This window comes from Mixophyes fleayi, chromosome 4 (assembly GCF_038048845.1).
Source record: "Mixophyes fleayi isolate aMixFle1 chromosome 4, aMixFle1.hap1, whole genome shotgun sequence".
Taxonomy (NCBI): domain Eukaryota; kingdom Metazoa; phylum Chordata; class Amphibia; order Anura; family Limnodynastidae; genus Mixophyes; species Mixophyes fleayi.
In genome coordinates this window covers 300,643,540-300,715,628 of record NC_134405.1, presented here as the reverse complement: position 1 = coordinate 300,715,628, position 72,089 = coordinate 300,643,540, and the positions used below count along the sequence as shown (strand labels likewise).

Sequence of the window (72,089 nt, the reverse complement as noted above, 5' to 3'; positions counted from 1 at the left end):
TCCGGAAAAATTTAGGGTCAATTTCTGGTTTCTGCAACAGCATGTAGGAGAATGCAGCAGCTGCAAGAAGACTAGCATTTGACGGGAATGTACTTTAGTCCAGCGAAGTAGTCACCTGTGAAGAGAGTGCAGACACGGTTAGCTTGAGTCAAGTGATTGCCTTAATAATACATTTTGACGAGGAGCTACATAAATTTAACGTGTGAAATAAAACAAAGTAAATGTGCTAACTATATTTTAATTGTAGATTAAATACTTAATTTGGTTCGCAAGGATCCAAGAGCTATCAACATCTTGTTTGGACATCTTCTCCTTCAGTTTCTCTGGCAACTGCTTGTTGTAAAAAAAATTGCTTTCCCAAGACACCCAGTGGTGATGCAGATGAGTCCGCACAACATTTTGATATTTGCTCTGCTGTAAAAGAATTGGCCAAAAATCGTGACAGCTCTGCCCTAAAATGAACTACTAATTCCATTTGGAAGGCCATTATCGACAATTACATCATAGTACACAGACTTCTATGATGGTGGGATGAATTAGTATTGTTTGAGGAAGATTAGCACTAAACCCTGCCACCTCTCCTGTTTCTGAGTGAGCTATGGTACAATCAAATGTAACTGCAGATTTAGACCAAGACTGTCAGCCCTATTATTTCTATTTCAGCAATTACAATTAGCAATGGAGCAATGGAGCTCTTCTCTTTGGGTGTTACCTATATAACGCAGTAGAATTTGCCTTCCTCTTCAACAATGACTCTTAGCAATTGAGCACTCGTCTTTGGGTGTATATTACACCCAAACCTTATTAGTGCAAATTAGGAAAAATACAGTTTAATCCCTGCTAGGCCCTCCACCATCCTTTGCATGTTAATAGTAGGATTGGTTGGAGTTATGGGCAAGGTCACACATTTTTTTGTCAAATCCTTCAAACCAGCCCAGATGTCAAACTGTTGTGGTCTGCCACCTGCGTCATCCCTGCTTGTGTTTGGAAAGTGCAAATTGGTGCCAGAACCTCACGTGCCAGAACTGCTGCCACTGGTGCCACACTGCTGCCACTGGTGCAGGACTTACATAATCAACCGCATCCTCATCAGCGCCCTCGTCGGCTACCCAAATCTCCCCCTCATCCTCTTCTAATTCCAAAGTGTCATCCTCACTTGGTGTATCACTGGCTACACTCGGGCTTTTCAGGCACACATCAGCAGAACTGCTGAAAGGGCCCTTCTTTATGGGTACATTATCAGAATGCTCACGATTAGACATACCACTGGTGGATGGACTCTCCATAGGGATTGGTGTAATTTCTGATTCTGAGCATACATTATACTCTAATGCCTTACTGTTTTCTTGCAGCTCGTCTTTGATGCGTAACAGTAGTTGTGCACCACTTTAACACTCCTGCTTGGTCATGACTGACCGTATAAGAGGAAGGCTCAGTAACATTTTTTGATCTGCCACTAATAGAGAAAGGCGAAGGCCTCATTCTTTCTTTGCCTCTGCGTGTGTAGAATGGCATGTTGGCATTTTTTTTTTCCGGCAGTTAGCTTTTCCTCAGTTACACTTCTTTTTCGCTTCAACACGGTAAAAAAAAATTTGTGTGTGTTTTTTCCCTGATTTAAAAAAACTATGTACTTTTACATAGGCTTTACCAGGTGATGTACTGGGAACACTACCATCAGGACTGGTGCCAGAACCTGCTTGCTGATTCTGCTCATATGTGGACTGCTTTGAATCCATTTTAATGAGCCCAAACCACCTGTAGTGCAAAATATTGTATAAATACTGCTGGTAAATATGACTTTTGGCAGCCAGAAATATTAGTATATCACACTGGGGAATATGGGACACCCCAAAGCACTTGTAGTGCAAAATTTTGAAAAAAAAGTCTCCTCTATCGTCCTCTCTTCCTGCTCTAACAATTGCTAATAGAATTGTTATCAGAATTGCAATAGTAACTGAAAGAATAAGGTATACAATTATTGCTCTGTCCCTGCTCTAATACAGCCTGTGACCTAACCCTGCTCTCTCCCTCTGTCAAATGGCGATGGATTGCTGTGGAGGCGGGTATTTATGTATTTTAAACATCGTGAGAACCGAGCCCCGAGATCCGACGACGTCACAATGACATTTTGCCTCGATTTCGATTCCGAACGGGCGGGAGAGTACCGAGCCTGCTCGGTTTGATACTCGGATAGGCAAAGTTCAGGTTGGTTCGGATCTCGGGGAACCGAGCCCACCCATCTCTAGTATAAACCCACCTCAATTAGGTATTAACCCTGAATTCATGAAACAATTGACTTCCTTTCTAGAGAGAAAGTCAATTAGTCTTTTGCTATCACATTTTAAGTATACTTTCCCAGATTGTCTGTGTAAATCTATTTATTCACATTCCTATTGTGAGGACCTCAGGGTTGGAACCATAGTTCTCTAGGTACCCGGCCTCTAGGTTCATGGATCACACAGGTAAGTAAGCAAGAAAGAGATAATAACCTCTTTATTTTAACAAAGTATACACACAAAATAAATGAAACAGTGGTCCACAAGGAGAAACGTATTCCCCCACCAAATATAACCATGTGGCAGTATATTCACCCTTGTCAGTAAAACTCCCTAGCAGAGTCCTAGCAGGCACATTTTCCCAGCAACAAATCCATATGGACCAGGAGTTATGATCCGATAGATGGACCTGCGTGTCTTGCTGATCCTGGCCGGTCAGCCAACTCTCCACCAGCTTGGTGGGACTCTGGGTATCGGTCTCCCTACCGATGTACGCTCACCAATTCCCCAGAATTTGCAAGTGTCTCCTGATGGAGTGGTGACAAATTAGTCCTAGAGGTTTTGCACCGATCTGGCTGAACAGGTTCCCGGTTTACACAATCCCTGATAGAGTACGGCTACTCAAAATCAGTCCAAGTACTCTCTCTACAAAATTCCCCAACAATACCCACCACTCCCCTCCAGTTTTCCCTTTTTGTTCATCCCCAAAATCCCCTGATCCTTGCCCCCTCCCTGGGCCAGCCCCCCAGGCCATGATCCATTTTAATTGGTGGTGGATAGAATCTAGGTGGTAACAGCGGTGGAGGTAGAATATGTCCTCTGCATTAGCCCATTTGCTGTTTTCCTGTCATCAAGTCTTGTTTGGGACATGTTGGGACAATGATCAGTCAATAGTCAAAATCCCACCTCCTGATTGTACATAGAATGCAGACCCTCCCGTTCTTAATCCCTTCCGCTACTTTGTGATGTCACAGTGTCCCAAACTGTTCCATGCTTCCTATTGGCTGCCTCACCCTCCCTCTTTAGTCACCAAAACAGCTGGATGACGGATCCGTCCACCGGATGGCATTGAATAACTGGGTGGGCTGATGTCATCCAATTGGCCCACTTTTTTTTCCCCATTATTCAGTTGTTCGAGAGGTGAAGCCTTCTTCAGAGATGAAGACTGGAAAATGGAGGAACTGCTTTTTGTTAATCCGAAGTGAAAGTGACTATAAAAAGGATTAGCGTTACAGTGACATATCAAGGCCATATGTAGATTGTTGACTGCTCATTTCCAGGCTAAGATATTTTTTGGGATCTGGTCAGGGAAAGTCTTGTCAACATGTCAACTACATACTATAGTGTTGGTTCCTAAAAAAACACATGTAAACAACACATACATTTATGCAATCAGTCACAGCTTAGTAAAGGTTATAACATCACCTTCAGAAATTCATCTTCTTTCCACTTTAGTAAATTATGTCTTTGGTCTACAGTAGTTTTAAGAAGCAGTCCTTCACATCTTACCTATCCAGAAATAATTACATCAGTGTGAATTGTTAAGGGTGCTAATCCTGCAAATGGCTCCAATTTCTATACAGCTGTGCTTACCCCGGCTGGAGGAAACTGAAGAGCTGCTCGCCAACTGACTGAAATGAATGACAGCTTACAAGGATGACATTTCTCAATGTGATCCAACTTGTTCAGGTAGTAATTTAAGGTGGCAATGTGTGTACAAGGTTCATTACTATACCATGTACAAGGTACATGGTATAGTAAGTACCTCCTAAATAATTGCCTGAACAAGTCGGATTACATTGAGTCTCTTCAATGTGACATCAGCCACCGCTGCCGGCTTCTTCAGGGGCCGCAATTGAGAAAAGTCATCCTTGTAAGCTGTCATTCACTTCAGTCAGTCGGCGAGCAGCTCTTCGGTATCCTCCAGCCAGGATAAGCACTGTCGGGTTTTCCACAGCCGGAAAATGGTACCCAATCCGATCAGGGCACGCGTATCAGAGTGTTTGAGGTAGGACAGAAGGTTCTTGTTTTGATGCCCATGCACCAGTACAAGCCCCAGACTGCCTGGGCTGGACCGTACATGGTCTTAAAGCATGTGACATCACCTACATGGTATCATTTGATAGCGACGGTAGGCGGCAGTGGATATACCACGTAAATATGTTGAAGGTCTACCACCAGCATGGTAGGCTCAGGAACGGTCGAGGTTCAGGATTGGTTGACATAGATCAACCCATTTGGGAGATGTATGTTGGTGCAGCTTTGTTGATGGCCTTGTAGGTTAGTAAAAGTATTTTAGATTCTATTCTGTAGAAAACAGGCAACCAGTGTAGAGTCATACAGAGTGATTCAGCAGAGGAATAATGATTTGCAAGGAAAATCAATTTTGCCACTGCGTGCAAAATAGATTGCAGGGGTTTGAGTCTGTTTTGGGGAAGAACAGTAAGGAGGGAATTGCAATAGTCAATGCAGGAGATGATAAGTGCATGACTTAAGGTTTTTGCAGTGTCTTGTGTGAGATATGTGCAAATTTTGAAAATGTTTTTTAGATGTATATAACATGATGTTAGTCGAGGATTACACCTTGGCAGCAAGCTTGTGGGGTGGGATTTATGGTCACCCACAGACAAATACTGGCCTTCTTAGGGACCTCAGTGTACTACGGATGTTTTGTCTGAAACTTTAGCACTGTAGCAAAGCTCCTGACAGATCTCACTAAGAAGAAACTCCCCCAAACTAGTTGACTGGATACCCGCTTGTGAGTTAGCATTTCAGTCGTTAAAGGAAGCCCTGGTTCGTGCTCCAATACTGTTGGCTCCCAATTATGACAAGGACTTTATTGTGCAAACTGACGTGTCACAGTACGGACTGGGTGCAATACTTAGCCAGGTGGGGCCAGATGGGCAGGAGCATCCTGTGGCCTATTTGAGCAGGAACTGCTAAACTGGGAGGTGTGGTATGCCACAATTGAGAAGGAATGTTTGGCCATTGTGTGGGCAGTGAAAATACTTCAACCTTATTTTACTGTAGTGACTGATTATAATCCTTTAATGTGGCTACAACACACCTCAGGGGAAAATGGCTGACTGTTGCGCTGGATCCTTGCACTTCAAATTTATGACTTTGACATAATTCACAAGCAAGGAAAGGTTCACAGCAATGTGGATGGACTGTCTCGGCAGGAAGAGCTGGATCCTCTGTGTTACCTCTGGTAACCCTAGGTGACTGCGAACCAGGAGACAAATCATTGGGACATGGCACGCTGGTTGCCCGCATGGACCAGGGGGGGAGGAGTGTAACCGGATCACTTACAAGTAACTTATGGTATAAATTTATTTAAAGGAAATAGCGCAGGGCACTTATTTATATAATTGCCAATGCACTTATTTTTGATATTGTGTATATTTTGATATAGGAAATATTTATTTCAGAGAGCAGGGGAGACAATTTATTTTTTCTGGTTTAACCTTGCTAGAGGAAATGCATTATCTCTGATGTATATTTCTGGTACAATAAGCCTTTGTTTATCTTTATCTTGGTGTAAGAGGTGATTCTGCTTGAAAACTTCTGCTTGACAACTTTTTCAATATTGCTGTAATCCTGTGACCTACAGATTAGACCATAAATCTTATCTGTCCTCCGGCTGTTTCTGAGGTTTGGACCCAGCTCTCCAGTACCACTGCTCTGCCGCTACCCAGCAGCTTTGGCCAGTGTGATAGGAAAGGGGGCATTCATCCATCTATCTAAAATGCAAAACAGTAACTTCCTCTCTGGTAAGTAACTTAGGAATTTATAGAATGCTGTGCATGGGAGTAGGAGTGGCTAAACATGATAAGATCAGTAAGCCGTGGCAGTAGAGCGCCACACTTTAGGGGCGCCTTGCCAGTTCCAATGTGCCAAGAAAATATAATTTTCTGACGCGAACGGGCTGGCGTGTGCCATTCTACTTTCTGAGTCCTCCACTTTGCTCTTCTGCAGAGCGGGGGCCTCTAGATGGGGGAACAGCGAGGCAAATTATACTATTGTCTCTGTAAATGCTGGTACCAAATCATACGTGGCAGATGCACTTAGGAAAGCTTTGAAGAGTCTGTGGTGGCTGAATGCTTCAAAGTTTTGATGTTTTTTATATGGAACGCAATGCAAATAATCATTGTACATGAAAGTACCCGTTTGCTTCCTTCTAATCTTAATGTGTTAGGAGCAGCACCGGCTTAACCAGTAGACACAGAGTAGGACTAAGGCTGAGAGGCAGCTTCTTGCATGCACAGTACATATGTGAAATGTTCTTTCTTTGGCAAATAAAAATGCGACTTGAGCTATGATAAAGTCTTTACCTGAGCTTGGGAAATGTTCGGGAAGTTTTAACCAGGGAACATGTAGTGTACCACTATATTCTGTTCTGTAGCAGGACCAGCAAGGCTTAAAAACGCCCTATGTAAAACGGGTGTTGCTAGTGGTTAGGGTGGAGCATTACGTGTCAAAGGTTGCATGCCTACAGGCACCAGCGACATTAATCTGGATCTGGTTAAGTGATAAACACATGATTTTGCATTAGCAAATAAGTATCCCTCAAAGTTCCTTAGCACAAGGAAACAAATTATTGTAATTTCTTGTACGGCAATAAGACTTTGCTAAAGCGAAAACCCTGAATGTCAGTATTCTAAATATGTTGCTGAGCTTCAATTGTAATTGTATTGACAATTGTAGTTATCATGCCAGTATTTGCTTATTAATATGGTGATTCTACATGGGAGTGTTAAACTTAACACAACTTAACACAGCAGCAACACAAATAAACAATATGTTGGATACATGAATGGTCTGATTAAGAGTTCAGGCCACCATAGGCTAATATGCCTGTAGCGCTACCTCACCTTCTACGGTTAAAGGTAAAAACAAATTTGTCCCGAATTTAATATCAGGCTTCTTTTACGTTTGCCTATTTTCGAAATTCAGCTCTACGTGGCTTATTAAACGGATCACGGCAATCTTTGTCACTCATTTCGTTTTCCTTAAAATCAGAACTGTATAGCGGAATGGAGGCGTGAAATAACGCTACTGTGGGTGAAGGCGTTAAGGTTGAGGGTCGGGGGCTGTCACGCCTGCGCCTGTCATAGTCTACTCACTTATTATCATCCGCCTCCCTTAGGATGACTCATCTTCACCCTTTACCATGTGAATACAGCACAATTAAAATCTTTAATGCTTTGCTTTCAGTGTACACCTGGGAAGGAACTGCATTACGGCGCTGCGGAAACCATGTGGCGCCTTACAAATAAACGATAATAATAATAATAATAATAATTAGGACAGGCAAAGTGATTTTCACCTTCTTTGAAAATGTTATCACTGTTGTCCTCAGTGTCGAACTGGCATGGCCCTGTCCCGGGAAAATGCCCAGTAGGCCCCACTGTCCGATGGCCCAGCCCCCTTTTGCTAGGGGGCATTGCCAGATTGTGATCACCAGGGCCCCCATGGAGAGGTATGTGTAGTAGCAGCAGGCTGGCTTTACCAGCAGCACAGGTGCTGCTGGTAAAGCAGAGGAGCTTCCTGCTCAGGTAGGAACTCCTCACTGTCTCCCATCACCAGGGTTGCCAACTCGAAAATGGAAAACAAGCAACCGCTAAGTGAAAAACAAGCCTAAAACAATCTTAAAAAGCCCAACTTACAGGGGACAGGGGTGTTAATGTACTGAAAACCACAACGTTTATTGTTCATTATTAAATAAATACATCTAAAGACTTCTACAATCTGTCTTCAATGTTTCCTCAATAGAACATTGGATAAAATACAAATAAAATACTATACCATGTTTCATACAGCATCTTGTACAGTAAAATATTGACCAATTGTGTTCTCACTGCTATTAAAATGCACTGAATGAGAGTTAATAATTCCAATACTTTATTCATCTACTATGAATGGTGACCAGTCAGGGACAAATACAAGATTAAAAGTGAATGTAATTAGAATAATAGTCAGATTCCATGCAGTCAGAGGACATGCAGTTTAACCTTAGGCAATTAATATGTTAACCCTTAAACAAGGTCACGTCTAAATCCTGGAATGGTCCCGACTGTGCCCTACATCTGCCAGGCTCAGTGATACTAATATTCTACATACAGACAGAGCACATATAAATATAATATACAGTATACATAGAGAATATTCGGTACAAGATACATACTATAGACAGATATACTGACACAAGTGACTCCTTTCTCCATTTTACATCCCCCTGGTTACTGGGGCCCTCAGCTATACCCACCCTGTGCATTCCTGCACAGGTTCCCCACTAAACCACACATGGAGATCTGAATTTCACATGTTCTTAAATCCCCAGGCTTCTCTCACCTCTTCCTAGTTCTGCTGCTTCCTTCAGCTGAGAGCTCCTGCTAACACACCTGCCAACAGCTGAGTTCACGCCCACTTAAGAAGAGCCCTGCAGCGTCCAACACTGAACAAAGCAATAAAGCTTTTCATAAAGAAAACAAAAAAAGACAAAAAACAAAAAAAAAGTGCCGAGCTTATAAAGCCCAAAAACCTGCAACCCGCGGCAAGCAGAAAAAAAACGCAACTTAAAAATAAAACAATCCCAATCACCGCCTCTGCTATGCTCTGTTTGGCTGACACAGTTACTCAGCCAATCAGAGCAGACCACCCCTGCCCCACTGCCATGGAGGAAGTAAAGCAGGAAAGGTAAGCTTGTGTGGCTGTATCATACTTGCCAACTCTCTCGAAATGTCCGGGAGACTCCCGCATTTTGCGAAATTCGGGTAACTCCCGGGAGAGCAGGCAAATATCCCGCATATGGCAACACGCTCCTCAAAATGATGGGCATCGCAGTGAATCACGTCATTTTGGCCCCGCCCCCTGTGAAAAATGGCATTTTGTCGTGGGGGCGGAGCCAAAATGATGCAAACTGCCACGCCCCGCCCCTCCCGCCCCCTGCCTGGGATCTCCCGGAATTAGCTTGCCAAAGGTTGGCAAGTATGGTGTATGATAGAGAATTTGTGTCAGTGTGTATGATAAATGTATTTGTGTATGTGTGTGGCTGTGTGTATCAGAAATGTGTGAATGAGAGAGGGGGGGTAAGTCAGTGTGTATGATAAATGTATTAGTGTGTGTCTGTGTGTATGAGATATTAATTTGTGTGTGTGTTATGGTAATGTGTGTTTTATGTGTGTGGGCAATGGGGCTTGTGGCAATGTAATGGGGGTGAGGGCAGGGTGGCTTGTTATAAGTGAAATGGGGGTGAGGGCAGGGGGGCTTGTGGTAATATAATGTGGCTGTGAGGTAGATGGTGGTTAATGTGTGCAATTTTATTTGTGTGGTGATGGTGGGTCAATTGAATTTAATAGTGGGGCCTATTATTTAAGATGAGGTGGCGGGACCTTTAATGCTGGGGTGGTTTGGGGCTATTAATTGAATATGGGGTTAAGTTTGGGCAGGAGGGCTATTTATTAAATGTGAATGTGAAATATTTAATGCCAAGGCTGGTAGGAGTCTTCTAAATGTCATATACCCTTTTTTTTCCAGATAGGACTCCCAACATTGCAGGATCCAGACAGGCAGCATGTTTAAAATTTGCAAAGCGCAAGTCACCTGCACCTTCAAAAGTTGCACACGTCATGATGTTGCGATACTGGCAGGAGCTGCGAGGACCATGCCCAGCCGACAACAGAGAGGAGATGAAGCAGAGGTAAGTCACGTTTACTTTAGTTTATTGTAGTTTTTTTTTTTTCTTTTTTTTTTTCAAACTTGACAATGTTCTCTTTTTTCCTGGGGGGTAACCTGTTCTTGGCATAATATCAATTAGGGGCACTACTCTGTGGCATAATATTGTTTGGGCCTAATTTGTGGCATAATATGATTTGGAGACATTATTGTGGGGCACAATATGATTTATGGCATAAATTGAACTGGGGCACTACTGTATGGCATAATATGATTTGGGGGCATTACTGTGTGGCAAAATATGATTTGTGGCATAAATTGAACAATGTGACATAAATTGAGAAGGGACACTACTGTGTGACACAGTATGAACGTTTATTTGTTGGTTCCATTATTATTATTATTATTATTATTATTATTATTAATAAAACAAATAAAAAATAAATAAATATATATATATATATATATATATATATATATATATATATATATATATACATATATAATAAATAAATGCACAATTGGCACACCTGGGCTTGACTAGATTTTAGCCAACCCCTGATATGCAGCAAAGGTAATTCCCATGGAGCCAAGGTTGGTGGTGGCACTGTATATTCTCACCAAGGGTAGTAATAGTATGCGGATACACAGGTTAATTGTAACAATTCTGAGACAAGGTGCCCCTCTGCTTGTATATGTGTTTTGTGTGTTTTCAATTTTTGTCTTTCTTTGAAGTATCACTTTTTCATATTTGTCTGTTTCATTATAACATTACACACCTTCCACTACATATGTAGTGCTTTTAGGGCACTGTCCCTGAAACTAAGGACTTCTGTTCTGCCTTCTGGGTGATATGTCACACTTTTTTGAGCAGGCAGTGTACACTTCTGTCGAAGGTGTGCGCAACAATGCTGTAGGGGAGTGGCCTAGTGCTTTTCACAATCACACGTACCCTTTAAACGTAAGAGCTATTGATTTAACATTGTGACTGGTTTGGGAAGGGGGCTAGAGTGTGCTCTCATTGCTAGACTTTCCATATTTGATGTACATATCTCTTTTTCAAAACAGGAATCCAACATTCCAGGGTCCAGACAGCAACTGAGCTTAAGACATCAGCAGCAGCAGGTAATGAATGCTGCAAGAACAGGTAGAAGATAGCAGGGCAGTCTGCCAACTGTTCTAATTCTAGTGGGGCAAGACTTTGTCCCGATCTAAGGGGTGGGGCCTAGACTATGCACTCTTTATATATATGGCATTCTTTATATACTACAATGTCACTAGCCATTCTCTTCATGGGCTGACCACGCCCCCTCTAGTATCTGGTCTCGCCTCTATGGTGTCTGGCCACACCCCCTCTGGTGGGCCCCTACCTTTGCAGTCCCCCTGTGGGCCCTTCATGTCCCAATCCGACACTGGTTGTCCTTACTGTCACAGAGAAGTTTTCAGACAAGCCAGCCATGAAATGACTCATGTTATGAAGACTTTAGTATCAATATGATAGAGATATTTTAAAAACTCCTAAATATAGATGGTAGAGGATTCTGTATCAGTGTTGGTAATGTTAGGTCAACTTTTTTTGCTAAGAAATGCTTAAATTCATTGGAACAGTTAAGTACTGAATTTGGAATATCTAGTCTCTTTAGAAATTGGCAACTCCATCATGCATTGCAGGTACAGTTCAATGCTCCTATATTAGTCCATCTTTTGGCACTGTTTTCTAATAAATTAGCCTCTGCTGTTACGCCTTCTTAGTGAGCGAGTTATCTGACAAAGGCTAGTCGTAACGCGAACCCTTTAGGTAAATTTCAGCAAATACAACTTTATGTATTACATAGGGTTTATATAACTCCAAAAAGAATTGGTATATTTGTCCTTGGGACTGATACGTCTTGTCTGAAATACACTGAAAGCGATTCAAAATGTTGGCATCTATTATGGGAATGTCCGATCTTTCAAAGATATTGTGCAGTGGTGTTTAGTCCCCGAAAGTAGCAAACTTTGGTTTAACAGTATCTACAAGATAGATAAGTTATTTTGAGGCAGTATGTGATTAATCGTATTGCCCATGCCAAAGTTTTTATCCATAGAGTCTGTATGGCACCTTCACTCCCAGACTTCCAGCTATGGGTTTACGTGGTAAATTAATCGCTTTGGGTGAAGATAGTATCACTTTTTTGTGACCCAGATACTCAGCTTCCTTCATATCTGCTATTTTTGTTGTATTTGCTTTGTGCCTCTATGTGATTAATACCAAGCCTGTATATATTCTTTTATATAGATACCTTTTGTATGTTATATCCTGCCATCATGATGGATTATTACTGTTTTTATTTTTACAAAATCTAATAAAATAAACTTGATGAAATATAAAGAATCTGATATGCTGAATGACCACTTGTATATGCATTGGACTAAACACACCGTCCGTCCCCTTATATATCGGGAAACACTTGTGTATGCAATTATGGCATAGACGAGCATTGGCGACCAGGTGACATGCCCAGCTGTCACCGGCAATTAATAGGTTTTTGGGGTGAGGGAGGTAAGAGCATCCTAGGGTTTCAGTAGCTCTAGGCACCCCCATGGGGGGTATAGCTACAACATTTCCATGACATGACCTCGTCCTCTTTTCCAGAGCAGCTCTGAACAAATTCTGTGCAGTCATATATTATAATGAAAGGTTATCTTGTGCTTTTAATTCACAAGAGACAAATACATATCCCCATGTTTCTCTTGTGTCTATTTCATCTAAATAAATAAGCAAGTGTTGGAGAACTCTGTATTCTTAGTATTATAGTTTCAATATTTAATTTTACTACACCTTATTATAATAGTACATAGGTGTTTGTATCTTTAGAGCTGCACTACCACCTAGTCTCTCCTAGCTTAATCCCAGTATGTAGCAATATTTCTCATGACTTACCCGCTCCTCTTACAGCCCCAGCCAAAACATGGATAGGGGTGGTATGTGAGCGGGAGAACCAATCACAAGCTGCCATCAAGAAATTGCATTTTGTGATTGCTCATTTCACTCACTCATCCCTTCCGCTGCCATATTAGGTTAGTTAATAAACTCAATTTATATGGAAAAACAGCTGCATGTAGCTGTGTAGCCACTCCAGTTGTGGGGTGGGGCACTACCACCTTCTATTAGGTGTACTGAAGCTTTAATAATTTTTGTTGAAGTCGTATAATTGGATGAACGAAAGTATATTGGTTTAATATTGGTTTGCCGTGCGTGTTGTGAAGCGTACGCCACGTAACACGTGGCGTGATGCGACCGCACGGTAAAATACGCACGCACACACTCGCATTACAACATTTAGTTATTTATACAATTCATATTGGTTCCGTTACACTGTAATTTATGAGCAGATAGCATTTGGTTTATTATTAGTTTATATAATATGATTATATGTACATTTGAGTGTTATTAAAGGTTTAGGTTATAGGAAAGGTGTCATGCCTGATATCATATTGAAGCCCTAATCATCAGCAGCTGTCCGGTGCAGTCGGCGAAGAGATCGCATATTGCATACTTTAGTTATTGATATTAGGGAATAAACCTTTGTATGATGCTGGCTATGAAAGGAGCAGACCCCCTGGAGAGACGACCCCCTCCTTTGGATTCCTTAGATTGAATCAGCCTATGAACTGTTTACCCTGAAGCCACCCTGTGCCTGGACCTATGGAAGCAAGCTACGTCATCTCTATTGTTCACAATGAAACACTGACTGTATATATTAGCTGCATCCCCCATCAGGGTCAGTCAACTCTGACCACAGTTATCTAACAGATACACTGTTCCATTGGGACCCATGGAAGCGCAGCGATTGCAGCGGTATGTATGTATGTAACTTTTGGTATTGGCTGTGCTGTACTGTACTGTATTATAATATGTTAACGTATTGAATTGTTGACTATTTACATTTGCTAAAATAAACCACCATGTGCTTTGGACACACATACAATTGATTGAGCAATGCTTATTTTAAAACGATAGAATTACTTTAATAATTTGGGGGCTCGTGAGTTTAGGAGTTACGTTATCGGCAGGTATGCAACGCTCACGGTATTCGGTTCCTCAACAAAGGGTGAATTGACGGACGCGTCGCATGGCAGGAAAGAACGTAATGTGTTCAAGACCTGTGGTTCACTTTGTGTTGAGAGACCAAATGTTCGTTGTTGCATAGACTGAAGGAACGCTAATTGGAATCTAGGGACAAGAAAGAAAAATGTTTCTTTTTATTGTTGTTTTACGTTTTAAAGTGTATTGCATTGCTGAGCGTATGTGTATTTCCTGCTGTGCGTACGCGAACTTCCGGTAGATTTGCCATGTGGTTAAACAATCGGTTTGATAGTTATACATGCATAGTATAAATCACTTGTAAAAACCTCTGGGACATTATTACTATTGTTGGGAATTCTTTTACTTTCTGCGCAGAAAAGGTGTATGTCGTGTGATTTGTTGACTTTAAATACACTAAGGGTTTATCTATTGTAAAATAGAGTGTCAGTTGCTGTTTGACGAGGCAGGTGCCCAACTGGTGTACGGTATACAAGGCAGGTATACCGGGGGGCGGAAACTGAATAAGTTTTCGCAACGTGCACCCAAGGGTAATTGCATCGTTTACTGATAATTAGTATCTGTAAGCGTTGCGATTGCACCGCACGTCACGGATATTTCTGGGACCCTATATTGTGGCAGGATATTTTTATATTCCTGGGACCCTATATGGTGGCAGAATATTGAAAGCCGTAATTGCGACTTGGGAGCAACGGAGAGGAATTACGTGTTAAGGCTGGTAATTGACTTTACCGGATGCTGCCGGGCGTAATAAACTCAACAGATTTTGTTGGAGAGTCAGGGGTAATCGAGGAGCTGATAACCCCTTAGTCCGCATTGATATTTCTGTATTAGGGGTCCTTGTCTAAGACAAGAGGAAGCGAGTGGACGCGGCTTGTAGCAAATACGTCCACAGGCCAGTAAAATATCTCTAGCGATAGATTGCGGGTGACAAAGTGTTGGGAGTAGTGGCAGGATATTGTATTATATTTCTGGAACCCTATTTTGTGGCAGGATATTGTATTATATTTCTGGAACCCTATTGTTCAACATGGGTGCTAAGCACAGGCTAGAGATGGCCAATTTACTGCCTAAAGAAGGCCTTATTGATTCAGCGAGATTTCTCATGTGTAAGAAATATGGTGCATACGCAACTGTGTATTGTGACACGTGGGTCAAGATGACCAAAGATTCTGATAGGCCTTTCCCAACAATAGGGAGTTTTAATGCAGAGGTACTAAATAACGTAAAAGATAAAGTACGGTTGATTAAGTCAACAAAAGTGAGAAATGCACATAATGATTGTTTAAAGTCGTGGCAAATGGAAGGTAACACGTGGCAGAGCAGCGAACACACAGCGGAAGTGAGTGTAGCGAAAAACGCGTGTTCAGCGGAAGTAAGCGTACCGGAAACAAGCATTCCGTAAGTGTGCGTTGCTAAGCGTGGTGAACTGAGCGCAAACACGCCCCCGACAAATTCGGTCTGGGCGGGAAGTACAGCCAATACCAAAAATGTAAAAACTGTAACTAGTAACTTGTATGTTGTTTTAAGTAATGTTAAAAGTAATGTTTCAGGACAAAGAAAAGGAACGGTCCCACCAGCAGGGGCAGCGGCTGAAAGTGGTGAGAATAATGAAAAGGTTAACACAGGGGGAGACATCCATTGTACTGCAGCAGCAATTTCAGCAACTAGTTTTGGTGATTTGGTAGACTTGCATCCTGTCTGCACAACAGCAGTTCCCAATGGGAAAGCGGACAGAGATAGTGATGTTCCCTTGAAACATGTAGCAAAGCATGATCCATGCACTAGGTCTGAAACATTTTCAATTTTGTCTGATTTCCCTGATCCTAAGAAAGATTTGACCAAATGTCAGCAGTTTATTAGATATTATGGTAATGTGTACGAGCCAACTAATAACGATTGGCGAGTATTATTGAAGACCTGTCTTCCTCTCAATACTGATATACAAAAGTTCATTAAGGATTGTATGTTGGAGGAGGATGAATCCTTAACCGAGGATGATAATCAGGACAATATTAGACATATAATCACACAGTTGGCCATATATTTTCCAGTGATAGTGGACTGGAGTAACATTTTTACTATCCAGCAAAAAGATAGTGAAAATGCAACAGACTATTTTTGCAGAGCTCTGATAGCAATGGGCAAATATACTGGGGTACCAGACATAAAAGATAATGTACGCTACAGAGAGGTTGCTGTTAAAGTTCTAATGGATGGCCTCAGGGAAAACTTGAAAAGAAGGGTGCAAACTTCATTACCAAACTGGAGAGGAATCACTGTAAGTGCTCTCCGGGAGTCAGGTATAGGAAATGATAAAAGTATAAATGAACAGAAAGAGACACTAAGTGATAGGGTAATGATGGTAAGTATCACAGCACTAGAGGGACTGCACACACGACCACCAGCATACAACCCACATAACAGGAAACCCAGAATAGTGAGATGTTACAATTGCAGAGAAGAAGGACACATTAGGAGAGATTGTAAAAAGGAAGTGAAACAACATGAGTTGAGGAAGTATTTTCAATGCAATAAAATAGGACACCTAGCAAAACATTGTGCAGACATGACAGGGACGTGCTTCTACTGCCGTAAGAAGGGACACATGAGTAGGAACTGTGTAGAGAGAAGAATGGATACCTGGGTTGGAAATCACATAGACATCCACAAAGGAGGCGTACACTTCTCTCAGAGGTTCCCCTACAATTGATTGCACACTCTGTAACAACTAATATTTTGGGGGAGAAATATAGCCGACTCTAGAGTTAATCTGTGGTGAGCATTAAGGTGCAAAATGTAGAAAGAAACTTATTTAAACGGTAATCTTTGTTGATTTTTTTTGTTTGTTTTATGTTGTCACATGTTTGCTTTCCTAAATCGCTGGCCGATGGAAAAGAATGAGAATGTTTGGCTTGTTTGTTGTTTAAAGATAACTATCTTGTCTTTTCTTCACAGATAAAGGCAGACAAAAGAAGTATAGACTAGTGTTTAAAAGGGGTGAGATAGAGAAATAGAAGAATTACTCTTGAAAGACTAATTAACAATAGACAAATGTAACACTCTTTGTTAGGCTGCAGTGTCTCATGATAATTTGTTTGGCTGAGAATCATTATCCAACAATGAAGTATATACATACTTTGCTCCAAAATATCGTTTATGTATCTCAGATGAGTCATCAACAGTTAATTTTTACATTTCTCTATTATAAGTTAGGAAAGTCAGTTGAAAAGGTATGTAGTCAATGTGATACCGAGTTCTTAATGAAGAAATGATGGACGACGCTGGATTGCACTGTTAAGACCCCCTAGTCCAGTATGGGGAGGGGTCATAGTTAGCAAATAGCTAAGGGGAGCAGTGGAAAGAATACAGCCATTCCCCCATAGAGTCAGAGTCCAATCCAGCTGTCATTTTGTTGTAAAAAAAAATCTCCATTTCTGCATGTATGTTTGTATTCAAATCTTTATATTCCCATCATTCATTGCTTTCCTATTTCTCATTTTTTTTACACAAACGCTAGTCTCTCCCTCTCTCCCTCTCTCTCTCCCTCTCTCTCTCCCCTCTCTCTCTCTCTCTCTCTCTCTCTGCTCTGGTAGAGATAAAATCAGACACAGTCTCAACAATGGGGCTAAAACATATTTTTATTTTTTTACATAAGACAAATTCAGAGATACACACACTAGATTGACATGAGTTACAGAAACAGTCAGGGGTTTTGTTTTCATGTGTATAGAAACTGCTGATTTTTAAGCAGAAAGCTTCTGTTGTGGAAATACGATTCATGTTTTATAGATTGCATATCTGTTTTGTTTTTTTTGTTTTATGATTTGTGCCTCCTGTACAAAATTGTGCCTTTATATGGATGCACAAAGGGTGGATAGGAGATTGCTGGAGGTTAGGCATACAGATATGCATCTCTGTATAGAACATTGGAGTAGGATTTATACCACAAGATACGACATAATGTGAAACCCTAGAAAATGTAGAATTTTCATGTTTTATATTTTTTTCACTGTTAGGCAGGCATGTACTGGATACTGTTATATTTGAAGGAAGTGTTATAGAAATAGACCCCTTTGCCTTTCCCACTTAGTCAAGTAGCTGAATGTGAGGTACTGAGAATGACATGTGAGTTGGCAGAGGGAAAAACGATTGATATACATTGGTCTTCAGCATTTTTCTAGTCTAGGGGGCGATATTGAGGTGACTGAGAAATCGTTTTATAGCAATACCAGCACATGATTAGGACACTACATAGAGGACTTTATACAGTGACACAGTTACCAACTGAAGTAGCTGCTAGTAAGGTCCACACTTACACACATGATCATACATGGCTGTCACACCAGGGCGAACATAGCTGTCAAATAGACAGCAGGGTTTTATGTGACAGTTAACAAATCTATGTTTTGTTTTGTTTTTCGTTGTATTGTTTTAAGTTTTAAAATGTGAACACACACACATGCACGCATACACATATTGGTTAATATAGGAAGATTTGTGTTACCTGAGGGATAAACTGTCTGGAAGGTGAAGAGATGTGGTGAGGATTCTGGTGGACTCTGGAGAGATGGACAAGGTAGACCAATAGAGCCATCCCATATCCCTCCTGCTGATGGGTTTTCCTCCAGGTAAAACAAATACACGTCATCCAATTACCACCATGCAAGATCCTCAAGTATACACTGGTGTGCCAATGAAAATGTCTGGGTAGAGGTGTATTGAAATGTGTCTAATGTATTACTGTATCATACTCAAAGCTTTTGTTATTCAATGTGATAGTCCTAGAGTTATAATAGATGATAGGGGTAATAGAGGTATAATGTATGAGTAGTGGTAACAAATCACATACTTTCAATTAACCATAAACCAGTGTGAACATAAAGTAGTGGTACTCGGTAGAACTAATTGAATAGAATAAGAGTTGGAACTTGATTGAAGTGACTGATAGCTTCAGCCACTAGTCCTTTCCCGCTACCAAAAGATCACTCCTGGGCAGACTCCTAACCTGTCAGTTTTTGAAATGTTCTTGACCCCTCGTGAGATGAGATTGTAACTGGGAGGCTAGGTTAGATCTTGAGAGAAGGTAAATAGTGAGACAGCAACCAAGAACGTCCAAAACACTGTTTCCTGAAAGGTCACACTAACTGTCAGGATGTTGGATCGGGAGAGTAAGTTGTGGAGCAGAAATTTCTTAAGCTTAGGTTATTTGACAGACAGGTACCAGGTGTAGGCTACCAGCATCACGGCTTCAAGGGTAGCAGAGACACACTGGTGCCCATTCCACCCACTGCAGAGGGGCCAACACTCAGAGAAGGGTCCAAGGGCACTCATGAGTCTGTACTGGAAGGCCTCGAATGCAGTTAGTAGCACCTGAGCTAAAGGCTAAGAGTGTTGTCCAGCATGAAGTTGTAGCTTTTCCTGTTTTGTGTTCTCTCATTTCATTCTCTTCTCAGGGCGGTTAATTCTTTTGATTATTAGCAGGTGACAGAGACTGGTTCAGGTAATGATAAGGAGGTATTGGGGAGGAAGAAGTTAGTAGCATACTCAGTCCAGCCAATTACTCTATTCAATTCAGGGGTAAAGGAAAATTTAGAAACCTTGGAGTTTGGAGAAAGTGCGAGGGGCTATTGTCTGAGTAGCATTATGTCCGTAAGTACGGCGACCCCATGGTTAAAAAAAGAGATACACCCAGCGATGCCAGTCCAGTAATATTCGGACTTGAGCAGGCATCCTTGAGAATGATTATCATTCTTGGGAGGGTAAGGTTTTAGACCAAACAAAGTGCTGGGCGTGCTCACACGTGCCTCAGTGATTATATCAAGTAGGATTAGTTCTCTTTCCACTAAATATTCTTGAGGTACCCGAACTATAGGTGGGAGGTCACTAAGGGAAAAAGTAGGACACCTAGGTCCCTTAGTCTGAAGTCTCCCAATGCTTTGCAAGCCGATCACTGTTAAATCTGAGTATTGAGAGACTGGGAAGAACGAACAGACAATAGCCCGCCCACAAGTGTTGATGAAAAGAACTGATGACATTATTAGAAGTGTGTATATTAACGCAAGCTGAAGGAGATTGTATATGACATTATTGATAGACATAGGATGATGCTATTGATGAACATGAAGTGTTTAAATGTGTTCTGAGCTTAAAGACATGCGTTGGAGAGAAGAAACTGTTAAACTTGAATAACTGTAGTAGAGAATTCTGTATAGCTGATACATGTTCTACTGTACCTTGTACCTTTGCAAATAATGTATTAAGTGTTTTATTGCACCCTTGAAAGGCATACAAAAGGTTATCTCCAAGCTCCAGAAGTGTACGGTTTATAGTAAAAGAAGAAATCGTTTAGAGGATTAAGACTCTCTCTTATGATAACTTGTTTAGATCTACAAACAGTGTGGTCATACACCAAGGGGGATTTGTATTACATAACAATGAAACATGGTACTGAGATTATACTATCAAAGGGTGGACTGTTGAAGTAGTATAATTGGATGAACGAAAGTATATTGGTTTAATATTGGTTTGCCATGAGTGTTGCGAAGCGTACGCCACGTAACACGTGACGTGATGCGATCGCACGGTAAAATACGCACGCACACACTCGCATTACAACATTTAGTTATTTATACAATTCATATTGGTTCCGTTACACTTTAATTTATGAGCAGATAGCATTTGGTTTATTATTAGTTTATATAATATGATTATATGTACATTTTAGTGTTATTAAAGGTTTAGGTTATAGGAAAGGTGTCATGCCTGATATCATATTGAAGCCCTAATCATCAGCAGCTGTCCGGTGCAGTCGGTGAAGAGATCGCACAGTGCATACTTTAGTTATTGATATTAGTGAATAAACCTTTGTATGATGCTGGCTATGAAAGGAGCAGACCCCCTGGAGAGACGACCCCCTCCTTTGGATTCCTTAGTTTGAATCTGCCTATGAACTGTTTACCCTGAAGCCACCCTGTGCCTGGACCTATGGAAGCAAGCTACGTCATCTCTATTGTTCACAATGAAACACTGACTGTATATATTAGCTGCATCCCCCATCAGGGTCAGTCAACTCTGACCACAGTTATCTAACAGATACACTGTTCCATTGGGACCCATGGAAGCGCATAGCGATTGCAGCGGTATGTATGTATGTAACTTTTGGTATTGGCTGTGCTGTACTGTACTGTATTATAATATGTTAACGTATTGAATTGTTGACTATTTACATCTGCTAAAATAAACCACCATGTGCTTTAGACACACATACAATTGATTGAGCAATGCTTATTTTAAAATGATAGAATTACTTTAAAATTTGTTTTTCTCATATTGTCATGTGACCACTCACTGGCAGTTTATAATCCAATTGCATCATTTAAGTGATGACAGTTACACACTTCTGGTTGATCAGCGAGAGAGGACAGATGTCTCCTGACCGCTCTCCTGCATCTCTAGAGCTCAAAAACATTGTGTAGAAAGTGAAAGAATCTGATCATTCGGCCTGACTAGTGAGTCATAAGGAAACAGACTTCTGTTTCCTTAAACTTCACCTCACAGCGATGTGCCAGGTAAAAAGAAGAGAAAATTCTCCTCTACTGATGGAGTGAACCCAAAGAAATGTAGAAAAGCAGGCAGAATAATACGAAAAGATCAGTTTTCTAGGAAGCGCTGCCTGGCTTGGTTTCAGGAGTATGCAGGACCAGAGGAAATTATATAGGAGTGCTGCCTATATTAAACTATAGGGGGGCTTCCTATATTAAACTATAGGGGACGGCGTATATTAAACTATGGGGGAGGCTTTCTATTGTAAACTATTTAAACTATAGGGGTGCCGCCTATATTAAACTATAGGGAGGGAGGCCTGCTATAATGTGAGAGGAAAAAGGGGTGCATGTTGCTATATTGTGTGAGGGAATAGGGGGGTCTTAATATATTGTGTGATATGAGGGATGGGTGGGGTACTATATTAATAGTCTAAATAGGAGAGCTGCGTTTTCTAAACTATGGGGGATTGCCTAATTTAATCTATGGGGGGTGACTATTCTAAACTATGGAGGGGGCTGCCTATTTCAAACCTTTAGGGTGGCTGCCTATTCTAATCTATGAGGGCTTTCTATTCTAAACTATGGGGGGTGCCTATTCTGAACTATGTGGGTAGGTGTTGCCTATTCTAAACTATGAGCGTATGAGGTATGCTGCATATTCTGAACTATAGGGGAGCTGCGAATTCTAAACTATGTGGGATGCTGTCTATTCTAAACTATGGGGGGCTTTTTATTCTTAACTATGGGAAATGGCTTCCTATTCTATTTTATGGGGGGAGCTGCCTATACTAAACTATGTAGGGGCTGCCTATATTAAACTATAGGGGGGACGCCTGTAATAAACAATAGGGGGCTGCCTATATTAAACTGTAAGGGAGGCTTCCTGTATTAAATTATAGAGGGGGCCGCCAATATTAAACTATAGTAAGAGGGGCCTGCTATAATGGGTAATGGGGTGGGGGGGGGTCTTAATATATTGTGTGATATGAGGAAAGGGAGGGGGCCTTTCTTAATATTCTTAATGGGGGGGTGCCTTTACTAAACTATGGGGGGCTGCCTATTCTAAACTATGGGGGAAGCTGCCTATTCTAAACTATGGCGGAGCTGCCTAATCTGATTTATCCATGGAAGGGATGCTTATTCTAAACTATGGGGTGCTACCTATTTTAAACTATGGAGTGTTCTGCATTTTCTAAACTATTGAGGGGCTGCCTATTCTAAACTATAGTGGGGGCTGCCTATATTAAACTCTAGGGGAGGCTTTCTATATTAAACTATTTAAATTATAGGTAGCTGCTTATAATAAACTTTAGGGAGGAGGCCCTGCTATAATGTTTGAGGGAAAAGGGGTGTATGTTGCTATAATGTGTGAGGGAGTGGGGTATCTTAATATATTGTTTAATATGAGAGAAGGGATGGGGGCTGTCTTAATAGTCTTAATAGTGGGGCTGCCTATACTAAAATATGGACGGACTGTCTATTCAATACTATGGTAGGGGCTGCTTATTCTAAATACAATTTGAGGGGGCTACATTTTGTAAACTATGGGGGGCTGCCTATTCTAAACTATGGTTTGCTGCCTATTATAAACTATGGAGCATGCTGCCTATTGTAAAGTATGGGAGGAAGCTGCCTATTCTTAATTATTGCGGATGCTGGCTGTTCTAAATTATGGGGAACTGCCTATTCTAAATTATGGTGGGGCTACCTATTCTAAACCATAGGGGGACTGCCTATTCTAAACTATGAGGGATGGCTGTCTGTTCTAAACTATGGGGGGGGGGGGCTGACTATTCTGAACTATGAGGGGCTACCATTTCTAAACTATGGGGGGACTCCCTTTTCTAAACAATGGGGGGCTGCATATTCTAAACTATGGGGGGGGCTGCCTATTCTAAAGTATGGGGAGCTGCCTATTCTAACCTATAGGGTAAGACTGACTATTCTAAACTATAGTGGGGCTGCCTATACTATTCTATAGGGTGGCTGCCTATACTATACTATGGGGGGCTGCCTATTCTATTCTATGGGGGGCTGCCTATTCTATTCTATGGGGGGCTGCCTATTCTAAACTATGGGGGAGCTTCCTGTTTTAAACTATGTGGGATGGCTGCCTATTCTAAACTATGTGGGATGGCTGCCTATTCTAAACTATGGGGGGCTGCCTATTCTAACCTATAGTGTGAGACTACCTATTCTAAACTACGGGGGAGCTTCCTGTTTTAAAATATGGTGGGCTGCTTATTCTAACCTATAGTGTGAGACTGCCTATTCTAAACTATGGGCGGGCTGCTTATTCTTAACAATGGGGGATGCTGCCTATCCTAAGCTATGGTGGGACAGCCTATTCTAAATTATGAGGGATGGCTGTCTGTTCTAAACTATGGGGAGGGGGGCTGCCTACACTATACTTTGAGGGAGCTGCCTATATTAAACTACAGAGGGGCTGCCAATTTTAAACTAAAAGGGGGCTGCCTATATTAAACAATAGTTGGGGCTGACTATAGTAAACTATAGGGGTGCAGTCTATATTAAGCTATAGGGAGCAGGCTACCTATATTAAATTATAGGGGGTCTGCCTTTAATAAATGTTAGGGGGGCTGCTTATTCTAAACTATGGGGGCGCTGCCTTTTCTAGACTTTGGGGGGGTTGCATATTTTAACTTATGGGGGATGCTGCCTATTCTAAACTATAGATGATTCTGCCTATACTAAACTATGGGGGGGGGCTGCCTATTCTAGACTATGGGGGAGTAGAGCTGCCTGTACTAAACTATGGGGGGCAGCCTATATTAATTTATAGGGGGCTGCCTATATCATACTATAGAGAGGTTGCCTATATTGAACTATGGGGGGGCTGCCTATATTAAGGTATGGCGGGCTGCCTATTCTAAACTATGGCGGTACTGCCTATATCTTGTACTATCCGTGGAAGGGATGCCTATTCTAATCTATGGGGGGCTACCTATTCTATACTATGGAGGGGCAGCCTATTCTAAATTATGGATGTGCTTCGTATTCTAAACTATGGGGTGAAGGGCTACCTATTCTAAACTATGGGGGGCTGCCTATTCTAAACTATAGGAGGGGCTGCCTATTCTAAACTATGGGAAGAACTGCAAAAGCCTATATTAAACTATAGGGGGCTGCCTATATTAAACTACATGGGGGGCTGCCTATATTAAACTATAGGGGGGCTTTCAATATTAAACTATTTAAATTATAGGGGAGCTGCTTATATTAATCTATAGGGAGGAGGGCCTGCTATAATCTGTCAGGGAAAAGGGGTGTATGTTCCTTTAATGTGTGAGGGAGTGGGGGTTTTAATATGTTGTGTGATATGAGAGAAGGAAGGGGGGCTGTCCTAATAGTGGGGATGCCTATGCTAAACTATGGGGGCTCCCTATTCAAAACTATGGTGGGGGCTTTGTATTCTAAACTATGGGGGATGCTGCCTATTCTAAGCTATGGGTAATGGCTTCCTATTCTAATCTATGGGGAGAGCTGACTATACTAAACTTTAGGGGGGTTGCCTATATTAAACTTTAGGTGGGCTGCCTATTCTGAACTAGGCTTTTTCTAAACCATGGGGATGTTGTATATTCTAATTTATGGGGAATTCTGCCATTTTCTAAATTATGTGGAGGTTGCTTCGTATTCCAAACTATGGTGGGCTGCTTACTCTAAACTATGGGGTGGGGGCTGTCTATAGTAAACTATAGGGGGGCAGCCTATATTAAGCTATAGGGAGTGGGCTGCCTATTTTGAACTATAGAGGAGGCGTTCTATATTAAACTATTTAAATATTAGGGGGCTGCCTATATTAAATTATATGGAGGGAGGCCTGCTATATTGTGTGAGGAAATGGGGTATATGTTGTATAATGTGTGTGGGAGATCTTAACATATTGTGTGATATGAGTGATGGGAGGGGGGCTGTATTAATAGTCTTAACAGTCTTAATAGTGGGGCTGCCTATACTAAACTATGGGGGGGCTGCCTTTCCTAAAATATGGTGGGCTGCCTTTTCTAAACTATGTGGGGTCTGCCTATTCTAACTGTGAGTGGGCTGCCTATTCAAAAATATGGTGGAGGCTGCCTATTCTAAACATAATGTTGGGGGGCTACCATTTCTAAACTATGGTTAGATGAATATTGTAACATATGGGAAGGGGGTGCCTATTCTAAACTATTGGGGATGCTGGTTATTCTAAACTTTGAGGATACTGCCTATTCTAAACTATAGGGGGATGACTATTCTAAACTATGAGGGGGCTACCTTTTATAAACTATGGAGGGGGCTCAATATTCTAAACTATGGTTTGCTACCTATTCTAAACTATGTGGGATTTTGCCTATTGCAAAATATGGGAGGGGGCTGCCTATTCTAAACTATGGAGGATAGCTACATATTCTAAACTATGTGGGGGGCTGCCTATTTATTTCAATGGGGGGGTGCCTATTCTAAACTATGGAAGGGGCTGCCTATTCTAAACTATGGGGGGCAGGGCTGCCTATACTAAACTATGAAGAGGGTAGCCTATATTAATCTATAGGGGAGCTGCCTATATTAAACTATAGGGGAGCTGCCTATATTAAACTATAGGGGGCTGCCTATATTAATCTATGGGGGGTCTGCCTATTCTGAACTATCCGTGGAAATGATGCCTATTCTAATCTATGTGGGTCTACCTATTCTACACTATGTAGTGGCTGCCTATTCTAAATTATGGGGGAGCTGTGTATTCGAAACTATGGGTGGAAGGGCTGCCTATTCTAAATTATGGGGGCTGCCTATTCTACACTATGTAGGGCTGCCTATTCTAAACTATGGAGGGTCTGCCTATTCTAAACTATGGGGGCTGCCTATTCTACACTATGTGGGGCTGCCTATTCTAAACTATGGAGGGGCTGCCTATTCTAAACTGTATTAAAAGCTAGCACTTGCTTTTCCATAAGTGTGTAGGTGCTCCTATAACTCTGGACCAGAAGACTGGTGGCCTTTATCCTCATTAGACTACCACAAACTCCAGGAAACCGCATTGTCCTTTCCCTTTATGTCCACATGAAATGAGCTCCAGGCTTTGCAGGTGCTTATAACTGTGAATGCAGTCTGTTGGTCTGGGCCTAATTAAAGTAATTTTTTTATCAGGTTACATTATAAATGTTTCTCAAAATCATTCCTAGATGGAGTATAAAAGATCTCCAGAACCCACCACTTCAGTGATCTGTTGGCCTCCATTTTGGATCTATAATCCCTGTTAAATTTCTATTGCTTTTTCCAAAGCTTTGCACGTCAGTGCAAACAATACAATACTGAGAAATTTAACATATGGTCCACGTCCCACCATTTTGTCCTCCGTCGCTGCCCATATTCTACTCTCCATATAAGCATCAGTTTAGGGAGAACTTCTTTGTCCTCTGTGCCAATCATCAAAAATGTCATTAATGTAATAAATTAACATCACATCCTCGCTGAGCATGCTTAAGTTGCTAGCCATTAGTCCATGAAATATGGTAGGAGAGTTGGGTAGCCTAGAGGAATCATGTAGAATGATTGCAGGTGTCAAATCTCATGTGAAGATAAACTGATTTTGCTTAGCAGGGTTTAGAGGCATTGAAAACATTGCATTATCCATGTCTAACATTGCTTGATATGCCACTGCATCATTGTGCTTATTTTCTACACACCATATATTAGACAGATGCTGAGAGAGGGGATGTCTGTTTAATTTGTTCCCCATAGTCCATCATCATGCGCTTTGAGCCAACTGATATGTTACTAGGAACATCTCCAGCTACTTAGCCCTCCTCCTCAAGGGTCCTCCACCCCACGTCCACTCTCGCTCCCTCCTCCCCCCTGGGGGTCTCCCTGTCTTCCGCGCCCTCCTTCTTGGGCCCCGTCGTTTGCAGATCCTCCCTCCCCCTTCCCCGCCCTCTCTAGCTGTGCATTGAGCGTACTGAGTTGCTGTGTTTACTGTACTGTGCTGTCTCCCATTGTATTGTGATTTTGTTTGTCTCTGTACGGCGCTGCGGATGCCTTGTGGCGCCTTATAAATAAATATTAATAATAATAATAATAATAATAATAACATGAGAGCTAGAACCAGCTCTGTTTGACAATTTGCTTAAGGAGAGTGGTAACAGCTTTTTAAATTATTCATTAAATTGTATTCGAATCTGTTCTTTTTTTTATCAAGTGCAGCTGCCCGCCATTGCTCGTGTGACCAAAAACTTAATTTGAAAAATAGACCCTGCCCTTGTTCGTCTGTGTGTCATGCCTCAAAAATGCAAATATAATGTAAGGTAGAGCCATGTGTGACTTTGTTTGCACAACAAAAAAAGTTAAAATAAATAACAATTTTACAAATTTAAAATAAACGATAACTTAATAACTGAATTTTGAGAACCTTTAAACAGCTTTATTAAATATAAAATCTTCTCTTCTTTCTTGAGCCAATGTGGTCCACACATGTGTAGATGTACATACACATAAAATAAATGTACAAGGGCTGACCATGTAGATGAGAAAGAACTGCAATAATGTTGAGAACTTAAATTTGGAGATCATAATAATAAAACACTTGTGGCCAATACACTAGTATAGGAAGTTATGTCTTGCAGGAGATATATCATCAAAAGCAAATTATGCAATACTCTCAGCACATGCCAGCAGGCAAGGCTGTATATTCTTGAAAATGTTGTAGGACATCATTCAACTTCTAGGGCCTGATTCATTAAGGATCTTAAATCAAGAGGTATCTTATTTAAGTCTCCTGGACAAAACCATGTTACAATGCAAGGGGTGCAAACTAGTTTTCTGTTTTGCATATAAGTTAAATACTGACTGTTTTTTCATGTAGCACACAAATATCAACTTTAAATTTCAGTGTACAAATAAGCTATCAAGTATCTGTGTGCTACATGCCCTTTTGTCGCGGGGGGCGAGCCAAAATGACTCAATTCACAGCGATTTGCCAGCTCTCCCGGGAGTCGGTGAGACCGACCCGAATTTCGGGAGTCTCCCGGACAGAGTTGGCAAGTATGCTATTTTGTTTTTTGCCTTACTGGTCCTCTCACAACTATTTGAGTAAATAAGATACTGTGAAAGCTTTGTTGTTACCCCTTGCAGCAAAATCATTCTTACTATGTATGTTCTTACTTAAATGGGCCTTATTTATAAACCTCCCCCTGTCCTTTCTCCCTCCCACAATGGCATTACAGGTCTCTACTCAGAAGCTTTATATAGTCTCCTCCAGTGGTCGAAGTGGCAAATTAGAAATGCTGGAATGGAAAATTAAGTGATTGACAAAGGGCTGCCAAGGCTCCCAGACGCTTTAGAGAATTTTACAGTGTAATATTAATTTTAAATGCATTTTAACACTATATAGTATTAAAAAACAATACATTTTAATGGTAGATGTGTTTCCCACTTCCCGTGTCCAAATACCTTTTTCCTGTGTTGCGCCACTTCTACCTCATGTCTCCTGTGTAACTTCACCTTTCTCTAATGATACCTGTGCACACACGTATCCTTTGTGTACTCACATTCTCTAGCATATCTCTTGTGTCTCTTCAACTTCCCATAATATATCCCCTGTGTTTCTTCACCTCTTCTGTGTGTTCTCCATGTGTCCCTTCTCCTGTCTCCCATATTTCCTTTGTCAACTCTCCCAATGTGCCCCTGCCCTCATCAAAGTGAATCAGTTTCTCACACCCCACCTGTTCCTAGACAATATATTATTCCAAGGAGCAACTTGGTGGATCAAGTATGATTGATGAATGTGTGTAATACTTAGAGAAAGATCTTATGGTGTAATGAATACCTATCAGAAATTGACAACTAAAAAGGGATGATTCAAGGTTGGTGTAATAAAACTGCCAGTATTATTTGTAGGTTGTGTAAATAACAAAAGAAATTTGGGACTTCTATCTCCTTTATGTATATTTATATATTTTTATAAACAAAAACAAACAATATTTCATAACTCTGAGTATCTAACAGTTAGGTATAAGTAAAATGTAGAAACACTTAATTGTTGCAAAGACAAATATATACAGAACCAAAATTGCAGACCCTCTTTACATCAACATATTATCTTTTTTTACTCACGTGATCTCTTCCAGTGGACATCATCTCCAACCCTTCGTGATGGACATTTCCAAACCCACATGTCCTTCTACCACTAGTTGCCTCCTGCATTCCCACCTTCACAAAAATCTGTAAGCGCACAGCAATATCTAAATGGCCTTGACTCAATCCCCTTCTCAGCTTCACTTAAAATACTACTCTCTCCATTTTTTTACCCTGTCCTGCTCTAAAGTTCCTGTCTCATTCTACAACAATACACTCTAGACAGCCCCAGATGGGATAACTTCAGCCACAACATATTGTCTCAGTCGACTCAAACTGTAATTCTGGCACTCCATACAGACCCTCCACCTGCAAAAGTGCTCCCATGCAGCCAAGCACCAATAAAATCACAAATACAGACTAACTCCTTTGCAAATTCATCTTGTCTTCTTACTATACTACTCTCTCTCTTGTTAAGCTAACCAACTTTAGATCCCTAATATTCATTCAGTCCACCAACTACCATTGCCTCTTTGCTACTGTCAACTTGCTTCTCTACCCACCCCTCCCCTTCTTCCTTCACTGCTCATGACTTTCCAACCTACTTCAAATGCAAATCAACATAATCTGTCAAGAAATCTCCTCTTGCCAGATCCATCACCCTACACTCACATTCTCCTCCACTCACACACCAAACATCAGTTCATTTTCTCCACTTTCTAAAACACAGGTCTTCACACATCTCTAATCCTCCACCCACTCTCTCCTATGCTTAAAAAAACATCTCTTGACCCTACCTCTCTCTCCCACCACTTTTCTCCATTCGCTCCAAAGTACTTGAGCGGTTTGTGTACAACTGCCCGATCCTGTTTCACTCTGTTAACTTTCTTCTTGACTCTGCAATCATGCTTTCACCATCTTCACTCCACTGGGACTGCCTTTACTAAAGTCACCAATTATCTACTCATTGTTTAGTCATAGGGTCACTACTGCTTAACTTCCCCGCCACTTTGGATACAGTCGACCACCTTCTTCTCTTCCACAACCTACACTCCCTTGGCCTTCACAAAACTGCTCTTTTGGTTCACATCCTCCCCTCCTCCCCCTCTATCTGATGAGGGTTCCGCAAGACTCTGTTCTGCTTTTCTCTTTTTACCTCTTCTCTTTTGTGAACTAATACACTCCTTTGGCCTCCAGTACCATCTCTATGCAGACAACAAACCAAATGCTAACTAATGTTCAATATGTCCAAAATGGAGCTCCTTATCTTCCCCTTTCCTAGTGTCACTATTATTCCTCTAGTCTTCTTCACAGTTGACAACATCACACTCTTCTCTATTGCCTAAGCCTTCTTTTTGGTGTCATCCTTGACCCCACCCTCAGCTTCACTCCCCACATTCAGTCCCTTGAGCTGTCGTGTTATCTTCCCCTTCAAAATACTGTCGGAATACACCCAAATCTGATGTTACCAAAACCCTTATGCATTCTCTCATCTTGACTATTGCAACCTCCTACTATCTGGCCTTTCCATCCCCTGACTTTCCCCTCTACAAACCTTCCTAAATGCTGCAGCAAGACTGGTCTTACTTTTTTGCTACTCCTCATCCACTGCATCAATTTCTAAATACATCTATTGTCTCTCCATGCCCTCTAAAAGTCAATTCAAGCATCTCACCCTCACCTTCAAAGTCCTCATAAACTCTTCCCCTTCATACATCTCTGACCTCCTCGCAAGATACACTCTCTCTCTCTCACTTTACTCTTCCTCTGACCTATGCCTCTCTATCACTCTAATAACCACTTCTCATTCCTGTTTCCAATATTTCTCCCATACAGTTCCCCACTTTTGGAACTCCATACCCCGGCTGACGAGACTCTCTCTCTACCTCTAATCCTTCAAGCACCCTCTCAAAACCCAGCTATCACTAGCTACAGTACCTAAACCTGATACTACTCTGATTACGTCCTCTACAAGGTCCAGTTATGTGTCCACTCTGATTCCCAATAGCCACTATTGTCTCAGCATTGACGTCAACCTGGAGACTAAAAGTTCTTGCGAGCTGGGCCTCTCTGCCCTTTGTTTCATGTCTGCAACTTCTTTGCAAGCCTCGTCTATACTTGTTCTGTTTTATGTGCAATTTGTGTTTGTTTGATTTGCAACTGTAACTAGCTCTGCAGAGTTTTGAGGCACCTTACAAATGAACAATGAGGTTGAAGATGATGCATGGTGAAATCTGTGTTGAGTCCATCAACAATTCAGAATATGTTTTTGGAAATTAACATGTATCAAAATGTTTTGCAAACACATCTCAGCAAAATTCCATGCAGCATTTATTCTATGCATAGGCATACATAATTGAGGCAAATTGTAATGAAAAAAATAGCATGGTTTATGTAATCAATTATTAGATGTTTTAGTTGCAAATAGAGAATGGAATAATATGTAATGTTTGTGTTTCAGAATATGTATTATTAGGTTGCACTTACAACTGAAGTATGGTTGAATAACTTAATCATGAAATCTCTGGTTTTAATCCATGAGTAGAATGTTCCAGATCATGATCTTCAGGTTCCTCTACCTCCTCCACAGAATGGACCCCAATCTTAATAGAAATACTATGAAAATGGTTGATGTAAAAGGGTTTGATGTATGTGAGCCAAAAATATTTGTCCTAGATTTAAAAAAATCAACACAAAGGGATTAGATTTGTTGAGTAGAAATACCCTAATGATAGCATTGGACTATTTGTGAACTAGTCAGGCAATAGGTAATGTAATTTAGCTCCTTCATCATCATCATCATCATCATCATCATCATCATCATCATCACCATATATTTATATAGCGCCACTGATTCCGCAATGCTGTACAGAGAACTCATTCACATCTGCCCCACTGGAGCTCACAGTCTAAATTCCCTAATATAGATGCACACTCACACACAGACAGAGAGGGAGACATACAGACAGGTAGAGACTAGGGTCAATTTTGATAGTAGCCAATTAACCTACTAGTATGTTTTTTTGGAGTGTGGGAGGAAACCAGAGCACCCGGAGGAAACCCACGCAAACACAGGGAGAACATACAAACTCCACACAGATAAGGCCATGGTCGGGAATTGAACTCATGACCCCATTCATTCTTCATTGTAATTTGTGTGGACTACTTAGGTCAAATCCATTATTTTGAAACTCCGACCTAACTTGTATGACTAGTTATAGAGGTATGTCAGGCAGTTTTAATGAGTACTTTAATCAACTAACTTCAAGTCAAAATAACAATTTACTTTACAGGTAATTCATATTTTTTGTACAAAAAAAATGGTGCTTTAAAAGATCTCCACCCAAAACTGAAATATGTTGAGCTCTAATTTGCTATTGAAGGCCATTCACCTAATCCAACATGTCCCAGAAAGCCATTGTCAACCCAAGGATGCTCTGCTCTACAGAAACTTCTGGCCTGTTTTAAACAGTCAGTGATGTTGTCAATGCCACCCCCACAAATTCAATTGTAATGGGACAGCATAAAGAAACAGCTTGATGCTCTACACCCCAGTGCTGCCCACCCCTCCTCACATTACCCAAATATAAACTGATTTGTCACACATTGCACCAGCTAACCTACATTTTGGTCACTGTCCTTACCTGTTTCCCTTGGTTCTCACTCCCTGTATACTTGCTGGTCTGAACTGAGAATGCGCACACCTGGCCTTTTCAAAACTTCCTGCGTTCTCTTGCTTGGCTAATTGCCTGTCAGCTCTGTCTATTTAAAGCACCTGCTTCTCTACTAAGTTGCCAGATCTTCAGATCTCCTTACCTGTTAGGACGCTGTTCTCTCTGGCTCCTGTTTGCCCATCGTTATCCTGTGTTACATGTTGCACGATCAAGACCTGTGGTATTATTGCTAGAACCTCCTGCCTCATTATCGGTCTCATCCTCAAGCTATTCACTTTCCATGGATCTCAGTGCATCAGTTCTCTGCAGTTCACCACCTCTCAGTTGGTATCCTGCGTTACCTGTTCCACGATGAAGACCTGCGGTATTATTGCAAGAACCTTGTGCCTCATAATCAGTCCTCTTCTCAGCTATTCACTTTCTAAAGACCTGAACGCTTTGGTTCACTGCCGTTCACCTGAACCTCTGCATTTATCTTCCAGCAAGCCTGCTCCACTCCACTGTTCCATCTCACTTTGCTCTAATCCCCCTTATGGGTCATGACCTGTGGCTATAGAGCTGCTAAGTCCATATTCCCTTGCGGGGATCCCTGGTGAATATCTCTCTACTGTTAGACTCTGCACCTCTCTGGGGGTAAGTCTATCTAGAGCCGGGCTCCGAGGTCTATTCCAAACACAGGCTCCGTGACAGGATTTAAACTGTTAGTCCAGAATGATATTGCTGACGACAGTTTGAGCTGCCACTTCATTGGGCATGATAGCATGAAATAAAACTGACAAACTGAGCTACCTGGCATCAGGTACAGTATGTTACAGCAGTGGAGTGCGGCATTACTTTCCAGTATATAAATATTTCTTATTGTCTATAAAAGATAGAGATATTGTGTGGTTTTATGAGGGGATGTTCTTTTCAATGACAATTTTAATAACTGCTTTTACTAAAATATAGTATTTTCTTCAAGCTTAAAACAATATACAAGTGTTACTTTCAGTTATCTTGTTTAATTGCATCTGCACTTCAGCAATAACATTTTGAGCCTTAACACATCTATCCCGTATTTTACCTTGGTGAAGCTACAATATGCCTGTAACTGATGACAATTGTTGATGCCCAAACACTTCAGAGATGCCAGCACTCTGCACATGGATTCTTGGCAGCCACTTCTGCATGCAGTGCTTGCTCCTTCCAATAAGTTGGCACCAAACCACCATGGCAACTGCTAAACAAACAGTGGATAGACTATCACAATACAGGAAACAGCTCCATATAGTGATATGCAAATGTATTCAGCTTGCAGAATCAAACATGACTCTTGGAGACAGCGGGTCCTTCATCAATAATTCATGTTCTTTGCATACAGTAATGGTGAGGGGAGAATAAAGTTGATATTTCTTTTCTATTCATAATTAAGGTTGTATATATTTTGTACGAACAAATATAATATAGGAACGGCGCTTTACATCGTTTGCTATAATAGAAGTCTAATATTTGCAAAAGTGTATCTTTATCAGGACTCAATTTGGAAATGAATTATAAGTCAGTATAAAGTCTTCTTACATTCTCTCCGTACAACACACAACTTAAGATGCCTGGTAAAGGGATTTGAAATGTGAAAGTACGTTTGGTATAAAGTCAAATAGCTTCTCAATTCAATCCTCCATAAATCAAAGAACCTTCGAATATCCAATATCAACTTTCAAGAATGGTTGGTAATTCGCTCTTCTCCAGAGGATATATCAGATAAATCCGAAATTCATGTAAAAGAAAATAAAAGACAACATAGTGCAACTGCTGTAACGTGTAGGATCAAGAAAATACAAGTGGATTTTAACATGCAACACCCAAATCCATAGCCGGTGTGTAATCAATCACCCAAAGATAAAACGCCCCCCTCAAGGGTATGCACTTACTAGAGGGAAGATGTATATATCGTGTGTAATAGATTCTTTTAGAGATGGATTTCTTCTGATGTTACCAACTTGCCAAAAGTACAGCGGATGGGTTAAAGCTGAAACCCTGACTCATATACTGTTCATATGTAATTAGCTCCTTCTGTTATCCCGGAGCTTTGAGCCTTTTGATCGATCTCCGCTCGAGTTCATGTGGATAATAAAAAATACTGATAGTGTGTCACCTTTTATACAACTTTTATTGACACACTAGCGCACACCATATAACACAAAAAATATAAATATTCAGCATCCTTTGAGAAAATAGATGGACCCTTACCCTAACTTTGATGGAACAGCACTTTCAACATATATATACACGGAGGGCCGACTTCTCTGCTTCTATAATGAATAGGGAATAGGATCTTTCTAATGTTCAAAACTGCAGTCCCGTTAGCCAATGTGTTTCGATTGCAAAGCAATCTTTATCAAGGTTTGTGGGACAGAGTTCTCCTCCCTTATTTAAAGGGCTTCTAACCAATCGGCACAACAGATTTAATAGATCATGTGTGTGTAAACTTTAATTCATTAGTCTCGCTGGCTGACATATTCGTGCTGAGTCCTATGTTAAAAAAACTGTTATAATACATAATAAAACTAAATAAATTCACATATAGCTACAAATGTGATACATATATAAAAAATCCGTGACAGATAGTTAATCTTATGAGGTTTGCAAATGTTCATACTCCGGCTTAAACATGTTGTCAATCAAAGAACAATGACATATACTGCACCTCTAGCATCTACACATATAACTAATTGCATGAATACAAAGCAAAATATAACCACATAAAATTCTGTGCAGAAGGAAATAGTGCAATCAAAAATATATATAAAGTAAAACATATAATAAAATATTCCCAGAGAAAAATATAAAATAACCAATATATTGTCCCATAAAAATACAATTTACATAAGGAACCACTAAGTCTCAAAATCACTATTAAGGCCCCTGGGAAACAAGGGGCTAGATTTACTAAGCTGCGGGTTTGAAAAAGTGGGGATGTTGCCTCTAGCAACCAATCAGATTCTAGCTTTCATTTATTTAGTGCTTTCTACAAAATGAAAGCTAGAATCTGATTGGTTGCTACAGGCAACATCCCCACTTTTTCAAACCCGCAGCTTAGTAAATCTAGCCCAAGGTGTTCATGGAAAAAATTAGTTTCATTTCTGCCTGAGCTAAATCTACATTAGTATTTTTCTTTCTCCAAGTGCCTTTGATTTTTCGTAGACCACAAAAAAACTTTACGTCACTTGTGTCCCAATTATGTACTTTCTTAAAGCGGGCTGATACTGAATGTAATTCATATCCTTTCTTTATATTACAGATATGTTCGCTCCACCTTTCTCTAAGTATCCTAGATGTCCTGCCAATATATTGAAGGTTACATGAACAGTGAACTAAATATATGCAATTAGTTGTATGACAAGTTATAAAAATATTAATTTTAAAATTTTGATCTCCAGATGTGGATTTAACTTCCACTCTTTTGGTAATTTCCTTTGAGGTGTTTTTGCATACTATACAGGAACCACACCTGAAAAAACCTTTAATATATATATGTATATATTTTATGTTCTGTAATAAGTTTCATGGTCTTTGTCTGAGCACTTTATTGTTAGAGGAAGTGTTTTTTTATGGTTTATATTTTCACATTGTTTTTCAACATCCGTTCAATAGAGCCTCTTATTCTCCAGCCACATGTGAGTTCACATATTTTACAAACAAGGTGGAAATGTGGTCATTCAATTTCACAGCAATCTGTCTTATGATTTTGGCAGCAAGTTTCATGTCTTCCTTAGGTAAGTATTCAATTATAAAAATATAAATACTCATATTCCCATGTAATTGGTAAATCTTCTTTATATTGAGGAATGCTATTTTTCTAGTCATGTGTTTATAAATCAGTTTTATTACACATTAATTTATATGTATTAGCAGTATCATTTTGTATATGACGGAATGATCATGGGTAAAGTCAGAAATTTCTGATGACGTAATGAAAGCACACTTAGGGCTAGATTTACTAAACTGCGGGTTTGAAAAAGGGGAGATGTTGCCTATAGCAACCAATCTGATTCTAGCTGTCATTTATTTAGTACATTCTGCAAAATGACAGCTAGAATCTGATTGGTTGCTATAGGCAACATCCTCACTTTATCAAACCCGCAGTTTAGTAAATATACCCCATGGATGTTAATAATTATAAGAAAAATTGGAATGCGTTTTTTAGGGTTTCAATCCCAAGTTAACTGCAGTAAGTGTGAGTTTCGGTGATGGGATTGAAAACTGATATCCTCCCTTGTTTATGTGAAAATTCCAACAACTATTAAGGTTTGTTACAAATTTAGCATATTCTTATTATGTCCTTCTCAGCATTTTTGTGTGCGTTTGATATCCTGACTGATGGGCAAGCACAATGTTTGTTAAGCAGTCTGATGTACATATTGGAAATTGTTAACGGCTGTTCACTGAGTGCAAAACTAGAAATTATCTTTCCAAAAACAATACATTTGCTTTTGCGGCACGGGCTTGGGCAACAAATAGCGCTATTGAAGTCGCACTAAGATTTTTTCTGGATAACTGGTGGATCAGAGTCATCTGTAAGCACAATAAACAGGGTGTATGGTTTGAGACTAGGGAGAGCAGAGCTTTTCCAAAAGGAAGATAATTATATTTATGTCTGATTAGAGTTAGTGTTAAATTAGATGTTTAATAGGAAGCTGTCCGTGCATAACTATTTAATAAAAAAAGGTTTAAAATGACAAACGTGAAACATTTATGAGACACATAAAAAGCAAAAAAGTTACTCAATACATTTTATATACCTAATATCAATTGTACTCATTCATAAAAAACTCATGTGAACAATTCATTATAAAAAGAGAATGACAGATTTTCAGTTTACGCAACTCACAATAAGTCACAAGTTTATGATGAGGTCAAGAATTAATAATACCAAAATTCTCAGATTTGATCAGTGTAATTGAAAAGCAAATTTTAATATAAAAAACCCCACTATCGGTTACCTTTGACATTGTATATTGTGCACATATTTTTCTTATAAGATACACTACACCTAATTGTATATAACTAAGGGGAAATTAAGAAAGGGAAGGACAGGTCCTAAGTCTGTCGCAGAAGTGTGGGGAGCAACAGCCCCTAATTGCTATATCCAGGTATATTCCTACTAATTCTAATAAGGGGGTGCAACCTATACTGCTATAGGAGTATGACAACAAGAAAAAAAGGAAATATGTATTAGGTGCACTGATGCTCTCTCCTATATTGAGAGAAATGAGGAAGAAAACTTAAAACTTAACTTTTATTGGCTGTTTAGATCAGCAAAATATAAAATCATATTCTCCATAAAACAACTGTGTGCTTTAAAATTCGCTGGATGCATCACAAGCCCTTTATATAATGTAATAAATCCTTCCTTTTTTTCTTGAAGTTACACTACACCCTTAGAAAAGAATTAGAAAATAAAATACTTAACACATACACGTATGGATATGAATTTGTGAATAAATCTTTTAAGTTTTAGTTATGGTCATTGCTTGTCAGTTTACAACAATAGCAGGAGCAGAACTGTAGTGGTTGCAGAGGGTGCAATTGCTTTGGAGCAGCAGATGAGGGTGACTGGGAGTTCCCCATGAAAACCGCAATTTTTTTTAAATCTGTGAACTGTGATTGGCTGCCCTCAGTGTGTATGTACGCATGAGGGGGTAGCTGTTGAACATTGTGGCAGAGAAGTCTGCCCATTACTCCATCAATGACTCTACTGACATATATCTGGAAGCACTTAAAAGATTTTGCTATGGAGTCCACAAATATCTAGTTATACCCCTTAATAATAGTGAGATGAAAGGCATACCATGAGAGTCTACAGTAGTTTAAAATATTGGGAGTCATTACATTAATGAATAACAAATAGATTGATGGATAACTACAGAAATCAGAAAAACAATGGACAGAGTAGTTTTTAGACTAAATCATCTTGGTACCCGCTGGGACTCTGGTGCAGTACAAAATCGCAAACCCAATATGATTGATGTGAGACTCTGAAGTTTAAACAAACTAAAACAGTATAATATACTAACCATCTGGTGTCTTCCATATACTAACCATCTGGTAGCATCCACAGCTGATTCTAGGCTTCTTATGGTCCACACTCTTTAATGGTCACAGGTGTGTAAACATAGTCATAGGAGAGAATAAAAGTGACAGAGCATATCTGGGCTTGGCATCTTTCAGACACCTCTTATGGGGTTTGCTTTCTGGACTATTGTCTATTTGGTTACTGTTGCTGACCTTCAGTTTGATCTTGGCCATCAATCTTTGATGCTTGCCCTGACCAAAGTGCTTGTTTGTTCCTTTTTATTTCTGCTGCTTCTGTCTGTGTATGACTTAGCATTCTCTAGACCACTAGCGTTCTATGGCTGCTATGGGGATTGATGATACCTGTACATTTGCTCCAGAGGCTTCTGCTCTCCTCTTCTGAGCGTTTGTGAGGACTGATGCATGCCAATGGAGATAAATTTGGGCTTCAGTTCCAGTGTGCTATATGCGTAAAAAAAAGCTCTAAAAAGATGTAAAAACAGCTTATTTGCATATGCTGAGTTGGATGTATCTCAAGATAATCAGAAGCTAGCTAGTGCTTGCAACAGTCATCATCAGTGCATGTATTTAACCAGCCCTCTGCCAGTGATCTAGCTACCTACAGGCGTATCTATGTCAAGGTACGAGTCTGCCTCAGTCTTCCTTAGTGTACTCTGAGTGCGTTTGACCACCCCTTCCCTCCCTGTTCTGCCTCTCAAAACTTACAGAGGAGCGTGTGTCAGATCTGCATATAGACATAGATGTATGCTTTTATTGTGGGCATGCACACTACACATTTGAATATTTCGCCCTAAGTAAATGAGCGTACACGCAGCTCAGCAATAGCCCTTTGGTCTATTTATACAGATTACCTGCATTGGCCATAGAAACACACAATCCACTAATCCACACCTCTGAACTGCACCGACCATGCCCTCGATCCACTGATCATGCCTCTTTTTGACTGTCCACAAAAACCTGACTATTCTGAGGTAGTGATTATTTACAGTATGTGTTATACATAAGAGGCACATTTAAAAAAAAACACAAATTATATAATGAAGTAAAATCTTGTGCAAAATTTTATCCTGTCTGTGACATAGTACAGATATGAAAGTAACACCTCACCTAACATTGAAATGCAAGTAAAAACAATCAAAGGCTGTGTATTACTCAGCTGAATAATATACCTGAAATAACTGGGTTTATTTTTAACAGAATATATCCACAATGATCTCTTTCACTTCTCTGCTGCAGCTTGCTATGTTAGGAGAGAGATGCTTCTCTAACTAAACAGGCAGACAGTGACAGCTTGGCCTGCTACTTAGCAGAAATGGATTGTGGGGCTGATGGATTCATACACAGGGGCAGGGCCAGTTAAGTCACAGCAACTCAAACATATTTTTATCTTTTGACCATTAACACTGTATTTTGCCTTCATGGTTCATAGCAAAAAAATCAAAATTTTAGGGTTATAAAAGTGATAATTCAGTGAATCTAGTCATGTAGATATGCATAATGACATTTATAATATCATACAGTCAGGTCCATAAATATTGGGACATCGACTCAATTCTCATATTTTGGGCTCTGTACACCACCACAATGGATTTGAAATGAAACAAACAAGATGTGCTTTAACTGCAGACTTTCAGCTTTAATTTGAGGGAATTTACATCCAAATCAGGTAAACGGTGTAGGATATACAACGGTTTCTATATGTGCCTCCCACATTTTAAGGGACCAAAAGTAATGGGACAAACTAAACAATCCTACATCAAACTTTCACTTTTTAATACTTTGTTGCAAATCCTTTGCAGTCAATTACAGCATGAAGTCTGGAACACATAGACATCATCAGACGCTGGGTTTCATCCCTGGTGATGCTCTGCCAGGCCTCTACTGCAAATGTCTTCAGTCCCTGCTTGTTCTTGGGGCATTTTCCCTTTAGTTTTGTCTTCATCAAGTGAAATGCATGCTCAATCGGATTCAGGTCAGGTGATTCACTTCGCCATTGCATAACATTCCACTTGTTAGCCTTAAAAAACTCTTTGATTGCTTTTGCAGTATGCTTCGGGTCATTGTCCATCTGCACTGTGAAGCGCCGTCCAATGAGTTCTGAAGCATTTTACTGAATATGAGCAGATAATATTGCCCAAAAACACTTCAGAATTCATCCTGCTGCTTTAGTCAGCAGTCACATCATCAATAAATACAAGGGAACCAGTTCCATTGGCAGCCATACATGCCCACGCCATGACACTAACACCACCATGCTTCACTGATGAGGTGGTATGTTTTGGATCATGAGCAGTTCCTTTCCATAATCTTCCCTTCCCATCACTCTGGTACAAGTTGATCTTTGTCTCATCTGTCCATAGGATGTTGTTCCAGAACTGTAATGGCTTTTTTAGATGTTGTTTGCCAAACTCTAATCTGGTCTTCCTGTTTTTGTGGCTCACAAATGGTTTACATCTTGTGGTGAACCCTCTATATTCACTCTTGTGAAGTCTTCTCTTGATTGTTGACTTTGACACATATGCACCTACCTCCTGGAGAGTGTTCTTGATTTGGCCAACTGTTGTGAAGGGGTTTTTCTTCACCAGGGAAAAAATTCTTCTGTCATCCATCACAGTTGTTTTCCATGGTCTTCCGAGTCTTTTGGTGTTGCTGAGCTCTCTGGTGCATTCTTTCTTTTTAAGAGTGTTCCAAACAGTTGATTTGGCCACACCTAATGTTTTTGCTATCTCTCTGATGGGTTTGCTTTGATTTTTCAGCCTAATGATGGCTTGCTTCACTGATAGTGACAGCTCTTTGGATCTCATATTGAGAGTCGACAGCAACAGATTCCAAAAGCAAATGTCACACCTAGAATCAACTCCAAACCTTTTACCTGCTTAATTGATGATGAAATAACGAGGGAATAGCCCACACATGTCCATGAAATAGCTTTGGAGTCGATTGTCCCATTACTTTTGGTCCCTTAAAAAGTGGGAGGCACATATAGAAACCGTTGTAATTCCTACCCTCAAATTAAAGCTGAAAGTCTGCAGTTAAAGCACATCTTGTTCGTTTCATTTCAAATCCATTGTGGTGGTGTATAGAGCCCAAAATATGAGAATTGTATCGATGTCCCAATATTTATGGACCTGACTGTATTTTATGATTTCATTTATAATTGTAAAGACACCCCTTCTCTGGACCCTGCTGTAAATAATCAGCTATGTTGCAGGGACTATGCCAGTTACTGATCCCTCATTCAGGGAGAGAAGCAACAGGAGGTGCGGTCGCTATGGAACTCGACAATGTGAACAATTTAGTAAGAATCTAAACATGCAACATACAGTCAATTGATTGGTTTCCATAAAATACAATCCAGTATAGAAATGATGCTTTAAGAGAACAATTCCTAATTACAAAGGTATCCCCATTTTTAGCAAAATAACAATAGCCGTGCATATTATTACAATATTCAATATTGAATACATGCATAGATTTCAAGGTATGTTATTCAATGTTAAACAGCACACTCTTATCATATTAGTACTGTATCACTACATGTAGAGGAAATTTCACAACCAGCAAAGGAAGGGGTTCTTTACAGTAAGGGCAGTCAAGATATGGAATTCATTGCCAGGGAAGGTTGTGATGGCAGATTCAATAGATATGTTTAAGAAAGGGTTAGACAAATTTTTAGCGGAAAGGTGTATCCAGGGATACGACCGTTAATTTAAAATAAAGGATAGTAGTGGATATAGGGTAGAAATTGGATTGCAATATTGAGTCTGGGGGGGATTTTCAAAATTGAAACAAATGGGCGGTTGCCTACTCTGGATTAATTACAAATATAAGTGCAGGATCGCAGGAGATCCAAAATAGGTTGAACTTGATGGACTGGTGTCTTTTTTCAACCTCATCAACTATGTAACTATGTAACTATGTATATCCCATTACATAAATTGTAATGTTTGTTATTACCTTTTCTCATCTGGAGAAAATTCAGGCTCATATTGTCTGTTGCGTTTAACTTATCTAATTTGGAGGTTCCAGCTGAACTGAACCACGTGAATTTGGAAAGATCGTTGTCTCAGGGCCCTCTTAAGCACCTCTTGGGCCCCCAGGCACAGCAGTGCACCAGGGCCCCTATATATACAAAAATAAAAAAATAATGATTATATATATGGGCCCTGCAGCCCAGGGGGGCCCTCCGGAGGCAGGAAAAAAAAGAAAACCCTGAAAAAAAGAAGAAAATACTTACCGTGCGGTCAGCTGGTGATCCGGCTCCCTCCATGGTCTCCTCCTCCGTCGCGCTACGCAATGGATGTCGGGCGGGCGTGATGACGTCACGCCCGACATGCACTGCCACGGCCCTGCGTAGTCTTGTCTCTCACATTCTTCTCACCTTCCCTATTTATCACATTAACACGTGGCTGGCAACCACTGCTATTATTAGTTTGTTACTTTGTAGAAACAATGTTGCTGTACGCTGACAAATTTGAACCCATAACATTTTAAACAAATCCGCTTATCAGTGGCAGTGTTGTCCAACAATAATTTATCAGAAATGTAAATACTACATGCAAACCATTATATTATTAATTTAGGGAAATGTATTAAATACAATGTGAGCATTAACTAAAATAGTAAAGATTACCATGTTTTAGAACTATAGGTTTTTTCACGGCTTTTATTCCCCTTTAAAAATGTTCCTAAAATATTAGAATATTCTAACGTTATTAAGACCAATTTTTTTTAATTTTAGAAATAAAGACAAGAAAAGTTCCCCGTGGGACCGATGTCACTCTGACTTGTCCATCTTTACAAGCTGATGGAGCATCACTCTCTACATCTGTTCCTACAAAAAGTAACATCAGACAGTTTTATTATAACAATACTTTGTATGTTGTTATTTCCGATTTTTGTCAGCATCATAAAGGCCCTTATTTATGTATTAAAGATGACCTGGTATCCTCTGGAACGGCGTTAGATTTAACTGAATGTAAGTACAACCACTTACCATAATCAGCACACATAATTGTTTTTTGATTGGAGACCTGCATCACATATATTGCAGATATTGTATGTTGTTACCCTTTAAGGATCACGAAACCTACAAAATAAGTTGACAGAGCTACTATTAATATTCCCAAATGCAGACCTGCCCAGTGGCGCACGCAGGGGGGTTTCTGAGTCTCTATAAACCCCCCCCCCCCCTGCGCTAACTAAGTGGCCACTGTCCTATACAGCAGCCGCGGCGCTGTCAAAGAAGCATCCGCGGCGGTGCTGTATTGTATACAGCACCGCCGCAGACGCTTCTTAGACAGCGCCATGGCTGCTGTTTAGGACATCTCTCTCAGTTTTGTTTTTGGTTTTTTTTCGGGTCGGCGGGGAGAAACCCCCCCCCGACAATCCTCCGTGCGCCCCTGCTGCCAGCAAGACATTTGGACGGTCCAGGATTTTAGGTTTACTTTTTAAACACATATAAGAACTGAAGATATAGGGCCTGAATCATTAAGGAGAGCAAAAAAAAAAAAAAAGAGTAACATTGCACCTGGGCAAAAAATTGGAGAAGAATGTACATTTAAAAAATTGGGACAGATTTATAGTTCGGGTAGGGCATGTCCTAGATCAACTTTACATTTCAGTGTCAAAAAAAAACTATCAAATATTTGTGCGCTACATGAAAAAACAGACAGTATTTTCCTTACATGCAAAATAATAAACTAATTTGCACCCCTTGCATTGTAACATGGTTTGTGCAGAATCAAATTTACTCCTTTTTTTGCCTTGCTCTCCCTAATGACTCAGGCCCATAGTGGTTTAAAAGTATCTAAGTGTCCAGTTTGCATATTAACTGTTTGAATAGTAGGATCCTTGGTGCATTGACTTTACAGGCCAATAATGTGTTAGGCTTATTTACATATTCTGAAGTGTTGTTTATTTCTCTTGAAAGATTCTTCTCTGCTAGCTGCCATAGTAAATGCCAGTTTTAATAGTTTGGATCTCCCATAAGAAACTTCTAAATTAGTCAGTATAAGATTTTTTCCCAGCTTAGATAATTTGTTAATGAACTCATTTTAACGTTGTAAGAATTCCGCTTTCTTATAAGTGATAATTTTAACAAATTGCACCTTTCTTGACTGCTGTATTTGCTGACCAGATAATAAAAGATGATGGGCCTGAGGCATTAAGTAAAGTAAAGCAGAAAAAAAGGAGAACTTTGCACCTTGGCAAAACCATGTTGCTTTAGAGGGGGAGATAAATTTAAAATGTGATGGTAGATTAATAGTTGGGGTAGGGCATGTCCTGGATAAACTTTACATTTCAGTGTTCAAATAAAGCTATCAAGTATTTTGTGTGTTACATGAAAAAACAACCAGTATTTAACTAATGTGTAATAAACTAATTTGCACCCCTTGCATTGTAACATGGTTTGTGCAGGAGAAAGATGTTTCACTTTTTTTGCCCTACTTTCCTTAATGAATTACGCCCGATAAATTCAGCATTACATTGTCAAGAAGAAACATTATTTAAAAAAAGAGTTCATAAATAACCAATTTAACTTTTCAGGGGCACTCTGGTCATGGTCTGACCAAACAATAGGAGGAATTTTAGAGAAAGACAGTCTAGACAGTAAAGTGTTTTGTGTAAAAAGATAATCTCTTGTACAGAAATTCATCTGCAGATTTGAATAAAACGCATAGTCTGTATTAAAGCTAAAGTTATATCGCTAAACACTTATCATATGTTATAAAAGCCATTTAAATCCTCTGGCACCAAAGATACGCTGTGGTGAGAATTGTTTAATCTGTCCATGGCCAGTTTGAAATTCCCTTATAATATTAAGCAGCCTTCAAAATGATCTTCTACAACCTTGAATAAAGATTCCAAAAAAATAAATATGGCTGGTGGAAGGAACGTAAATGTTTACAGTCATCAGTTTGTTATTATTATTCCCGAAAGATGGCAATAGCTACTGTCATGGCCACAAGTCACTTTTGAAACATTAAATGGTAAATTATAATTATTTCTCAAAAAGTTCCCAATCCCATTTGTTTAGTATCATAACTAGTAAACAAAGGTTTATAATACAATTAGCAAAACAAGTAGAATTCCTGTAGGAACAGTAAATTGTGTCTCTTGCAACTTGTAATTATTTATTAATCTATGCTTTGAGGGGCAATTAAATCCCTGAACATTGTGGGAGGATATCTTAGTTTGACTCACGACCCTGACTCTATGATTAAATAAGACCTGCATTGCAGTGCTGTACATTGCAAATAAAACACACTCACACTCACCTGAGGGAGGCAGAAACAAAAAAAATCAAAAGCATAAAAATGAGATATGGGTGTGGTACATACCGCCTCCAAATTTATATACAGTTTCTGCTTGCTTAAAATTCTATGGGGGGTATTCAATTGGCCGCGTTACTGCCAAAAGTAATGCGTACTGCACACTATTACCGATATTTAAGTTACTACAGTTAATACGGTAATCTTTAATGCTGGTTTTTGCTTTGCAGCTCAGGTAGCCGCAAACAGAAGTCAAGGTTAAAATTACCGTATTAACGGTAATAGATTTAGTGTCGCGTTACTCACGGCAGAATTGAATTCCCCCCTATTACAGCAAAAATAGAAAAATATGTTTATTGGTAGAGTAATAATCAATGTCGAAACTGGGGCATGAAGGGCCAACCGGTGGAATGTAATGATATGAGCCTATGAAATAGTGTGTGCACCACCTCACAGCTTGGAGCGGTGTGTCCCGGTCATCTCACCTAAGTGTTTCTTCTTTCCTTCGGCACAGTGTCAGAAAGCAAGGATCCTCAATCAATTGACTTGATTCTTCTTTCCTTCTGACATAACGCATGAGATACATGACAGGTTGAAGTGGAAGTAGGGTGGAGGCAAATGCAGGATTTCTAATACATGCTACCAGAGTAGGCATGACTACGGATAATTTGTGATAATTTTAGCCAGTGGAGGATACTAACCAAACCCCTTCCTATCCATTTCAAAAAACGGGCAATGGTGTGTGCACTACTGCTTGGTGCATGCAGCTTGCCCTTCATTAGCAGACTAATGTGAAGCTACATATCTCCCAACTGTCCTTGCATTAGGGACAAAGTCCAACTGACCAGAAGGTCAGAATGTCGTCCTCTCTTCTACCTGTTCTTGTAGCTTTCACTTCCCTCTGGATCTTGGAATGTTGGCTCCCTGTTTGGAAAGAGATATAGGTACATAAAATATGGAATGCCTAGCAATGACTAAAACCCTCTAGGCCTCCCTCCCCCAAACAAGCCCTGATGTTGAATCAATAGCATCCACATTTAATAAATAGACCTATTTCCCCACAACATGCCCAGACATTAAATTATTAGTTTTCCATTTAATAACTAAATTAGATCCGAAACCATCCCAGCATTAAATAAATAGTCCATCATCTCATCTTAAATTAATATGCACTACCATTACTCCCTCTATTAAATTAAAAGCCTGCATCATCATCACAACACTAAAGTAATATATCATGCTGTTAAAGGAGTAGTCCTCACCATTAAATTTGTATGTACCCCCACTCACATTACATGGAAAGCCCTCTTTCCTCCAAAATATACCTCCTTCCACCCCCCACCCACCTCTTGTTTTCTTCACCAAGTGTCTCTTTTCCCCTCGCAGCCCCGGTTCTCTTAACTGTCAGCAGCAAAAAGCTGAAATTGTAGTAGAAAAAATAAAACCTTGTTTACACTGGAAGTTCAGAAAATTCAGTATATAATGACACATCATATAACTGGGCAAAACATACCTTCAATCACTTTATACAGGGCCCGGACAAATTATTTACAGAGGAGATAGCTAGAGTGTTCCCTCACCTTTAGGGGAGTATCAGATCTAGCGATTTTTGGATTCCTTTAAAAATCCAACATAACGGTGGGTGGGAGGATGGGCGGGCTCAAGGACAATTCCATCTTGCACCATTTTTCTTTTTTGCCACTGCTGTGTGCCAATGTGTCCTAGATGTGCTAGGAACTGCCGTGTGTTTGTGCCATTGTTCTGTCGCTTACCATCCAGCCAGGTCGCTGCAGTCTTTGTCCGAAAGTGTATGAAAATAATATTAGGATCTGTAAGGTGGTCAAAATTGACTGCAAATGACTTGAAATTAGTGTTATTGAGGTTAAGAATAATGTAGGAACAAAATAAATCTAAAAATCTGAAAAAAATCCAAATCCAAAACCAAAACACATGAAGGCAGTTTTGCCACAACCAAAACCAAAACATGAAGCTAATCCAGATCCAAAACCAGTTCACGGGGGTCAGTGAGCATCTCTAGTTCTAGCATGCATGCTAATCCGCCATCACTAGTAATCTGCAATTACACCAGATCTGTAGCTGGTGCAAGTGATACGACTGAAAATCACATACCTTTGAAATGCCCAAAGCTTGAATCAGATGCTGCTGGGTGCACTCGAGCTTGGCACACCCTTACTGTACATTGACTATGTGCATACACCCCTTCTCTCCCTGTTCCATACATGAAATCGTGGGCTGTAGTAAGTGTCCTTGTTATGTGTTATGGATTGCATGTACTTGCGTTCACTGGCTTATAGTTCATTTCTGGGCATGCCCAGTGCAATTTAGAGCAAAATACGGCACATATCGTCATTTAGTTCCTTAACGAATCACGCCTAAAATGTCTAGAAATAAAAAGCAAACAACAAATAAGGTGATAAAGGGAAAAAATAATTTACATTGTTAAAATTAGAAGGGACTGGAAATTGATAAAGAAAGTACAAGGAATATAGTAAACATGTAAAAAGGAAATAAAGTTAATAAAGACTAAGATTTACTAAGCTGCGGGTTTGAAAAAGTGGGGATGTTGCCTATAGCAACCAATCAGATTCTAGCTTTCATTTATTTAGTACCTTCTACAAAATGAAAGCTAGAATCTGATTGGTTGCTATAGGCAACATCCCCACTTTTTCAAACCCGCAGCTTAGTAAATCTAGCCCTAAAGCATCAAACCCGATTGCTAAAGATAAAGAAACAAATGTAATCCCAAAACATTTTTCAAGTACATAAATAGCAAGAAAATAAAACAGATTCTATTCTGCTATTAAAATATAAACTATAAAAATAATTGCAAAAGATAAAGAGAAAACCTATTGTTTCAATATGTTTATTTTGAGTGTGTTTGCAAAAAAGAGGTTGTGTAGCAAGCAGTAGTCCATGCGCATTGCTATATGTTGCACACCACATCAAAGCAGGTGCAGTTACACTTACACAAGATTGAGACAGATAAAGCACAAAAAAAGCACCTAGCCCACACAGCACCTACATGTGATAAATTAACTAAATTCAGTCATTGATAGACCATTGTTTGTTATTTATGGACTCTTTCATAAACAGTACTACAATATTAGAAGAAAGCTGATGTGATGACAATATTTTAAAAGGGAAAAAAATGGAACCAAGAATTGATAGACTCTTTATTCTAACTCCAGGTAATTCTGAAGGATATTATCCTGAAAAATTGTTATGATTCCTAGTATGAACTCAGGAAGAGGCAACAGATGTAGAAAAACCAACTATCTTTATTAAGGCTGATAATTGTAAACAGAAATACGGTTCATGGACTTTGCAGGTTTCAATAGTAGAAATAACGGGCATACTCTGGTACACAAAATAGGAACAGGTGTGGTATATGGCAGAATTAGTTTATAGAAGCAACAGGTTCCAAGAAATAAATTCAGATGACAATGTACAGTTCAAATGCAGAAACAAGGAGACAGAGTTACCCAATCTGCCAAGAGACACGAGGCACCAGATAATGGGAACAGGTACCAGACTTCCAGATAGCCAGGATGCACAAGGCACCAGACGAAGATGGCAGGATTCCAGATAGCCAGGAGGCATAAGGCACCAAACGGAGAGTCAGGTATCAATCATAACATCTCAGAGTCAAATACCAGGCAAAGGGTTGGTTCAGGCAGAGAGATGCGTAGTCGGGTTTACAGGCAAAGGGTCAAACCAGGCAGAGATCAAGGATGGTCAGGTCACAGGCAGCTGCCAAACCGCAGTACAACTGGAGCAGGTAATTCACAGAGAAGCAGAAGCAGCCAGGAACAAATGATGAACTGCAAGGAATACTAACTGTATATACAAAGCAGTGGAACAGGTGCAGGCACTAATCAGAGATGAAGATTAACTCCTGCAGGCAAGATGTAATGTTTAAGGGCGAAACAGCAGCACCTCTGGTGGTATTGAGGTACTGCAGCCACATTCAAGATAAAGGCAGAGCCCTAACAAAAGTTTTGCTGAAAATAATATGATAACACAATCAGGGGCAGGCTGGGCTGGGGACAGGGGCATCTGCCCCTGGGCTGGTCCCATAGTGGGCTACCTTGAGCTGGGGAACTGAGCCACCTGCATTTTTTTCCCTTTAAAATATTCCTAATAGGCTGCTGAGTCGAGTCTTCCCCCCTAGGCTAAAAATTGCCAGCCTTCACCTTAACACAATGCCAGTGTGGTTTCATGATAGATCAGTCATGTGTCTCAAATATGATGAATTGCTATGAAGGGGTAAGTTGCAGACTAGAGGGTATATTTACTAAATTGCAAGTTTGAAAAAGTGGAGATGTTGTCTATAGCAACCAATCAGATTCTAACTGTCACTTTGTAGAATGTACTAAATAAATGATAACTAAAATCTGTTTGCTATAGGCAACAGCTCCACTTTTTCAAACCCGCAGTTTAGTAAATATACCCCTAGATCTTGATTTATTAAATTTATTTGGATTCTGCGAAATACAGTTCCTTTGGAATGTTAGTTGAAAGAATGCTGAGTAGCAGCACTTTATGCCGGGCAGCAGCTGCAAAGGAGAATAAATCCTGGAATGCATAAAACGGGAGATAAATGCACATGTTGCAAACATAGTATTATCATTGTATACAACCCTATACCACAACAAAATAAAAGAGATACAGCGCTAAAATAAAAACAAGTGCTAAATATTTAATTAGTGAAAGGCTCTCACAGCCAGAGGGATGGGCTAGGGGAGAAATTTCCCTGTGCCTCCGACTGGCAGGGGGCCTCAAAATTTTCCAACTTATTGTTTTTGTGTTCTAACTTAATACCATAATTAGAGCTAGCATTGCTATGGAGAACTCACAAATGACATGGATATTACAACGTTTCTAAAAAGGTTTGGGAATATGTAATCCAAAGATAGAGGATAATTTGGCCCACAATGGTGAAAGATCGATCAGTATATGCTTCTACTTTGGATATGTAGCAGCCCTAATATAGCAACTTAAATGTAAAAATCCAACTTGTGCACAAGAAAAGAAGTAGGTCAGAGATCATGGAGATATAATTGTGCCCTCCAATTTAGCACCCAAAATTCTTAACAAATAAGTAAACTCTTCAATATGTAGAACTTAAGGCTACATTGATGGTGATCTGGATATGTAACTGTAACAAGTGATGGAATGATGTGTTGCTGAGTGGACAGTAACTGACTGCTTACGATTGCTGAGACAAAACACAAACCTGCCAGCCAGCAGAATGAGTACTCAGATTAAGGAAATAGTACTCATTTATCGATGTAGCAAAGTTATATCCATAGAGGCTGACCAGATGCACAATCTAAATAGCAGCAGAAGTGACAGCGTTTTTCACGGCTAGATTTCTCAGTCAAGCTGGTAGACTCAGTGTAATAAGAGCCTTCTCTCTGATATTATAAGGGCAGTGGAGGCTAACAACCTTGTAGTGTCCCACAAGTCTCAGCAGCAGGCGCTAGAACCACTCAGTGGAAGCACAATTGCGATTAGAGGCTGTATTGAACCGTTATACTAAAGGTGTGATCCAGTCTAATATCGGAAGTCGATCATTTCCACCTAGATAGCGATGTATAATTTTCACGGGGAGCAGCAGATAGACAAGTTGAGATTTCAAAATAATCAAAAAGTTCTTGAATAATTTAAGTGAACGTATGAGTCACTATACCACATCTTGAAGAGGGTGTACATTTTTGGGCACCTTACTGTAAAAAGAACGATGGAGAATTCCAGAGGGATTGTGCGAACCTCATTAAAAGAGAGAATATAAGGGTTAAATTATAAAGACAGGATACGATAGCTATGTTTGCTTACTTTGGTAAGAAGGTGAAGTAGAGGGTACCTAATATGTATAAATAAAGGTCAGTATAAAGGTGTGTCTAGTGAACCTTGTATCAAGGACCGAATAGAGGACAAGGGATCATCTGTTGACAATGGAAGAAAGATGATTTTATTATCGGTATAGAAAGGAGTTCTTTACTGTAAGTGTGGTTAAAGTGTGGGACTGCAGATCAAAGTAAGTGTAATTAGCAGGGGATATTATGGGGGTGATTGATCAAGGGAATTAATTGTATTGTCATTTTGTGGTTAGGAATAAAAGTTTTTATTCCCTTCTTAGGCAACCTCAGCAGAGAATCAACACAATAAGAATGTATAAAAGGTTGAACTTGATGTGTATATATATATATATATATATATATATACACACAAGTTAACCCGTGCATGATACTCATGCATTCTAGTCAAATCAAGCTACTTAAGGTGTTAAAAAGGTTCTTGTCATGCATTTGGGCCTAGCCCAGGCCTCCTCAGGGGAAGAGCGTTACTTCCCGACGCAAGCGCCCTTTTTTAACGTGGTTTTGTCCACATGTCACCACCTCATCATTTTTCTCCATCACCTCATCCTTCATCTTCATCGCCACATCCTTCATCAAGCTACTTAAGGTGTTAAAAACTCCCCACTGTCACCCCCGGAAGCCACCAACCACTCCCAACTGTCACTTCTCATTCAAGAAATATATAGGTCAGTGTATAACTCTGCCCAGCAGGTGGCGCTGCAGCTTGGTGGGGTTTTTTTTCACACACGCCACTAGGCATTTATATAGTAGATATATATATTGTACTGTATATATAAGCTTCTCTGATTATGTAGTTATGTAACTGTATATTCAATTAGATCTCAGTATACCAACATATAAGTAAAATTAACAATAGATTTTACATACAATTCTGTACAGCTGGAAGGCTGTTATGTGTACTGTATATTAACTTTGTTTATTTTTGCTTTTTTGAGGAACTATAATGAATAAAATAATGGTATTTATATTTATTTATTTACTTATTTATTTATTCATTGCAACAAAATAATATATTTTTTTTATTTTGTCACTACTTAATATTCCAATAGAAAAAAAAATATCAAATTCTGATTTATATAAACTCCTAGGCTCAGCACATATATAATACATGTCTTAAGAATACTGAAGAGGCAATTCAAAAGGTAAAAAGATTAAATTCAGATCTTGCTTTAAACTCCTAGGCTCAGCACATACATCAAACTATTCTTTAGAATTGTGATGAGGCAGTTGCTGGTGTTAGAGTTAAAAGACAGGTATGCTGAGCAGAGGCTTTTAAAGCAATGTGTGGTTCATACTATATATCTTTCCATGATGGCAATTAATGACCTTTCTCACATATTCATTATTTTGTTGTATGATTTTATTATTAGTTGTTCATTCACAATAGTTCTCTTTTAGAGTCAGGTGCTTAATGTCATGTAGCCCTTGCATGTTCAGCACAGGGCAAGGAGTATCGGGCCCACAAACAATCATTTGTGCCCTCCACAAAAAAGCCCATCTCTTGTAGCTGGAGATATACAGGGCACGGTGGGACGAGTAGTGCATTAGTAAAAAAAGGTTTAAAAAAAACCACTGTGAAAAAAACATTTATTAAAACAAACATTCAACCACACACCCACTTTTATCAAATTGATAAACATCTAAATCGAGGGGTAATATATTCTTTACACTTGCAGCTTTCAATACAATGGGATTTAAAATAAAAATAATTTGACCAATATAGACTTTCTCACTAAGGAGCCGCATGCAAATGACAAACCTCAAGGTTTAAAAGTATTAACCAGGGAGGTTTCACTGATTGTCAGTGTTTCTGATTATTAACCACAAGTGGGGTTCATTCGCTATTGAACTACATTGATACATTGAGTCACCCTCCTGGCTGTTTGAAGCACTAAACCATTGGAAATATGTAGAGGCGTGCAGCGGTTATGAAACCACTGCAAAACACAATTTTTAGTAAATCTACTCATGGATCTTGTTAGTTTGCAAGAGAGATCTGTAAGAGAGTATAAAAAAAAAATGGAAATTTAGAACTGGTGGTATGGAAAATGGAAATGAATGGAATTTGATAGTTTTACAATGAAAGCAGTAAGAGAAGTGGTGGTATGGTATACCACCATATACTTCCCCAGTTTGACCACTGTTTTAGGATGAATATCTAAAGCAGAGGTCCGCATGCGAACCACTTTTATCTAGTACGCTGGAGCTCCGCCCCTGGCTCATTAAAGCACTTGAAGATGGCATGCGAAGCAGCTCTGTTTCGGTCATCTTCACTGATTTAGTGAAGCAGCTCTCAGGTTTCATCGCGAAACGGAAGATGTGTATGCTGAATCCAAAGGTATGTGTGAGGCATAATATGAATTCCTGGCACAACTATGTGACACACTGTGAATTGAGGGTACAACAATGAGACATGATATGAATTGTTGAACTATGTGGCATATAAATTGCGGACACCACTATGAGGAATAATATGAATTGGGGGTACAACTATGAAGTATGATATGAATTGTGGGCACAACTATGTGGCATAGTACACCCTGTTGACGGCAAACTCTTTGAAGCTGTAACGTTTGAAAAATGAATTACTATATTATTATAAACTTTGTCCCACTATCCATTCTAGTATCTACTGGAGACGAAATTGTAAAGTTCCGGTCTGTTGGGGATAGTCTTTTATTGCTTTGCACAGGGGTGACAACAGTCCAGTACATTAAGTGGCAATGGACATCATCTAACTCACTAAATGGAGCCACCATAGAGGTGAATTCTGATAAACAAGCTGCAAGCACTGGACACTTTTACAATCGTCTTAAGGCTGCAGATGGAACGAAATTTGCTGTTAAAATTTCACCTGTGAATTTTATGGATTCTGGTCAATATCAGTGTAATGTTTCCGGAAACAGAGCTGGAATTACTATACATCTGGTTACTGTTGAAGGTATGTTTCATTTTAGGATATTTTTTTATTAACCTAAAATGTTTTGTTTTCTCCTTTTAGTACAAGATTTGGGGCTAGATTTGCTAAGTTGCAGGTTTGAAAAAGTGGAGATGTTGCCTATAGCATGTTGAAACATGTGCCAACAGACTGGGGGTTTGTTTATATGCATGTAGTTACCATGGAGGGTCAGCAGATGGCGCTGTATTCATACAGAGGTGTATTGTTTTGTCTGCTGTATATGCATGTACTTGTTTGTATTTTTGCTGTCTCAACTCTCAGTGTTCTAGAAGAGACTCTCCGGGAAAAGGAGGTGAGCTGAGCAGCTCATGTTACTGATATGTTATGTTAAGAAGCTATTACTGAAAGCTGTTGTTATACTGATCCTGGTACTTAGTACTATATAAAGAAGATATACATCTCAAGACTCGTTCTGTCTGAATATAAGGTAACTCCTGAGGTGATTCTTTATCTATGAGACCTCCTGCTGCACACCTATGATATCATCCATCGCAGCATGCCAACATAGCAACCAATCAGATTCTAGCTATCATTTTGTAGAATGTACTAAAAAAAAGACAGAAAGAATCTGATTGGTTGCTATAAGCAACATCTCCACTTTTTCAAACCTGCCGTTTAGTAAATCTAGCCCTAGGTATATGAATCACCTAAAGGTTTTTAGCAAGATTTGCCCTTGAGCCAATAAGAATCATAATTTCTCTACAATATTGTTACATGTGACATAGATATCATTTCCAGGAGTTAAAATAGCAAATTTGTTTTGATAATTTAGGATACTCATTTTAAATTTAAATAGGACAAGTTAGGGTTTGAAAAATGTTTGTCTTTTTTAATTTAGTTTTATTCAAAAGGTTTATTCCTAATGAGAATTGATATCTCGATTTGTTAAATTATGTAACTATTAGACAGGGACATTATTTTTTTTTAGATTTAAGAGAAACTCAATTAGAAACTAAACACCAGACTAAATTAGCCTTTGTTATGTTTTGAGGAATTTACCTATTCACTTTTATATTGTAAGTTATACTTATGTAAAAAACTGTCTGTGACAATATCAATAATACAGTCATTTGTCTTCTGTTCTTATTTTTCAGTGAAAGTTCATACAGCTTTAGTTGATGATAAGAGCATAACGGTCCTTACGTGTTCTGTGTCTCATCTTATACCCAATAACAATATTGTGTTAGTGTGGGTAAAAATGAATGGAACTAGCTCTGTTCCTGTAAAGAAGGAGACAGTGACCCATATGTCATTGAAAAACATTCTGTTTATAAAGGATATTAATGAAAGCACAATTAACTGGTCATGTTTGGTGTTTACCACAAATCAATTAGTTACTTTAGTTCCAGTTAAGTTGAACTATACAAGGAATCCAAAACTAGAATCAAGTCTTACTGGGACCACAACGACAATTTTTCAAGACAACACAAATTTAGGTATAGTATGTTTTTTAATTGTTTTTTTGTTTCATGACATCTAAAGTGTCTATATGTCCCAGTTGTTTTTCACTAGAAATCATTAACTAAGAATATTTTCCTAGAATTAAGAATGCTGATTATGCCATATATATAGGATTATTGTAGATATGCATTTATATCAGTTTTAATTTGTTTATCACTCAAAAGAAGCAAGGTTTTGAAACAACATATAAAACAATCTTTCGGTTTCTTTATTAGGTAGTTTCTAATAAAAGTTAATTTATTAACACATATTTTTGCAAATGGCAATTCCTGTTAAAAGTATTTTTTTCTCTACCTCCAAACACTTTTGTTAGTTATAGAATTAAATTTGCCCCCATATTTGTTTACACCTCCCAAACAGCATTGGCCACTATCTGTAACAATAATGTGCTTTGCAGCATTTGATAGCACACTGTATTTTAGTGCCAGGGAGATTTCTGGCCCTAAAATGACCTGAGGTGGCTCATTGTGTAGCTTGCCCGTGGAGGGCTGGCAAATTTTAGCCCAGAGGGCAAGATTCGACTTAGCAGCCTATTGGGAACATTTAAAAGGAGAAAAAATGCAGGTGGCCCAGTGTCACAGCCCAAGGTAGCCCACTATGGGACAAGCCCGGGGGGCAGATACCCCCTATTCATACTCTCTAATTATTTTTTAGATAGATAGATAGATAGATATAGATACACACTTAGTGGTACTGGCAACAATATTGGGTACACCTGCTTGTCAATGAAAATATCTAATCAGCCAACCCTGTGTCAGCAACTCAGTCCATAAAGACATGCAGACATTATCAAGATGTTCAGTTGTTGTTGAGACCAAGTAACAGAAAGCGGAAAATATCTGATCAAAGTGATTTAGACGATAGACTGATTGTTGGTGCCAGACGGGGTGGTTTAAACTTCTCAGAAACTGCTGATCTGCTGAGATTTTCACACACAACAATCTCTAGAGATTATAGAGAATGTTCGCAACACAAAATAACATCCAATCAGCGAGATCCGAGGAGAATGGCCAGACTGGTTCAAGCTGACAGCAAGGTGACAGTAACTCAAATCTCTAAACACACAGCGGGTCTAATTCATCAAGGCATGTATTCTGATCACAACCTGAGTTTAGTATTATATGCACGCATTTTGGCTTCGCGTACTCCCGAATTTATCAAGGCACGGATCTCAAGATATGTGTGTTTTTTTAAATCTGGGGCAGGTCTGCTGTGGTCACCTACACAAGATGCTGTAGTTATATATTTGCAAAAGAATACACAGGAAAATAAACAAATTTATAAATTAATGTCATCTGTTAATAATAAAGGCATTAACGATTAAACAGTTTTTCAATCCCCCCCCCCCCCCCCATGAAATACATTTATTAGAATGTTGTTAATGTCTACTGAACATAAAATACACTTTTACAGTTGCTCATGATTGCAAACACATGTTATAGCATGCATATGAGATTGTCATCACTACTGGAGCAAGAGATACGGCAGAAGAACATGTAACTTTGAGACGCTCAGAGCTGGATTCAGACATATATATATATATATATATATATATATATAGTGCTATTTTAGACTATTTGAACCCTCTCAAAGTCCATGTTTGACCTAATTTTGGCCAACAAGGGTCCAATACATAACACAAAACTTAAAGGGTAAGCTGAGCTCTGTCTAGTTCCTTTTTCCCAGCTTGAATGAAGGTGATGTGATTCCATTTGTCATAATCGATGATGAAGAATTTAAATTTAATGAGCTAAAAAATAAAATCTACCTTAAACAGGGATATAACTTACATAACTTACACACATTACACATATTTGTTATTTCTTTCCACAAGAGTACTAGCAAAAAATCTTTTGCCTGAGTTTGTATGTTTTTAAAATAAAAATATTTGACATGAATGTTCTAACAAAAGAAAGTAGTATTTGCTCCTATGCAAAAAAAAAAGAGTGAAATTCTAGGGTACACAAAGTACTCAAATTAAAAAAAATCTTGGTTTAGCTGACATATAACAATACAGTGAAATGTGGTTGAGACAGGAAGGAAAAAAACGACAGACACATATACTGTGTTACATATAATGTATCCCCTTATAATGCATTGTCTCTGTGTTTAATATTGTAGCCTCCACATCCACAGGAATCAGTGTATTGCGCCTAACAGTTCGCTCTGTGTTTTCCATAATGATCTTGGTTCTTTTCATTGTATCCACAGTTCAGATCTCAAGGTATATAGGTATGTTCTTCTGCCATTTGTTATATAAGAAAAATAGATGCATTTTTTGTAATTACAGTATTAAAAGCATTTCTGAATCCCTTGCTTTTTAGCACAATTTTTTTCTCTGTTTACCACCATGAAATCGTATTGTATTGCCGTAGAAATGTGACAGTAATCAACAGTGACTTTACCTTGACACCACTGCTTTGCCACTCATGGCAGTTCTTGTTCCCTAGTTTTATACTTACTAAGTGTCAGTCTCTATCCTTGATGTTTCTTAGTGCAGTGTTTATTAAACCTGGTCCTCAGGTACATGTTTTCGATATCTCCTTTCTGGAGCACAGGTGTATTCATTACTGACTGACACATTGTAACAGATCCACAGGTGATATAATTATTTCCCATGTCACCTGGTAAACTTGCAGTATTGGGGGTCCTAAGGATTGGGTTTGAGAAACACTGTTTTAGGGAGCATCTCATTCCTTCCAAAATCTCAAGATCCTGGTGAAGTTGTTACCTTTTTCTTTTAAACAAGCAAAACAAAGTTGCATTCAATAGATGTGTGATTAAAATTAGAGATGAGCGCACTCGGATTTATGAAATCCGAGCCCACCCGAACGTTGCCGATCCGAGACAGATCCGGGTATTGGCGCCAAATTCAAATCTGAAACTGAGGCTCTGACTCATAATCCCGTTGTCGGATCTCGCGATACTCGGATCCTATAAATTCCCCGCTAGTCGCCGCCATCTTCACTCGGGCATTGATCAGGGTAGAGGGAGGGTGTGTTAGGTGGTCCTCTGTCCTGCTATATCTCGTGCTGTTCAGTTAAGTTCTGTGCTGTGCTGAGCTGTGCTGTGCTGTGCTGTGCTCAGTCCAGTGGTGCTGTGTCCTGTGCTCTGTCCTGCTGAGTTCAGTAGTGCTGCTGGGTCCTGTGCTGTGTCCTGTTCAGTCCAGTGGTGCTGTGTCCTGTGCTCTGTGCTTCTAAGGGCATAGTTATTTCCCCAATATTCCCAAGTGTTTAAAAAATAAAAAAAAAAAGTTACAAAAAAAATTTAAATAATTTTTTTTTTAAAAAAAATAATTATAACCAAATTTGCAAAACCAATCCAGCAGTATATAAGCCCATTGGTACTGCAATATTACCAAGTTCACACATTCAGCAGTAAAAGTCCAGTGGTACTGCTATTACAAAGTTCACTGATTCAGCAGTATAAGTCCAGTGGTACTGCTATTACAAAGTTCACTGATTCAGCAGTATAAGTCCAGTGGTACTGCTATTACAAAGTTCACTGATTCAGCAGTGTATAAGTCCAGTGGTACTGCTATTACAAAGTTCACTGATTCAGCAGTGTATAAGTCCAGTGGTACTGCTATTACAAAGTTCACTGATTCAGCAGTATAAGTCCAGTGCTATTCTCCTGTGCCGCATATAATTTTTAAAGGCTTTGCCGAGTGTGTGTGGCTTAGGGGTACGCTCTCTTGTGCTACATATAATGGAAAACCAAAATTTGGAGGATAAAGTAGGGAAAGATCAAGACCCACTTCCTCCTAATGCTGAAGCTGCTGCTACTAGTCATGACATAGACGATGAAATGCCATCAACGTCGTCTGGCAAGCCCGATGCCCAATCTCCTAGTACAGGGCATGTAAAATCCAAAAAGCCCAAGTTCTCAAAAAATAGCAAAAAGAGAAACTTAAAATCATCTGAGGAGAAACGTAAAGTTGGCAATATGCCATTTACGACACATAGTGGCAAGGAACGGCTTAGGCCCTGGCCCGTGTTCATGACTAGTGGTCCAGCTTCACCCAAGGATCTAAGCCCTCCTCCTCCCCCCCCCCTACAAAAAATTTAAGAGAGTTATGCTGTCAGCAACAACAACAAAACAGCAAAGAACTCTGCCTTCTAAACAGATGACATCGCAAATCCTCTCAGTAGAGCCTGTTTAGTTTGTACAGGGAGAGATGAATTGTTTTATTGGTGTGGGGGCCCAAACAAACCAATCATTTCAGCCACAGTTGTTTGGTAGGCCCTGTCGCTGAAATGATTGGTTTGTTAAAGTGTGCATGTCCTATTTCAACAACATAAGGGTGGGTGGGAGGGCCCAAGGACAATTCCATCTTGCAACTATTTTTTTGGCATTATGTGACCATTCAACAGTCGTTTGCCATGTTCAAAAAGTAAAAGAAAATGCCAACAAATTCAATAAATTAAATATAAAGTTAAATGTCCTGTCATTATTTAAAACAAGAGGTTTTGACGTGCTAAAATTAGTGTAGTGTTAAGATGTTATAAACACTACACTTGGAACTTGGAGGAGGTATTGTGGCCCCGGTATCAAATTGGGTACCAGGTCTACCCCACTACACAGTCCAGATACTTGTTTGGTGGAATTCAGACCAGTTGAGGGTGTAATTATTTTATTGTGGCCCCGGTATCAAATTGGGTACTGGGGCCACCCCACTACGCAGTCCAGATACTTGTTTGGTGGAATTCAGACCAGTTGAGGGTTTTATTATTATATTGTGGGGACCACTCTATACCACACTACCACTCTATACCACTCTATTTAATACTTTAATTCTATTACTAATTCCCATAAAGAGGAACTGCCGCTTCTATTTAATACTTTAATTCTATTAGTGGTTACCATAAAGAGGAACAAAATAAACAAATTTTACCAAAAGTATAATATGACTTACAAGCACTACACTTGAAAGATGGTGCCTTTAAATGAAAAAGTCAGTCTTCATTGCACGACTATGTGCAACAGGGAAAGTTTTTTGGTTTACAAAGTCAACCAATAACACTTCGACCCTGTCTGTCTTTAACATACTTGATGGGACCTCAATGACGAATGGTCTGTACCATGGTTGGAGGAGGTATTGTGGCCCCGGTACCAAATTGGGTACCGGGGCCACTCCACTATGCAGTCCAGATAGAGGTGTATCAGATATTAAACAATGTTGACTGTTGCTGCAAAATTTTTAAATAAAATTGTGGGGAACACTACACTACGCAGTCCATAAACTTTTTGGGTGGAATTCAGACCCGTGTAGGGTTTTTTAATAATATTGTAGTGACCCACTCCTCTACGCAGTCCAGGTACATTATTCGGTGCGATTCACACCAGTTGATGGTTTTCTTATTATATATATTGTGGTGACCCACTCCTCTACGCAGTCCAGGTACATTATTGGTGCGAATCATACAAGTTCAGGGTTTTTATTTTATATTGTGGTGACCCACTCCTCTACGCAGTCCAGGTACATTATTCGGTGCGATTCATACCAGTTGATGGTTTTATTATTATATATATTGTGGTGACCCACTCCTCTACGCAGTCCAGGTACATTATTGGTGCGAATCATACAAGTTCAGGGTTTTAAATTTATATTGTGGTGACCCACTCCTCTACGCAGTCCAGGTACATTATTCGGTGCGATTCATACCAGTTGATAGTTTTCTTATTATATATATTTTGGTGACCCACTCCTCTACGCAGTCCAGGTACATTATTGGTGCGAATCATACAAGTTCAGGGTTTTTAATTTATATTGTGGTGACCCACTCCTCTACGCAGTCCAGGTACATTATTCGGTGCGATTCATACCAGTTGATGGTTTTCTTATTATATATATTGTGGTGACCCACTCCTTTACGCAGTCCAGGTACATTATTGGTGCGAATCATACAAGTTCAGGGTTTTTAATTTATATTGTGGTGACCCACTCCTCTACGCAGTCCAGGTACATTATTCGGTGCGATTCATACCAGTTGATGGTTTTCTTATTATATATATTGTGGTGACCCACTCCTCTATGCAGTCCAGGTACATTATTGGTGCGAATCATACAAGTTCAGGGTTTTTAATTTATATTGTGGTGACCCACTCCTCTACGCAGTCCAGGTACATTATTCGGTGCGATTCATACCAGTTGATGGTTTTCTTATTATATATATTGTGGTGACCCACTCCTCTACGCAGTCCAGGTACATTATTGGTGCGAATCATACAAGTTCAGGGTTTTTAATTTATATTGTGGTGACCCACTCCTCTACGCAGTCCAGGTACATGTTTTGGTGCGATTAAGACCAGTTGATGGTTTTCTTATTATATTGTGGGGACCACTCCACTACGCAGTCCAGAAAGATACCTCGTTGCAACGTTTTGGACTAATAACTATATTGTGAGGTGTTCAGAATACACGGTAAATTAGTGGAAATGCTTGTTATTGAATGTCATTGAGGTCAATAATAGCGTAGGAGTGAAAATAAGCCCAAAAACTGGATTTTTTAACTTTTTGTGCTTTTTTTAAAAAAAATCCGAAACCAAAACCTTTCGGCAGGTGTTTTGCGAAACAAATCCGAACCCAAAACATCGAGAAAATCCGGATCCAAAACACAAAACACAAGACCTCAAAAGTCGCCGGTGCACATCCCTAATTAAAATTAAAATATATATCACTGTGAAAACATTGTATATGGATATCTGGATGTACTTTTTGCTAAAACTAAAGTGGTTGTCCACTTTTGGACACATCTCTCTCTTTTGTCCTGCTCCCCTCACAAATAAGATCACTGCAGTTACCTGAAGCCAAGAGTCAGAATATGTCGCTGACTTGAATGTCTATTTCCCCCAACCAGCCCCACATTAAATTTGTAGCTTTCATATTTAATAAAAATGTCTAATTGCCTCCACCCGGCTGTAACATTCAAGTAATAGCATTCAGAATAAACATTAATAGCCCAATCACCCCACCTTAAATGAATATGCTTAAATTAATAGACCGACTATCACCTCACCAGAACAATGAATAGCCCACACCAACCATTAAATTAATATTCCCCACTCTCACCACAAGCCATCAAAAAGCATATCAATGCCTGGACAATCCTTGGATAATTGTTACAAACCCCATTCTCACACATCACCACAGTTCCTGCCCACACCAGACACATGAATCCTGAAACAAATCAGCTAAGGTATAATAACACTAGGTAAGCAACACAAACCTCACCTCTTCTCTTCTTTCTCCACTCTCCATTCATAGGTCCATCCTCAACACCAAGCTACACACAAGACACTACTGTGCCACAGAACCCTCCAAAAATTATATACCAGGACCCAGAACTCCCGATATCTCAACAAACATTATCATTTAGCACATACCATATGAACCATCTGTTAATGCACCCGAGTGGTTGGCTTGGGAAAGAAAAATTAGATTGTGTTTTAGAAAGATCACTAATTGATACAATATTATACATGTTCTAAATGTTTCATTTTATGTAATGTAATTTAAAGGTGCTGTGAATACAGAAACAACATCAACTTCAAGCCTTAAATATGAACAAGAAATAAGTGTGAAATTTGTCAAGTGAAAAACAGTGAAAACAAAGTATGTGAAAATACAATATTAGTTGAATATTGTTATATGTATATGATCTGTCAACAGGACACTCATTATTTTAAAAGAAATATATATAAGTAATATATGCTGCTTTTTTTAGGCCCGGTACACGGTGGCATTTCCACAAATCCATCCCTGCTGATGAATGAACAGTTGCCTTTAGCTTAGCAAAGACCACATCATATGTATATACTGTATATTAAATGTGTATTCCTATCCACAGTCAGGATTGAAATTGTGTTTTTTCTTCTACAGAAGAGACCAGCACATCAAAACAGAATACCCAAACATTTGAAGAGATTGACACTGAAATTTCACGGTGAAGAAAACTGAACATACTCCATGAGACACTCCTGGGGCAAAATACAAGAATACTCTAGAATCACTCTATATTTCAATGTGATAGATAAATAGACAGAGAGACAGATCGATGACTGTAGAATATTAGTTTTTTTTACATTTTTTTCTTTTTAATTATTTATATTTATCTTGTTTTTTTTATTCTTTTTTTTACAAAACAGCTTACAATAAAGAACACAAATCACATTTTACCTATAGTAACAGTGATACAAAGTGACTGAGCGTGAAACAGAGCAATAGGCGATTTGTAATTTACTACATGATTGTAATTGTGGTTATTTTGATCCAACAATCAGCACAGGTTACTACTCTTTCACTTGTAGACAACTGTTTTTCCTGTTGAAATTCATAGGTTGTAGAGGCTTATTTTCTGTAGGTTGGTATATTTTGAGTTTTTACATGTTTTTTATGAGGTTCATACTGTGGGAAATGTTCTCTCAGTTTTTGAACTACAATAGACTGTATTAAATTTGACCATGCATTGTTTCAGCTTGTCTTGACTCTTTCTTTTATCAGTGGTTTTACAAATGTATAAAGTGCCAAATGTATTATTCTTGTGTCCACTCAGGCTGCATAGTGGCCTATTTATCACTGGCAATAACCCCTTTCTCTTGTGCAAATGCTTGCACTGTTACATACCTCCCAACATTTAGAATTCCGAAAGCGGGAAATAATAAGTCCTACCCCAGTAGCGCCTAAACTCCTCCCACAAATGAGCTGAATAGGGCAAACTCCACTCACTTTTCTGTTAAGCCCCACCCTTCTGAGGGCCGCGAATCAGGATGTCCCGCCAAAATCGGGACAGTTTGGTGGTATGCTGTTTTATATCTTTAACTTAGAGCCAACCCTGTCCCAAGTTCCTGTAACAGCTTTCTCTGAAATATATGCTTAGGCATGTCCTGCTCTCATTAATCTGATGGCAATGAGATTAATTAATTAATTAAACTAATCTTCTGATGGTAACAGAAAAAAACTAAAACAATAGAGAAGCCAAAGTTTGCAGACTACCCGTAGGACCAGTAATGTTACTTCTGCTCTCCACTAACCTGGCTTAAGACCTTAATTAGAAGTCCAGCATTAGGAAACTAATTTTTCTGCTGAAAGCATGTCCCATATTTGACTTATAAGCCATACACAATTGCACACATACAGCCTTATTTAAATTTGGACATACACACATTTTTTTGTTGTAAGTATCCACATTTCCATAATGTGCATGCATAACAAAATGTGTCTCTATCTAGATTAAAGAGTATCTTTGATTTATGGTCCCTATGCCCAAAAAGGCAGAAAGGGGATGGGCAAGCATAAGTTTAGTCATTAAGGGTGTGTCCGTATTAGTGTAACCTAGCGTGAAATCTCATCTGATGCACATCACATCCAGAACTTGTGGCTCGTTATCATTGTTGACCAAACAGAAAATAGTTCTAGTAATCGGTTTGATTGCTATCAAATCAATTTGTGGGGCCTCATTGTCTTTATTTGAAGGAATACCTTTCGGCTATGGGGTCATTCTCCATGAACCTGGGCCTGCTTAGCCTAGCCACCAACCAGGTGTTCTTGCCTATGGTGTGTCCTTCACCTATTTGTTAAAGGTTCACCTTTGCCAAGGGAGAATTATTTCTGCCTCTTGTGCCTTCTGTCCCGTTGGTGGCTTCAGCAAGTGACTGTAGAGGAATTGCCTGACTGTACTCTGTCTTTATGGTAATATGGCCTTTCATCTTTTTTCTGATGTCTTTATTCAGCTGTTTTAAAACCAAACATCATCTATAATACTCCTTCAGGTTTGCGCTAGAAAGGCAGCAGACTATGAAAGGGATTACAATACCAATTTCTCAACCTATTTCCTATCCTGGTCCTTATCTAGATGTATTTGTATCTTGGAGAGGTTTTTCTATGATAGCGGAAAGATATGCTTTGTGTCTTTGTCTGGGCCTAGGTTACTGTAACATCATTTCCTTTCCATCTAAAAGCTTCTCGGTTTATCCAAGTTGGTACCAAACAAGTTGCTCAGCCCACAATCCATTGTGCAATGAAGCGCAATGCTGAACCCAAAACATTATGTGAATATTGAGAATTGTAGAATCAGTTTTATGAGAAAAACTAACAGGAGTGATCTGGTGATCTGGTCACTGCCAGGTGTTAAATGCTTGTCATTCCTTCAATAACAGAAGGCTCATTTGTTAGCCACATAATAAGCAAATGTGTGACGCATTGCACAAATGTACCCGTTTGTACATTTTGTGTATACATGTGTGCTCATCTACTTCCCAGTTAGCGTGATTGTGGGTACATTTGTATGGTTTAATTACATTGGTTTTCCCATATAAAGTGTTCCTGGAAGATGAAAAACTATTTCATTTAAAGGAAAGGCAGGTGTCACATGTCCACCTCCAATGATGTAGAAGTATATTTAGTACTCACTCAGTAGGGAACACTCGGATGTGCAATGGGGGTGTTCTGAATAACATATTGCACTATTAAGCTCCCTCTCTTCTGTATTTTATTTCTTTTCAGTTGTGAATACATTGTCCACACCCTAATGTAGCACTCTACTAGGTGCAGAACATATTGGTTCTTCTGCTTCTGACTGTCACTGTTCTTGTCTTTTTTTATTAATGTTAAGGGACTTTAGTGGATGATCATGATGCTGAATATATATGGGTGTGTCTGGAGATACAGTACTCTTGCAGTCCAGCCAGTGCTCAGAGGGAGGGTCCTGATATGCTGGAATACTCAGTGTCTGGCAGTCTCTATCCCTGCTGGTCTCCCTCTGATATTGCTTGTTGTGGCTGGTCCTTGACATGCTTCAGCGCTGGCTCTCCTGCCATCCTTTCACCTACCCGTATCCAGACAGAAGACAGCGTTTACTGGTAAGCATCAGTTTTTTATTTGTACCTATCAGTCCTAGTGGCTGGGCTGAGAGATTATGTAGCTTTCCCAGCTGCCAATCACTGGGAAGTAGCTCAGGATCTCCAGGACTGACCAGCACTTACTTGCCAAGTAAAATCAGAAGTCAAAGATTCAAAGTGGGCATCAGGGTTACACATGAGCTGTTAAACTAATTCACAGCCAACAGAAAACATGGAAGGATAACATTTAAGCTCATATGCAGGAAAAACACAATATTTATGTGTTTTGGCCTAGCAGAATGGGAACAGTATGGCGTTTTTGTCTTGGATGGCAAAACACCTTTTTTTCCCCACTAGTTGTGCTATGACTGCAGCCAGAGCCACCGTCCTTTATTCCATGATAACCCAGGTGATATAATTGGGTATCCATATTGTCTCTGGTAGTAAACAAAGTAACAGCACAGGGGTTTATAAAGATGTGCCTGGACACTCCAAATACTGAGAATCAATTTTCATTAGAGATGCTCTGGCTCAGTTTTCTGAAAACCGAGCCCACCCGAACTTATTTGATCCGAGTAGGCTTGCGAGTCGGCTCGTTACTTTTGCGTGTCCTTGGATCTGAATCGAGACAAAATGTCATCTTTGCGTTGTCGGATCTCACTGGTTTTGGATTCCATAAGCAGGTGCGGGCTGGCAACATGCAGCCCGGGGGGCGCACAGGCTGCCGCATCACATGACACGCGATGTGGCCGCGTCATTGACCGAACAACGGTCACTCTGAGCGGCCCGGGGGACCAATGGCCCCCTGCCCCACGGCCCAGCCCGCCCCTGTCCATAAGTACCTTCCTCTCCAGGAGATCCAGCACCATTGCTCATACAGAAACAGGGGTAACAGTGTTCTTGTTACTCTCCAGACTCCAGTGCCATTTCTCAGTGCCATTCCTCATACAGAAACAGGAGGGGTAGCAGTGTTCTTGTCACTTGACAAAAATTGACTGGAAATGACTGGAAATTAATGTTATTGAGGTTAATATTAATGTAGGGATAAAAAAAGAGCCAAATTATGTGATTTTAGCAAAAGAAAATAGGGGTTTTAGAAAAAAAATCCGGATCTAAAACTAAAACCAAAACACGGAAGGGCGGTTTTGCCAAAACCAAAACAAAGTTAATCCAGATCCAAAGCAAAAGCAAAAACAAAACACGGGGGTCAGTGAACAATTCTAATTGTTATAGATCATGACATATGCCCTGGAGTCAGAGTTCTCACTGACACACTGTTTGTAAAGTTAGTGGGTGAGCATGCTCCAGTAAATAGTGTGCATCTGTTAACTAACATGGTCCTACCATGTGACCCAACAATTACTAGGAAAGACGTTACAAAAATAGGCTATTGTAAATTCAGACTGACTGAAGTTAATGGAGGAATTATAGCAATGAAGGAATCAGATGGAGAGGTAAATCTGAAAATCATCCAATCAGAAAGAACTAGCTAGTGTTGCCAATTGTCATCATTATCATCATGATCATCATGATCATCATGATCATCATCATTATCATCAGTGTGTATTTGCACCTATCATCAATCAACCCCAAGTGAGACGGCTATTGCCAGAGGTATATGACTCTCATGCTGGTCTGTCACAGTTTGCAATTGCATGAACATGACCATACTGTAATGCCTGTTAGACCGAAAATAACAGTGTATGTTCCCCATCAGTGTCAACCCTGTGCTGTGATGGCCAGGGCAATGAAAAAGGATTTGGCACTTCAGTGGTCTCAGTATACTGGTAAGGAGCCCGTAAAATACCTGTCCATTATACCAATATAGTATAAATAATAAGTAAACAATACACACACATTCATTCTATCTTAGTTCACTGGAAATTCTTCTTTCCTTATAATCCAATGGGAAAAAAAAAATAACAAATGATACTAGACTGCTAGCTAGGGCCCCAGCATTCAATGAAGGTTGCCGGAATTGACTAGGAGTACTATTAGACTTTCAGCCAATCACATATTCCCATGCTCCAACCACACCACTGCTAGTGTTAGAAAACTGCGGGGAAAAGTTTCACTAGAAATTTTGAATTTCATGAGCAACTTTCCTGCTCACCAAACCCCCACACTTTTAGAGCAAGATGTGGCAAGCGGGTAGTTTAATTGAATTAGGGTATTCATTCAGTGTGAAAGGGAGCTCGATTCTTTGTATATGAAAAGTTTTACTTATTCACTTATTATAAAACTTATTGTTTTATATGTGTCCTTGTTTTATGTATGCCCTGTTTTCCCTACTATACGGCACTGCGGACCACTGTGACGCCTTACAAATCTACGATAATTATAATAATAATAATAATTATGCCAAATTAAATAGGCCCCTAAGTGTATTTTACAATTTGCAAAAATGAAGCACAGATTTTCTTTAGTGATGTTAAGTGCCTAGTTTTATGCAGTTACATGTGGTATTACAGTGATATCCACAGATTTTTTATCCAGAAGTTGGTTGTTTCCTTAGAGGTTCAACATTTCGCATCATCCAATGGCAGGAATTGGTCGGATTCGTTAGTAAGGATTGGGGGGCAAATGTGCCTCTACTTTTCCCCAACATGAATAAATTAGATTTTGTGTTGTGTGACTTGGTTATTTAAATGAGATAAAGGGATAATTATGACACATTTAAAGAAGCGTTTCTTGCTTTGTGGAGGAAAGTACATTTCTAGATGTACTTCACCTAATGCAATAAATGTAATGTACTACATAGTTTCAAACACACAAACTTGCTAGATGCAATAAAGATAGCATTTTTTCTGCTCACTCTCATGATTAATATTTTGACATAAATACAACAGTTGGGTATGTATTATCGCTGCTGAAAAATCCGACAGGCTTTACTTCTACAAAAACAATCCGACTTGTCACAAAAACGAATAGAATATATAGAGACTTACCTGAAAACCGAAGCTTCAGATTTCCAATGGAAGCGGCATGCTGACAGGAAGTCATTCCGAACACACAGGACTCCAGCACTTCAGGTTGATGTCAGCGCAACTTTGAATAATGTTAATTTAAAGCGCCAATGTGTGGACCCCACAGGTTAAGTGTTTAAACAGCAACCCTGCGGGGTCCAGACATCCCCTAACACACACACACAAACCGAGAGAGACTAAGGGCAACTTAATAAGATTTAGATAAGGCCATGGTCAGGAATCGAACTCATGACCCCAGTGCTATGAGGCAGAAGCGCTAACCACTAATCACTGTGCTGCCCATATATATATATATATATATATATATATATACAGTGCTTTTTTGTAAAAAAAAAGGTGGTGTAACTCACATTTTGCTAATATTTTATGAAAAAAATTATATATTCGTGTCTTAACATACCTTTAATGTATTGTATTTCAGGAAAATGTTCATAGTAAATTCCAAAGTTTTGTCTAATTCTCGTCCGACAAATTTTCTCAACTCCTTTCCTTGCTATTAGTATGTATGGCCGAATGTCGTACTCTGAGTAACCACAGATCAACGTACTTTGAAGGATTGAAAAGTTTCAGAGGTGGCCTGACAAGTTTAATGAATAAAAGTGCTGAAGTTGTCTTAGTCTTCAACGAAGCTCTTGTTGGGGTGGCAATTAGATTCATCTGCAGAAACCTGCATTCACATTCACTTGAAGAAATGGGAATGGTATTCAGAGTCCATATTAAATGCAACAGTTTTTCTGGATATGTCTTTTCGAGAATGTATTTACGGAATCCACAAATCATTTCTCTTTCATTTAGTTGCAGTCTGATTGACAAGTTTATAATTTCCACTTATCCAAATGTTAGTTGAGCATTAACATCTTCAGGCCAATGTTTTTGAACAAGTACTCAAGACCAATACGCCAACTCAGCGTCTTTGTTATCAAGCAATCTTTTTTCGGTTGACTCTTTTCAATTTTGTATAAAATGTATTTGGGTCAATGGGAGGATCCTTTCTTGAATATTTTTTGTAAAGTAAAACTCCGCAAAAGCGAAGATCACTGTCACGAACACACTCCCAGCTGCCGTGACTTTGGGGTGTTCGCTGTATGAGGTCACACACGATTTCAGCCCGCAGTCTCTCTCTACCTATCACACAGGTTATCGACCTACGGAATCGCCCCCAACACAGCGCTCTCACACCCCCAGACACTTCAGGTTTTCCACCACCTATTGAGTATGGGCAATAGCACCCCACTATACTGTCCCACACTGGCACAC

At 39.6% G+C, this 72,089-nt stretch overlaps 1 protein-coding gene across 6 annotated transcripts; it reads left to right on the top strand.

Annotated features, from left to right (window-relative positions):
• The first annotated feature begins 36,995 nt into the window (after positions 1–36,995).
• LOC142150162 (uncharacterized) lies at positions 36,996–65,479 on the top strand. 6 transcript variants are annotated; one of them, XM_075205368.1, is made up of 7 exons: positions 36,996–37,089; positions 44,151–44,387; positions 55,213–55,527; positions 56,640–56,981; positions 59,128–59,238; positions 64,528–64,621; positions 64,889–65,479. In XM_075205368.1, exons 1-6 carry the CDS (start codon positions 37,023–37,025, stop codon positions 64,602–64,604), a joined length of 1,149 nt encoding a protein of 382 aa, XP_075061469.1. In that variant the 5' UTR covers positions 36,996–37,022; the 3' UTR covers positions 64,605–64,621; positions 64,889–65,479. The 6 variants fall into 6 exon arrangements, 4 of the variants coding, with proteins under 4 accessions (XP_075061469.1, XP_075061471.1, XP_075061470.1 ...); XM_075205370.1 differs by lacking the exon at positions 59,128–59,238; XM_075205369.1 differs by lacking the exon at positions 64,528–64,621.
• The last annotated feature ends 6,610 nt before the right edge of the window (positions 65,480–72,089 follow it).

Excerpts from the sequence above, each read along its gene's own strand:
- LOC142150162 (XM_075205368.1), top strand. The coding sequence starts at position 37,023 with ATGTGGTCATTCAATTTCACAGCAATCTGTCTTATGATTTTGGCAGCA. Across the intron at positions 37,090-44,150 it reads AAGTTTCATGTCTTCCTTAG|AAATAAAGACAAGAAAAGTT; the intron begins GTAAGTATTCAA and ends TTTTAATTTTAG. Across the intron at positions 56,982-59,127 it reads TCAAGACAACACAAATTTAG|CCTCCACATCCACAGGAATC; the intron begins GTATAGTATGTT and ends TTAATATTGTAG.